This window comes from Marmota flaviventris, chromosome 12 (assembly GCF_047511675.1).
Source record: "Marmota flaviventris isolate mMarFla1 chromosome 12, mMarFla1.hap1, whole genome shotgun sequence".
In the NCBI taxonomy this organism is placed as follows: domain Eukaryota; kingdom Metazoa; phylum Chordata; class Mammalia; order Rodentia; family Sciuridae; genus Marmota; species Marmota flaviventris.
In genome coordinates, this window is record NC_092509.1 from 15,349,913 (window position 1) to 15,422,001 (window position 72,089).

Below are 72,089 nucleotides of genomic sequence, written 5' to 3' on the forward strand. Positions count from 1 at the left end.
GTAAGAGAAAATGAAGAGTAGTGTTATCAGGTATGTTGGAAACTGGAATAAGGCTGAAAGACTGGATTTTAGAAAAGATTCAAATTTCTTATGTTACTCATCATTCTCAACTGCTTTATTTTTGTGCTGCCAGTGGTTCCTCATATGTTAATTGGGGATGAAGGAAGTCTAAGTCACTCAAAGGGCAAGTGGGGTGGGAATTAAATGAGCTGAGCCACGTGAAATCATTTTGCAAAATTAAGGCCTATGAATGTACTCATTACTATTATAAGCTGATATGTTCGTATTTAAGGAAGGCTTCCATTTTCATCTTATTCATGTCCCATCACAATTGTGCAACAGAATCCTGTGATAGTATATAATAAAATGTTATAAGAAAGAGAACATTGTTCTCTTTCTTATAACAATGTGTATGCTACTATACCTGTCCAGGTATATTCTTTCATCTATCCAGCTATCTTTCCATTCATCTATATAATCCCTAATCAAAGCAATTATAATGTTATGTAGAAATTCATTGCAGGTGACTATAGAGCACTTGCCCTATAATAGCTTGCAAAGATCTGGCAATGGAAACTACAAATATGATTTTCCTTCTACCTTTAAAAATTTGTCATGGACCCAGATTTCTAAGACAAGGAATGTGGACCTCATCCTGTTGGAATGAGTTGCCATTGGAAGTGTCTCGGCCTGCTACTTTTTGTTTAGGAACCAAGGAGAGGGTAGAATGAGTTGGAAAGGGCACAGCCAGGATAGAAGACTGGGAGATGATGTCAGTAAGGAGTCAGTGCGGTGTTTTCATCAAGAAAGGGGATGAACACAGGGACAAGGGGCTACAACACATTTGAAAACAGTGTAGCTCCAGCAGTGATGGCAAGCACTAGAGGCAAGGAATACTGCCTCTGTCTCACTTGGCATTCCCAGGACAACGTGAGTTCATGGTAGGATGACTCCATCAAGGCTCCAGGTCCAATGAGGCCTGGGAATTGTGCCTGTGGCTTTCTAGATTACTCAAGCGGAAGACAAAAACTGAAATTGAACCAGCTCCTCAAGCTTATCCAATGCCATCACTAACAGCTCAGATGGGAGGTGATGAGCACCTGGATTTAATAGGAGTAGAAATGAAGAGAAAAGGGTGGATTAATGCAGCAGACCCTAGTGAGACACTTCCAAGACACTTTCTTCTCTGAATGTGGAGATACTGCCTGAAATAGGGAATGAGTTGGCAGGCATTTAAATCAGATGAAATGATAAATAACTGACTTTATTAGTTACATCTTGCTATATAACATATTATACCCCACTCACAGCCCAGTTTCTCTGAGTCAGATGTCTAGACCCTGCATAGCTGCGTCTTTGCTGCACATTAGGGATATTTCCTGCATATGTAATGCTGTTCAGTTCTCTTGTCAGAATCTGCCTTCCTCCCTGGGATTCCATAACCTCTAATTGATTTTTAAAACTTGCATACATTAAGGTTCTCTCTGGGTGCTGTGAAGTTTTTTGGGTTTTGGCCACTGTATGATGTCATATGTTCACTATTACAAATCATACAGAATAGTTTTCACAGCCCCCAAGTTCCCTTGATTTCACTCTGTCACCTTTCTCCCCAATCCTGTGGCTCCACTAGTCATTGTGGTAGCTCTGTAGTTTTGCCTTTCAAGAATGCCACATGATTGCAGTCACAGCAGATGAAGCTTTGTCAAGCTGGCTTCTTGCATTTCAGGTGGCTTACTACCTCCTTTTTTGGTGTTCCTGAGTAATATCACACCACATATATGTCCCACGGCTTGTTTATACGCTCACATGCTGAAGGATGTCTTGGTTGCTTCCATATTTTGGGGATTATGAATAAAACTGCTATGAACATTTGCATGAAGGTTTTTAGGTGTCAAAATCAATTGAGTATAATTGCTGGATTTTATGGTGAGGCTCTGTTTGTGTTTTCAGGAAACTTAAAAAAGCTGTTTTCCAAAGTGGTGGTACCATTTTGCATCTCCATTAACAGCAAATGAGAGTTCCTGTTGCCTTATGTTCTTTGCTTGAACATTTGATATTGTTAGTGTTTTGGAAGGTTAGAAATTCTACTAGGTGGGGTAATGATAGTGCCTTGTAGTTTTAAGTGAATTTCTCTGATGATAAATAATGTTGGGTATCATTTGATTTGCTGCTTTGCTGTCTGTATATCTTCTTTGGTGAGGTGTCTGTTCAGATTTTTGGTTATGTTTAATTTGGATTGTTTCCTTATTGGTGAATTTTAAGTATACTTTATGCTGTTCATGATCAAATATGTGTTTTGCATATTATTTTCTCCCTACCAGTGACTTGTCTCTTGGTTCTTTTAGCATTGTCTTTTTCAGAGCAGATATGTTTAATTTTAATAAAGCCTAATTTCTCAAAATATTTTTCATCAGTTTTATTTTTGGTGTCGTATCTAAAAACATATCACAAAACCCATGGTCAATGGGTTTTCTCTTCTAAACATTTTATAGTTGTGCATTTTACACTTAGGTCTATGATTAGCTTTGCTAAATTTTTGTGAAAATGATACAAACTGTGTCTAGATTGTTCTCTCTCTCTTGGTCATGGATATCCAATCAATTATACACTGTTGAAAATACTATTCCGTTATCCAGTAAGTTGCCTCTGTTCACATGTCAACAATTAATTTAGCATGTTTGATTCTATTTCATACTAGTCCATTTATTTATGCATTTTTTCTCTTAGTACTTTGGCAAAGAACTTGAGTTGATAACGAATAACAATAATGAGAACTGGAATCCTTGCTTAGTTTCCCAGGATACTTTACGGATTTATTTTTTTCTCCTATAATCTCACATAAAGCGTGCTCAGTGAAATTCCTATTCCAGCCATTGGGTAAACACTATATTTAGATATCCCACCAGTTCTCTTGGTGGTGCCCACTTTCCTCCCCATTATTTAAAGGCTATCTTTTGCATTATTTGTCAGGTCAGACATAATCACAAGAGCTTCCTGCATGTCCTTGTGTGGTAACTTCAACTTCTCTGTCATGTGTCTGTTTTTGCGGACTAATTTTCCTGATTATGGATCTTATTCTCTTTGTTTGTATGTTTAATATTTTTATTGAAATAAGAAACACTGAAAATTCCATCTTGCTGAGTACATTTTTGTTGTGTTCCTTTAGAGTATTTATCTTTCTCTGGCTAACAGTTAAGTTCCTGGTGGATTATTTTCATACTTTTGAGCCTTGATTTTAAGCTGTTTTATGGTAGATCTAGAATAATACTAACCTAAGGCTAAGTCAGTGCTATTTGTAAGGCATGGCCCATTCTGGTGACTCTACTGTAGGTCCCTTGTGTTCAACATATTTTCTTCACTGTGACTAGAAAGAATTTTAATTATTTTTGGCCCTCTTTGTGTATGGGAACTGTTAATGCTACATATTTCAAATAAATGTTCTATACTCAGAGACGATGTATGTAGAGACTGGTGGGCAGCCAATGTGCAGTGAGACAAAATTCTCTTCGGGAGACTGAAGAAGATTGTACAGAATAAAGAGTTTGGAATATATTTTTTTCCATTTCTTAACCCAATTTTCTTTTGGTTTTATTAATTGAAATGAGATCCAGAGCCATTAACAGTCAGCTATTTGTTATTTATTTTCATTTCAAAATTCAATGCCTTCTCTCCTTGCTAATCTATGGCTTTTTCTGCCAGATGTTTGCATTTTTCCAAAATGCATAATATGGTAATATATCTTCAAAATGATAACCAAACACTTTGAGGAATTTTGAAAATAAATGAGTATATACACAGACACACACACACGTACACTGTTTGGGACAGCTTTTTCTCACTGTGACCAAAAGACCTGACAAGACCAATGTAGAGAAAGAAAAGTTTTATTTTGTCTCATGGTTTCAGACAACTCAGAACAGATTGCCATCTCCATAGCTCAGGATGCAAGGTGAGGTAGAGTATCATGGCAGAAGGGCATGGCAGAAGTAAGCAGCTCAGGATATAGCAATCAGGAAGCAAAGAGAGAACTCCGCTTATAACAGGCCAAATATAAACCCTAAAGTCTTGCCCTTCGTGACCTATCTCCTCCAGTCACACCCTTCCTGCCCTCAGCATCCAGTTCATCCCTAACAGTGGATTAATCCAGTGATTGGGTTACAACTCTCATCATCTAACCATTTCACCTCAACAATGATTCTTGCATTGTCTCACACATGAGTTTTTAAGGGACACCTCATATCTAAACCATAGCACACACAAACATACATACACACAGACATATATCCATTTTAATCAAGGGGAGTGTAGATTACCATTTAAATGAAATGTGTTCTAAAGTTGGGAATAGTTTTGTAAGGAATGGCAAAATGAAACACATTGCACACCAAAGTCACAGCATGAGTAGGAGGAGGTGGATGAATGCAAAATGTCATAAGATAATTCTTAATTATGTGTGATTCTGATAACTATATAGCTAACAAAAACAAAAGTCATTTATTATTTTATTTAATAAAATTAATAAGGACTCAAAATGTGGCATTCTTTTCACACTGATTTTTTCTATATTCTTTTTAGTTATATAGGATAGTAGAATATATTTTGACATGTCTTACATATATGGAATATAACTCCCCATTCTTGTGGTTGTACATGAGGTGGAGTTACAGTGGTCATGTGTTCATATATGAACATAGGAAAGTTATGTCCAATTCATTCTACTGTCTTTCCTATTTCTATTCACCCTCCCTTCCCTGTATTCCCACCCCATCCAATCTGGTGAACCTCCACTCCTACCTCCCTAACCCCACCTATTGTGAGTCAGTATCCACATATCAGAGAGAATACTCAGCCTTTGAACTGGCTTATTTCACTTAGGACAATAGTCTCCAGTTCCATCCATTTATCTGCAAATATCATAATTATATTCTTCTTTATGGATGAGTAATATTCCATTGTATATATGTACCATATTTTCTTTATCCATCTGTTGAAGGGCACCTAGGCTGGTTCCGTAGTTTAGCTATTGTGAATTGAGCTGCTATAAATACTAATGTGGCTGCGTCATTGTAGTATGCTAATTTTAAGTCCTTTGGGTATAAACCAAGGAGTGGGTTAGCTGAATCCATTGGTGGTTCCATTCCAAGTGTTCTGAGGAATCTCCATAATGCTTTCCATAATGGTTGCACTGATTTGCAGTCCCATCAGCAATGCGAGTGTACCTTTTCCCCCACATCCTTGTCAATGTTACTTGTATTCTTGATAATTGCTATTCTGACTGGAGTAAGGTGAAATATCAGTTATACTAAATCTTGATTATGATCTCCAGTTCCCCAAAACATTATTTTGTCATTTCAGTAGCTCATGTTGTCTTATTTTCAATGATTTACTAATGTAAGCCTTACTTTTCTAAATTCTTGATGCTACACATCTCATCCTAGCTTGTATACTTGGTCTCCTCCCTCATCTTTTGGAATTGGTAGTATTGCTTGAGGATCTCTTTCCTCCCAATGCATTGCTAACAGCCAGGATGGACATTAAGGAATATTTGAGGAAGAGGTCATTTGACACATAGCTAAGCAAACTGAACTTCTAAGTTGAAATTTGGGGACAAGTTTCAGCTCATGATTCAGCATATGTTTCTCTTCTGTTGAAAGATATTGTTTTGCATACAGAATATGTATGTATGCATTTATAGATTTCATGCACATATGGTCATTTTCCCTTAGGGATATCAAACAGAAGTTCTTATTTTAGGAAAAAGCAACTTATACTATAAACATTTATTTGGTAAGAATAGTGTTTCGTTTTGCACGTTGACAGTAGTTAGGATATGTACACATGTTCAGGTTTGTATATTCACAGTCCAAAACAAAGAAGTCATAATAAGATTGTTACCATCCCTACTTTAGGACTTAATCTTTTTTAAATTTTTAATTTTTTTTCAATATTAAAAAATGCATGCATCTTCTTTTAATTGCCTGTGTTTGCTTGTCTAAATCAAGTTAACCTATTTAAATATTTAAAAATATTATAAATCTCAAGCCCTTAACTTGAATCTCAGATATGAAATGTTCCTGCCAATCACATCAAATGAAAAGACAGGTAGATATGTTAAATAAGAGGCAAAATCTATACTTCTAATTGCTGGGGTTGGCAAGGTATAAGTCATGGCAATTTGGAATCTCACAACCAAAAAGGCAGTTTAGATATGGTTGTGGTTCAGAATTTGTTATAATATCTTTATTTCTAATTATGTCTACTGTTGGTTGCTTAAAAGGAAGGAAAATAGATTAATTTTAAGTAAGTTATTTTTGTATGATGAGGGAGTGGATCTGAATATTATTGATGGAGCAATTACCAACATGAGTGTAGAAAGTTAATGAATTTCAACAAATGATGTGATCTCCAACTCTCGGCTCCAGTTTAGGTACTTATAAATCCCCAAGAAGTTGATGAATTGGAGTTCTACTATAACCAATATCAATAAGTTTCATGAAATCATTTAAAATCATTTGTTTATTTTTTATTTTACTTGAATAAAATTTTAAAAAAAACATTGCTTGGTTCTATTAATAACTAAGTTCCTTAAATTCATTTAGTTTTAGAAAATGACAGCTGATCTAATAAAACCCCACAATTCATGACATATGAGTGGTAGATGTTGTAGCCACTTTGGTCTGCTCTTATAGTTTGTATGTGGTTTTGTCTCTACACTGTAAGCAACTGGATAATTTATTGTTTACAATGGACCATATCTCAATTTTCACCTGGATACACCAGTAAAAGCATAAAATGCAAGTTGTAAAATATGCATCTAGACTGACAGAACATGTCACCCACGTAATGCCTGGTGGCATTAGCTCTCCCACATCAGCCGTCCTGAGGGGTTGAGTCACCATGATGCACAGGAATAAATGTAAAATTTATGATCTGCTAACATATGAATTATTCATTATTGCAGTTATAAGTTGCTCCCTTTTCCTTCACCATCTGAATTGATGAAATGAGAAGTCATTTATTTTCTAATTAGGATTCATTTTTTGTTTGTTTGTTTGGTGGTGTCCCATTGGCAAAGAGGATCAGTCTTCAGAATTATTAATATTATTTATAAGCAAAGAAACTGTGGGGTTGAGTTTTTATAAAAGGAGAGAGTCAGGGAAGTATCTCAAAATTATTTATCTAAAAACAACTTTGAAGAACTTACTTTCTACCCAGCAGATAACATTTCATTGGATTGCAAGAAATGACCTGATGCTCTGGTGCTCTGTTCTGTTTTGGAGCTAGTGTATGTGTATTTTTGAAAAGTATAAAGTACATAAGCATGACCTGGACTTGAAACCATAGCCCTGCCCTGGTGTCCATAGAGAAGTCCTAAGGTAGCTGGTCCTCAATAAGTTGAAAGACATACAAATGTGGAGGAGGATAGGAGCTGAAGGGCTACTTCACCTTGGCCATAAATCAGGCTTGTGGTTACCACTGTAGGCTGCCAGAAAAATTAAATTCACATTTAGCATAATCATCAGCTATGTTTACCTGGTGAGAAGAAATTAAGCAGCAGTTATTTGCCACAGGTTCTTATGTGTCAATGGCTCCCAAAGCTTCCCACAGTTTTTAATAAGCTCTATGTTGAGTGATCTGAATAATTCTGGAACAAGGCCAATAGCCACATACATTTTTCTGGGCAAAACTCTGCTGAGTAAATATGGTAAATGCTAATAGAAGACTGGAAATTTCATTATTCATCACTAAATGTCCCCCTGCAAATTATTTTAATTGGTGCTTAATTTTTAAAGTAGCCATCTATAATTGTTTGTTTTATAGGAATTTCATGTAACATTAATTCATTAAAGCACAGCCTTCCCAGCCCTCTTCTTCAGAAAGGCATCTCTTCGTCTCCACTGGAAACGGGCTGCACAGGGTCAGACTGCAATGTGTGGATTTGCTGGTGGGATAAACTGGTTATGTCATTTAATTTTGTTTTGTTGTGCTGTAGTTTCTTACTTTGATTTTTTTTTTCTTTTGAAGGATTGGAGTAGGTTACAAAAGGCATTTAAGCCCCAAGAATACAAAGAACATTTTTGAGTTCTGACAGTGAAAATCACAGGGCTACACATGTAAGCTTACTAGTTTAATAAAGTTATTCATATAAACAAAATATATCTTATACTAGGGATTTATTGATTACTGATAAAATAGGTTCTTTGGAAATCTAAAGTAATGAGCTATAACTGAGAGTTGAATGTTTGTAAATACAGGGGTCTAAATAAGCATTTGAACTGGGCATAGAGGGATATGTAGGGATAAAATACATAACTCTTGTAGAATTATGGCCTTTAAGTGTTTTGTTTAACAAATTGTTTACACTTTCCACATTTTTAATCTGAAAAACCATTTCAGTGATGATGATGAACATCATCTGAGATGATGAACAGAGGTATTACAGTAGTAATCTGACATATCTATATACTTATGATGAGAGTAATGTAATATTTGACTACTTTTTATTTGAACTAACCTTTGAGGCCTGCAGATTATAACAATACATCAACATTTTGATCAAAATTATTCCATAGCAAACACTGCCAATAGCTATGTTTTAATCCATTAGATTGTCAATACCACTATTAAAATATGCATATGTGCCTGTGTAGATAGATCAATAGATAAAATAGATAGTATCCACGTTCTATTTTGGCTTTGAGTCAGCACACGTCTGTAATCAAACTGCCAAAAATTAAATACACCATCTTTAAAACATTGTTTGGTTCAACATTCTGTCTGTGCACTACTAGGGTTTTAAAATGTTCTCTTTAAAATGACAAAAAAAAAGTAAAAGAAAAAAGTTTGGAGTTGGAAAACAACAATATTTGAAATCAGTAGCAGGCAATCGAGGGTATAAAGGAACCATAAGAAACAACACAGGTGCTGGGGGTTTGGCTCAGTGGTAGAGCACTTACCTGACATGCCTAAGGCCCTGGGTTCAATCCCCAATACAACAAAATAAAACCCCAAAGCAATAATAGAAGGTTGGGTTATGGTGTGTTTTTAGCTAAATGTGTTTCTAAGATCATAAACTCAGGCTTTGGCTAATAAGTTATGGGATGATTGATAGCTTTAGTTCTTCATTCTAGAAACACATACTAAGGACCTATTATGTGCTTATAGTCTCATGGAGTGACTCTAATGTCCCCATTAATACACACAGAGCATATTTCAATGGTAAGTAGTGACAATGTCAATAAGTGAGTTAGCACACCCCACTTCCAGCTGGGAAGCCACTTTCTCTCAGGAGGAAGACTTAAACGTTTTTTGAAATCTATTATTAATATGTTTTATTAAGTATTTAAATAAAGTTGTAAATAATGCAGATGGTTTTCTGATTTCCTGAAAGAAATCAATATTTCTGAAGATAAATCAAACCTTTTTGAGGACAATGGCTTTTTCCCAGTGGTAGTCAGTAAATAGTATTAGGGGAGTCTCATTATGTTTGTTGAATGAATGATTTAGTGTGTTTGTTGATAATTCAAATGCCCTGCTATTATCATGTAAAATTCATCCATTTTTATTTTATAGTAAGAATAAAAAATTTAGATTTTATAAGAATGCCCCCTTGTTTGTTAACAGCCTTGGAAACATAAAATGAAACTAAAAGGAAACAAAATTTTCATATAAAATTATATTCAAATTGGGCCAATAATACATGAAATTTATTATGACACATTAAGAAGTCCTTAGAACCTGGAGACAATGTTACAACTACAGAAGTTTATGCAAACGGCCTGGTGCATGTATATAATCCCAGCAGCTCAGAAGGCTGAGACAGGAGGATCTCAAGTTCAAAGCCAGCCTCAACAATTTAGTGAGGCCCCAAGGAACTCAGCAAAATCCTGTCTCTAGATAAAAATATTTAAAGAGGGCTGGAGATGTGGCTCAATGGTTAAGCACCACTGGGTTCAATGCCTGGTACCCCACCTCCCCCCCAAAAGTGTCCAGGTGAACTATAGCTTTGACATAATACATTGCTAGTATCAAACTACATGTCCTAGCTACCTAGATTTTTACAGCTTGCTTTTATATACTTAAACATAGACTAGAGCAAAAACACTATATCCAAATTGTGTATATTTCATCACTATTAGTTAATACAAAACAAGCTAAATATATTCAGAAGGAAATATTATTCTGCAACAAAATGCAAGATTAGAATGGACTAATTATTACTCCTTGCAAAGTTAGTTTTGATTCATCCTTGTTTACATTAATGAATTCATCATGGCAAAGAATTATATAATAATACATATGACTAAACAACTTATCTGTATTTCTATTTGTATTGCAATTTCTAATCGCTTATGAAACTCCAACTAGAAAGAAAAATGTTCTAAGAAGCTCTTTTATCTTAAATTGCTGATAACTTGAATTTTCAGTGTAAATATTAGTCATCCAATGATGTGCAAAACAGGAACATTCCAAGAGATCACAGCTCTCATCCTGTGTCTAACACTGCCTCAGCAGAAGCTTTTAAAAGTTAATATTCGTTCACTTGAGAAGAGTTCAGAGGCAGACTGTTTCAGGAAGAATCCCTGGGTATTCGTATTCATGGGTGACTTTTTGTGCAGTTGCTGTTCATGAGCTCATTTCGAAGCATTTCTAGTTCTCTAATGTTAAAGCTCCAATTCAGTGTCAAGTTGTTTTTATCATGTGTAAACATGAAGATTCTTTCAAATTTAAATGTTTATCATAAAAATGATTTAAAGATACCACATAATGCTCTACTGAGTTTTGAAAATTCATTTCATGATTTGATCAAATAATTTCAAAATAAGCAAATATGCCTTTAATTTCTTAACTATGGATTTCCAAAGTGCTGAGTACCATGCGCATGCTCAGGCTTCAAGCCCCATGAAGTACAGCTCTGAGCCAGGAAAAATATAAACTGAGACCACTCCAAGTAGAGATGCTCCACTTACAGGGGCATATTTTCCAACAAACCCTCCTAAATTGAAAGTATTGTGGAAGGAATCTGCATATTGTGCATCTCACCTGCTGATGATCCTAGCTTAACAAGGTAGCATTCTGCAGAGGTTTGATTGTCATTCTCAGGATCTCCTGGTTGCCTGGAAACTGGGGATGCCACTCTGTATCACAAGAACATCATGCTGCATTTCATTAGCTCAGGACAGGATCAAAATTCAAAGTACAATTTCTACTGAAATAATTTTCACACCATGGTTAAATTGAAAAATTGTAAGTCATCCATTTTTTTTAAACAAAGTTCCCTGTATAAGTCCACGACCTTCTATAGAGACAGATATATTCAAGGTCAAGGATGGTATTGGTGTACTTAAAAATTCTTGATGAATTTCTAAAAATGAATATTAATTATTTATAGAAAATCATATGTTGCTCAAAGAAATCAGGTAGTAAAGAGTGTGACACAACCTTCAGTGTAGTGAACAGTTGTTTTGTCAAATGAATAAATTTTTTCTGATACATCTCATCTTAAAACTAAGTTTCCAAATGATGGCTATGTAAAGATGGATACATGTATCTTACACAGAAGAGCCGGGAGATTCATGGTCTGGATGTCTGCATGTTACAGACACGGCGGCAAATGCCGTATCAGTCACTCTCTGGGATCCCAATGGAGTCAACTAATAATTCATCCAAAAGCTATGGTCAGGATGCTGCTATCTGTTGCTGTGTCCAGGGAACAAATTAGGCCTTCAAGGTTTGCTTTCTATTTTCTCTCTGATATTAGATAGCAACTCTTGATATATGGGAGAGGGAAATGCATTCTACCATTCTCCAGGGGGAATAAGAAATAAAATTTAACACTAGAAAAAAATTAAACTTTTTTATTACATTTAGGTCTGGCTGCATATTTACTGTTATTGAAATTCAGGTTGTTTATTGTGGTCTTCTGACTTTAAGGCAGATTTGCAAACATTTTCTGAACACCATCATTTGTGCAAATATTTAAATATTCCACAATACTTCCTTCAGTGGGCTTGGTGTTTGTTCTTTTTAGCTCATTTACAAGTAATCTCATCCTCTTGGCATCTGTTTATATTTTTATTCTAAGATCTATTTGTAAACAATCAGAACTCATCAAATTTTTAAAATCATGCTAAAATATCAAAATATTAGTATTAGATAAACCTGAGGAACACTACCTATTCAATTTGTTAAATTGGATGTACTCTGAGGTGAACTTTGGTCCAAGGATTTGGGAAAGACACCTCAGAAAAACAGATTAGAAATGAGCCTTATCAGTTCAAAACTTCCACAACTTTGATTTTCATAGTGACATAGAAACTATGTGATCTAAGACATAGATCTTCAATGCCGGTGCAAAAATGAGAGCATTGGTTGAAATTACTTCCATTATTTAAAGTTTTGGATTCATCTCATCCCATTCTTATTACAAGAATAAAATCTGAAAATGTTTAAGAGAATCTTTTAAAATATAAAACATTCTTTTTTCTTAATAAAACACTTTGTCTTAAGACAAAATGAAGTCAAAGGCTAGGTAAAATCCATAAGAAATAACAAAAAGAAAAAAATACCAAGAAACAGTTGTACTCAAATTGTGTTTATAGAAGTAGAAAATATGTCCAATTTCAACTACCCAGCATAACAACTGTTCTTTTACAATTACTGAGCATTACGTACATGTATAAGATTTCATTTAAAAAATGTAATTCTAAGTCCCCATTTTTACATTTTCTAAATGGAGTAACCAAGTATTTAAGAAGCTTATTGTGCATGGGAAACCAGCTCCTTTCCAAATCCCGAGCTTTGATTTGTGCACAATAGTAACCAAGACAAGCAAAAGCAACACCTTGCATATGTTAATTTCAAAAACTGAAATTCATAGTTTTGTATGGAGATATTTTAGGAAGGTAGTTTCCTTTCCCATCTGAGCTCAGATATGTAAGTTTACCAAATATGCTGAAATTGTTAATCCCATAAATTGGGGTTTTATTAATTAAGAACCCATAATCCCTCAAACTAGTCTAATAGATCTACTTGCATGCTTTCAAAAGAGAGGGGATGTAACAATATATATAAACCATAGATTAAGAGCATTATCATATAATGGAACACATCATTTCCAAGTGCTGGAGAGGAATTTGTTTTATTGTGATATAAAGGAAAGCCTATTAGATACATAGTTCAATATTTTAATTTTAAACTTAGCATACTTTTTTGCGGGGGAGGGTACCAGGGATCAAACTCAGGGGCACTTGACCACTGAGCCACATCCTCAGCCCCATTTTTTTGTATCTTAATTAGAGACAGGGGCCCAGCCACTTACTTAGCACCTTGGTTTTGCTGAGGCTGGCTTTGAACTCATGGTCCTCCTGCCTCAACCTCCTAATCTGCTGGGATTACAGACATGCACCACCATGCTCGGCAAAGCACACATGTTTTTAATAATCAAGAGAAAAGGTAGGCTTAGTTCAAGATGGTTTACCTACACACAAACATGTAGATATTATACCATAAAGTCAAAGGAAAACCCCACTGTTTTCTTAAGGAGGAGCATATGATTAAGAATTTAGCACATATTACCCAAAGACCTGCTTGTGCTCGGCTCTGTTCCCTCTTGTTGTATGAGTCATACAATGCACTAGATAGACATGATGTTCCCCCTCTCCAGACTTATTGGCACAGATTTTCACATGTGAGTGAACCCCTGACCTAAGCACCAAGAAAAAATAAATTAGCAAATGCATTATTTTCTCAAGAGAGTTAGACAAAACCTAGACACAATGAAAAAGAAAGATTAAAGATAACTCAAGACATTTCTTACAAGAATAAAACATTAACTATTTTAAAGACATGGCGAAAAGTTTGGAAGGCGTTATTAGAAGTTGTCAAGAGTTAAATTAGCCATTCCTGAAATTAACTGTGATGGACACACAAATCCAAAGATCTGTCCAGGATGTGCTCAGGAAGGGCATTAGCATCACCTGGAGTTAGAGGCCTAACTGCTGTTGACAATCTGTCCACCTCCTCTTGCTTGAGAGTGCCTCTGTTATTCACTTAGGCTTAAGAGCCTCATTGAGATAAGCATTCTTTCTTAAATATACTTTAGCATTTTCATCTATTTGGCAAAAATCTAACCAAGCACGATTTCATGCTGAATGTGAGTTCTGGCCATGTTCAGAACTAGGAAGGTAAGAGAGTTTGAACATTACACTAAAATTGATTTGAATGGGAGTGACTGATCAAAACATAATTAAATTAATTGAGTTATTGATTATTTGCAAAAAATAAAAAAAAACTTCCATAGTGAATGTACTAAAATCATTTCAAACCTTGAGAATTTTACTTTTATAGCACGTATGTTAGAATTAGCTTAGGGAAAGGAACCAGATGCTAAATCTTCATATTACTTGAAGGAATCACCTTTTATATCCTTTCCAGAAAATAATCATTGAAACTATTCTCAGCAAAACCACTAAAAATGATGAAATGGAATTTTTCATTCTTGACTAGAAATACAGATATTTTCCAGATGATAATTTCATAGGTCCTGAGGCTGCTGAACTGTTTTCATTAGCAGCTTGTCTCCATACATGTGACTGCAGAGAAGTTTTAGCAAGAAGGCTCTTCTGGGTTTCCAACATTTCCATACTTGCCACACTGCCTGCTCATTTCCTCTACAGAATCCTATGGGGGAAGAAGTGTGGAGGAAAGAGATAATTTGAAAGTATTGTAAGTGGTACAATGGAAATAAATTCAGCTGGAATCAGTTCAGCTCAGTCCTAATCAGGCTGCATGGGGTGTTCCCTGGGTGACAGCAAAGATTGCCCAGGGAGTAAGCCTCATTACAGAGCTGTAGGGAAAAGCACTGTGACAAAGCTGCGCAGAAATATTTATTGGTCAAGGGAAGCAACTTATCTTTATTAAATTCAAGCAAAAAATCAGTTTTGCTCTTGCAAAGAAACAAGCATTCCATTGCCTACTTGCTGTATGGTTAGTTGAACATCTAGCATTAGTTTCGCATTAGTTGATCAGAGATCATTTTTTTTTTCTCTAGATAACAGCGCTGACATTACTAGAAAATGCCTGATAGTGCCAATGACCAGGGGACCGAGTGGCAGGAAGTTATTTAATGACCTGGGTAGTTGTATTGCTGGCAGGCGTGTGTGATCACATGTGTCAGCATGTAGAGAGGGTGCTGCTTAGTGACACTGTGTATCTAGAAAAGTCATTTCGGAGAGTGGGGCATAGAAATAGGGAGTATGGGAGATAAGAACAAGCCATCACCCATTTATTTAGGCTTCTCCTCAATGCAAATATATCTTGGTCTTAATTTACAGTTACTTCCCTGACCCTTCTCTAAAGGTAGTGTTTTACTTGCTCTGGGGTCAGTCCCCTAGTCCCCTCCAAGGGCAAGCCCTTACCTCAAACCCCCCGCAAATCCCCGCCTCTTAGAGTTTCTACTACCTCCCAGAGAGCACCTCGCTGGGGATTAAGCCCTCAATACCTGGGCTTTTGGAGGATGTTTGAGATCCAAACTGTAGCAACAACTAAAAGTTGAGATGGGGTGTCATTTTGCGGGGAAGGAAAACATTAGCAGTGTTAATAATCGACAATAGCCTGGCAAAATTCAAGGAGCAGAAAGAAACCTAGAGTGGTAATGAGTGGCACCCTGCGAGGGCTTAGTGAGAGGGGTCATGAGGTTGCACCAGCCTTCTGGGCTGGAAATGCATCTCCATTCCAGGGAAGCTTTAATCTGGGAAGCATCGTGGTCTTATGCACGGTTTTTACACCTTAGTCTTGCTTCTGAGGGAAAATGGCCTAACACATTCATGAAAGTAGGACACTCACTGAAAGAAGGGCCTGGGATAAGTCCTGGAAGAGTAGCATGAGAGCAGAGTTGGCAGGAGAACCAGAAAGAGCAGGGAGAAGATGAGGGGGTAAAAAATCAAGAATATTCTGGGGATGGCATGTTCCCTGGTAACGTGCTGAGGTCACAAGACATGAAGACAAACATCCCCACCAGAAAGGCACTATCATGTGAATATTGGCTTTGAAAGAGTTGAAGGTGTGGGACTGTTGTCCCCATGGGCTGGGGTCCTCCCACCAGTGGCTCAGCATGTGATCCCACCTGGCCACTTGCTGTGGCCTAGGATGGAAGGTTGATTCCTACCACAGATCTCAGACACCTAAATGTGTGAGTTTATCTTTGCTTCCTTAAGTTGGGAGCCTTCATCTTTCACTTGGAAGAAGCTCTTTACAGCTTCTTTTCCACTGATCTGTACTGCTAGCAGCAGGTCTCAGTGTCACGGTACTGTGATGTCCTGACCTCTGATCCGATTACCCAGAGGGACACTGAGGGACTACCCATAGGCAATGGGCATAGCCTGGCCAAAATGGGCAGAGCGTGGCCATGCTGGACAGAGGCTGGCTTACGTCCTGGGCAGGACAGACCAGAGGGTGCAAGATTTCCTTGTCTTGTTCAGGACAGCCTGCATGTTAAAAGTGTTCTCACAAAAGGTCATAGGTTTCAGAATGCTGTGAAAGATTGTTCTAGTCAGGTTACATCCATTAAAAAGTGCTGATTTTAAGAACTAATAACTTAATACTGCCATATACAAAAACAAACAGCCCACAAAATAGCATCCTTGTTTTTTCCTCAAGATTTTACAACACCCTATTCTCATTAACCAGTATTTTACTGCTACACTTAAATGGTCAATTGAGGCAAATAGCTATGAGACCAATCTTCCACCGCCTGTTACCTGGTTAAGTCACAAGTTTTCAGTTCTGTGAACATTTCAACCAAATTGATAAGGTGCATTAAAGTAGGTTGGAAATAATAATCTGAAGTTATATTTTGTTATACAATTACATTCTTATTACATATTTATATAATAAATAATATAAATATCTAAAATACTACATTATATATTATGTTTTATGTTATATATTATATACTATATTTAAATTTTTGTAGGTGTTCCACACCTGGGATGATGTGACAAAATGGCTTAATATTGGGGTGGTAGGTATTAGAAGTAATATTCATTTAGCCTTCTGAGCTTTCTGGACAGACTTGGTGACCATGCCAATTCTGCAGCCTTCTTGTCCACAGCTTTGATGACACAGCAACCGTTTATCTCATGTCACAAACAGCAGTCAACACAGAGGAGAAGAGAAAAGCTCTCAATGCATATGGGCTTGGCAGGAACCATATCCAAGATGGCAGCATCACCAGATTTCAAACTTACCAGCCATCTTTCAGCATCTTACTAGAAAGGTGATCAGTCTTTCCCTTCAGCTCAGTAAACCTGCCAGCAATATAAGCTGTGTGACAATCCAGTACAGAAGCACAGCCAGCTCTGATTTGGCCCGCATGGTTCCAGATAATCACCTAACTGCGAAGCCAGCTGCTCCAACTGGTGTGCCATTTTTGCTGTCACCAGCAATGTCACCATGACAGACATCTTTGACAGTATATTCTTGACATTGAAGACCACACTGTCCTTGGGAAGAACTTCACTCAAAGCTCCACTGTACATTTCAACAGGCTTTACTTCAGTTGTGACATTGACTGGATCAAAGGTGATCAGCCTGCTGGGATCGAGGACAGCAGTTTCCACTTGGCCCACGGGGACAGTGCCAATAGCACCCACTTGGTAGACATCCTGGGGAGTACATCCAAGGGCTTCTCATTTGGACAAGTTGGTCATAGGATGCAACCCAGAGCTTAACATTTCCACTGGCATTGCCACCTTTATAGATGACTTTCTATTCCTTGAATGAAGGCTCATTAGCTCTTGGCTTCAGCAGGTTGTCACCATTCCAACCAGAAATTGGCATGTATGCTACTATGTAGGGGTTGTAGCCAATTTTCTTAATGTGGGTACTGACTTCCTTAACTATTTCCTAGTATCTTTCCTGGCTGTAGGGAGCTCAGTAAAGTGTGTTTCATTAACGTCTACCATCAGTTGTTCCATAACTAGTGTGGATCCAGAGGGCATGCTCAGAGGTCTGCCTATTCCTGGAGATACCAAACTTCAATTCACCAACACCAGCTGTGTGAGTCAGAATAGCACCGGCAGCCTGAGATGTACCTGTATTCATGCTTTTGATGAAGCCTGTGTGCTCTGGTGTATCCTTGACAGTCACATAATATTTGCTGATCTGAAATCTCCACGGGGAGCTGTCGATGGTGACACCATGCTCACTTTTAGCTTGCAGTTTATATGGAGAACCTTCCCCATCTCAGCACCCTCCTTCTTAACTTTGCAGTGATTCTTTTGTCCATCCCATCCTATTTGTAGGTTGATAGCCAGTGGTAGTAGACTTGCCTAAGTCTCCATGTTCAAGGACTATGATGATATGTCTTTTCTTTTACTCTGGCTTTGATTTAGCAGTGGTTTTCACAACACCTGTGTTCTGGTGCTGAATCCATTGTGAAGAAGCCAGTTGCATAATTTCAAGTTTGTGAGTTGTTTATCTGACTGTCTGAAGGCCACTGGAACCATAGAAAGGGAACTGCAGAGGAGAGGAGGGGAGATATTATCTCCCCACCATTTTTCTTTTGCTCTCGCTCTCCCCACACTTCTGGTGGCCTTAATGCTGGTTGAAAGTTGACTGTGGAGCATTGTGATCTTGTTTTTGGTTCTTGGGGAAAATTGTCCAAGAACTGACAGTTACCCCCAGTGCAGGGTGCAGATACAGAATTATACAATGAGGCAGAGACAGAGGGCAGTGAGGAAAGGCTGGTTACAAGGGAAGGTAAAGGCAAGAGAGGGTGAGATTCACCTTGGAGAAGGGTGGGCAGCTCACAAGAGACCAAAATGCCCTAAAATGATGAACATTGGCTTTTTCCTTTTGTTAGGATGGAGGCAGGGCTGCTGTGGCAGGAATTCCTGGAGTGCAGGTCACCACACCTCCGGGACCCTGTGTTTTATATATTTGCTGCCCATTTGGGAGAAGTCACCCACCTGCACTGCAGTATGTACCTTCATTCTTCATTTTGTTTTTCTTTTTTTAGCCTAGCACCACTGTCAGAAGGTCATGTAACTGTCAACTAAAACTTAAAGCAACTTGTGGGTGTATGTGTGACCTTGGGAATTTGGATTATGACATGTAACATTAGGCCTCCTTTTGTAATGTGGAGAGACAGCACCTATGGTCAGTTCCCACTTAGGGGCCATTTTCACAGTGGCTCCCTTCCTTCTATTTCTGCTCGTCTCTAGCTAACTATCTACACTAATAGTTTCTTAGTTTCTTCAACATTTCTCTACTTCCTTTTGGAAAAATACCAGTGTCTGTCACATAGGTCTGATTTTCTTCCTATTTTTCCAAGTCACCTAGCTTTGTTTTGCTGTCCCCACTCTGTCTTTCCTCTAAGTTCTAAATGCAATGTGGTAACCACAAGCTACAACATCTAATTTGATTTATATTAGTTACAATTAAACAGTAACTAAGATTAAGTTCCCCACTCACACAGGATCCATGTTTGAAGTACTTAATAACCACAAGGGGCCAATGGTTGCTCTTTGAGTCATTGCTGTTGCCAAATCAAAGTCTTCTTTGCTGCTGCACAGGCTGGTTAAGATAAGGGAAAGATGTTGACTCAATGAAGGTGACTTTATTGGAAAACCCACCTGGCCAAGAAAATGGAGGACTCTTGACAAAAAAATCCAACTTGCTGGGAAACTAATTTAGGAGTGGTTTATTTAGGTGGCTAATGTGTGTTCCAGACTGCTAGGCACTTTTGCACAGCAGGTAGACCAGATGATGCCCATCTGATCCTAATTTCCTATTCATGAGATGCTTTTGAAATTTGTAAATCTCAAGAAAAATGGCCATAATTGCCTTGGGCTCTTCCTGTCACTGATTAATTTGCCCATGTGCAGTTCCTGACACATAACACAATGAATGGTTAGAGAGGATAGCTTTCCTGAGGCCCTCTTGCTGATCACCAAACTCACAGTAATGAAAGAAGACCTAGTTCATCTGACTATTGTCTAAGACAGGGGCAGGTGAGGTGAACAAGGGAGTTGGCACAATATCTGTTCTCAGTGGTTGCTTCACCATCACTCCAAGTTCTATTGTATGGCCCAGAACATTGCCTGCTCAGTATCTCCATTTGCAGTCTAGTAAGTATCACACACTTCATATATTAAGCTCCGAACTCTGCTTATCCACTTCATCCTGACCCCATAGTCATCCCCATCTCATTAAATGGCACCAGCAGCAATCTGGGTAGCCAAACCAAAATTTTAGGTGTTGCTTTTCCTTTACCTTTCTTGACCACCCAATTTTAAATCCATCAGCAATTCCCATCAACTATGCCTTCAAACTGAGTTCATCATCCAGCTGCATTGCATTATCTCCAGTGGCAAAACTCTAGATGAATCTACCATCATTCTCACCTAGTACTAATCCTGGCTTGTGTTCATTCTTCTTTTCTTTCCTAGCACACTTAATTTTACACACAGCAGCATGAATGGAATTTAAAAAATGCAAATCAGACCACATCATTTGCTCTTTTCAAAATTCTCCAATGGCTTACTAGCATATTTGGAAAAAAAATAGTTTTCATAGCTTCAAAGTCCTACCTGAAATTGTTCCTTCTTAAATCCCAGTCATCTTAGTCTACCTGCACCACCCTGGCAGCTCCTGCCCTTTCCCCCAGTGGCTTCCCATCACTCTTTCCTGCTTCAGGGCCCTTGAGTGTGCTGTTCTCACTGCCTGAACACTCTCACCTAGAGCATCTTTTAGCTCATCCTTTCACAAAATCGAGTTTCTGTTTACATATTATTTCTTCACAATTATAGTCTACCAATGAGGAAACCACATAAAACAAATTTCCTCTCTCCTGATGGGTAACTTCTTATTTTAATTTTGTTAGCACTTATCACTGACATAAGTTATATTCCTACTAGAATGTCAGTTTAGAGAGAGCTGGACTTTTTAACTTGAGAAATAAAACCAAGAATCAAGAAGTAGGATGGTGTCAAATTAAAAAGCTTCTGCACAGCAAAGGAAACAATTAGAACATGAAGAGAGCCTACAGAATAGGAGAAGATCTTTGTCAACTCCTCTTGTAGCAGGGGATTAATATGCAGACTACATAAAGAACACAAACAACAGCAACCAAGAAGCCTAAAATAACCCAAATGATACATAGGCAAATGATCTTAACAGACATTTATCAAAAGAAATACAAATGGCTAACAAATATATGAAAAAAATATTCAACATCCTTAACAATCAGGGAAATGAAAATCAAACTGATTTTATCTCTTCAGCTATAACAATCATTAAGAATACAGGTAATAATAAGTGCTGGCAAACATATGGGGGAAAAGGTGTACTCATAAATTGTTGGTGGGACTGCTAATGAGTACAATCACTCTGGAAAGCTGTATGGAAATTCCTCAAAAGACTAGCATGAAACCACCATATGAGCCAGCTATCTCACTCCTTCGTATTTACCCTAAAGAATGGAAATCAGCATCCTATAGTGATAAATGGATAACAATGTTTATAGCAATTCCCAATACCAATTTATGCTTCTAAGTTTTATTATTTTTAGATTGCATGTGAGTTTCACTCTAAATATGAATATGCCCATTCTTTGGACTCAAAGCAATGTATAAAGTGTGGTTTTAAATAAAAGTACTGGAATGGAAACAGCCATTATAGCTGATGACTGCTGGATGTTATATTTCTCACTAGGATAATAAAACCAAGACAGGAATGTTCCATTGCTTCAGATATACTTCTCTGGTTTGCCCATGAGCAGTAACTGCATGATTGCCCTGCGATTCTCATAAATTCTAAAAAGCATGTGTTTATGTTCACTTAGTATTCAGGCTGGTTGTTTAAAATGGTACAAATGACTTTAACTCAAATAATTAGTTTGAGACTTTTACACTGAATCATGTATAGAAAGTTGATGATATCTGTCCATTCACTTCACATATCTTTTATTAGATGATAAGAAGGAAATAGAGAAGGAAAATTGAATTTCTATGCATAAATGATTACTAACAATTCAGAAGAGGGAAGTGAGATTTAGACTTTCACTTATAGCTACTTTCTGTACTCTACCCAATTATTTTCTCAAGTTTCAGTACTCTAGAATTTTCCATTTTCCTTCAATTACATTGTTATTAAAAAGAACAATTTTTAGTAATCATTTATATTCACATGGCTTATTCAACGGAGTAAGATGAGTTTAAGTGTTATACAAGTCTACTTCACACCAAAACAAAGCAGAACATAAAGTATAGAGATGCTATATGCAAATTTCATTTTTAACTTTAGAAGATGCTTTGATAATTATTGCCTGATCTCATTACTACTTGGTCAGTATGTATGAACTTCCATTCTGCATGAGAAAAAATAGTTTAGCTTAGAACTGATTTAATATAAGGTTTGGAAGCTCTACCGCAGGGTAAAACTTAGGGAAAATAATCCATTTAATAATCTCAACTGAGAAAACATGTTAAAATGCAGAGCTGGAAACATTTTAGATTTGAAAGTTCATATTAGAAAATGAGGGTCTTAACTTTTCTTCCTTAAAGGCTCAGGGTCAGATCCTGGGAATGCTCACCACTGATAAACTCACTGGCATAGTCATTGGTTCTTGATTTTCCTTCTCATGATCCCATGGTCCTAGGAGTTTTATGATGTCTGCCTTCACTCATTGTTTCTAGCTGTGCTGTGCTTGGAACACAGGATTTTTAGGATCCAGAAAGTGAATCCTGTGGAGTAAATTATCCTTGATAAGGCTGCATATGATTTCATCACTAGCCACATACTGGTGAGATGAAAATGGCAGATTTACCTGCCTCACCCTTGCCCTTGGTATTTAAAACTCAGCTAAGATTTAGCCTAAGAAGGACATAAAAAAAGCCAAATGCAGGAGCCACTGGGAACTCCATTAGAAAGGGTCTTTCCCCTCCATCCTATACAAAATGACTAAAGCTCATGAAAAGTGTTGTAAAATGTTTATATAGAGGAACAGCAAAGTGTGTTGGGAAGATCCTTCAAGAGAAGTCAGAACCCTTGGGTCTAGTTCTACCCCTGCTTCGGAAAGACTGTGTGGCCAGGGTGAGATGTTAGGCTTCTCTTGCCATAACTTTCATGAGTGTAATAAAGGGGGAGGCAAGATTTCCTCAAAGATTGTCATCACTCTTAGGGTCCAGTTGTGTACATTTAACTGAGACAGAAGATACTACGTATGCATAGTCAAAAGCGGGTAGGATGGAAGAAAAATATAAATACACCAAGAGGGTTTTCCCCATGGGGAAAAAAACAAAAAACAAAAACGTATCCAAGACAAGGAACAAGATGAGATGACAGTGGCAGGGTGTGTGTCCCACCAAGGTTTACTCATCCGCCACTTCCACTTCAGTCTTGTCTGAAATGTGCTACCATGGCTAATGTGGCCACCACCTTCAGCCAATTTACCCTCTGAGATTAGAATTAAATCTGCAAAACTGATAAGATAACTGTGATTTCCTGCATGTCAACCAGTCTTCTGACTACTTTGGCAATCTTATTTAGACATCCCTTTCACAAAGGACTCTACAGGTCTCTGTTCTTCAAATGCTTTTAAATATAGTCCTTAATCTACCCTCTGGTTATTTCATTAATGAGTTAAAAAAAAAAAGTGTTGACAGGCACAAACAATTTCGTTGGAAAACTGTGCTTTAACATTATTCTCGGTCCACTTAACACTAAATACCGTTTAGACTCCCTTCACCCAGTAACCCATGGTTTCAGCATGATGATGCTCAGCATGATGACATTTGCTGTGTTATTTTTTATTATTTAAGCACATGTGTGTGTTTAACCACTTCATGGAGTCTAAATGTTGTTCTCCAGACATGTCATGTCCCAGATCAGGGTCCCTGTGTTTGCTCCTTCTGGGTACCAATTGGCCTTCCATCTCCCAGAGTGGCTCTCTCAGAGCTTGACTTTCCAGATGCTGAGTCTTGGTGGTATGCTGCTGTAGCACCTGGTTATAAATGCTACAACTCCAGATTGTGTCATCCAGGGTTGCCACAGGGGAAGCACTGAGGGACAGAGCTGAAGAGCATCCCTCCCACACACAGGGGAAGTGTTAGCTCTGCCCCGTGACAGTCTTCACCCCTCCAGGGCTCAGCCATCTGTGAGAAGTGATTTTTGACTGCATTGTGGCTTGTGCATTCATTTTCCGCTACCCTGCTGCGGAATCACGTAACTTCACCGTATGCCAACCATCCAAGAGCTTTGTAGTGGTAGCATGAAGAATAAATATTTTGGATATAATTTTGGACTCTTGACTTTGGTTTCTGCTCCATAGAATCTGACCTGGCACCAAGTGCTGGAAGAGGACACATGACAAGGAGCGTGTGCTGCCCTGGCGTCCTTACAGCCTCATTTGAATTGCCATATGGTCAGTGTGACAGACCAAGTGAGCGCTGAATATTGATGGGGCCTTGACGAGAGAACCCACCTTGCCATTGCCAATTTAGTGTCCTTCTAGGGCCCAACAGTAATGTATTCCTGGTCCAATCAATTTTACCTGTCTGTGATCACAATGGGCATTTAAAACATCACGTACCTGCTCGAGTTTGAGTTTCCCATCTTGTTCTTCTTACCACCCAATATTGATTCATCATGGAAGCAAAAATGCTCACAGAATCCTAAATATGACCAATTCTCCCTTTCCTTTGTATCTGTTTTTCTAGGGATAAACTGGAATTAATTTTGGCATCACCAGATCCTAGTTCATCATCTTCCATATACAATGTACCTCAGACATCTGGATGAAATTGAACTGAATTTTCTCTTCCCCACTAATTGTTTTCATTTCCATACTTTGTTATCTTATCTCTCTGATTATCTGCTCCCCTCCCTCTCTTCCCTTACCTAGGCACTCTCTGCGCACGTTGAATGTATTTTCTCACTTTTTGCTTGACTCTGTACTCCATATTCCAATTACATGGCAGAAGCTTTCAACTCTAGACACCGCCCTAAGTCTTCTCATTACTGAGCAGAGAGCACATCACATAATAATCATTCTACATGATCCCTAAGTGATGGACTGTTGGATTAATATAACTCAAGCCCAACAGGAAATTAAGCTAAGTCAGGGGTTTTAGATACTCTATCTAAAAAAAGAAGTGACTTTTGTTTTCTGTCTTCAAATTCCATTTCCTTTCTGATCCATTTTCAAACTACACAATACTCCCTGCTTATAGGTACTGTTTTCTGAAGCTATAGATTAGTTCAAATCATGTCTTTCTGGATGGAGTTAATTTAGATGACTACAGCAGCATAATTTAACCATATTGCTTTGTATTCAACTGATTAACTAGTTTTTTTTTTTTTTTTTTTTTGTCTTAAAAATTTTTATTGTTGTTGTTTTTTTTTTTATTGTTGGCTGTTCAAAACATTACATAGTTCTTGATATATCATATTTCACAATTTGATTCAAGTGGGTTATGAGCTCCCATTTTTACCCCATATACAGATTGCAGAATCACATCAGTTACACATCCATTGATTTACATATTGCCATACTAGTGTCTGTTGTATTCTGCTGCCTTTCCTATCCTCTACTATCACCCCTCCCCTCCCCTCCCCTCCCCTCTTCTCTCTCTGCCCCCTCTACTGACATTCGTTTGTCCCCCTTGTATTATTTTTCCCCTTCCCCTCACTTCCTCTTGTATGTACTTTTGTATAACTCTGAGGGTCTCCTTCCGTTTCCATGCATTTTCCCTTCTCTCTCCCTTTCCCTCCCACCTCTCATCCCTGTTTAATGTTAATCTTCTTCTCATGCTCTTCGACCCTACTCTGTTCTTAGTTACTCTCCTTATATCAAAGAAGACATTTGGCATTTGTTTTTTAGGGATTGGCTAGCTTCACTTAGCATAATCTGCTCTAATGCCATCCATTTCCCTGTAAATTCTATGATTTTGTCATTTTTTAATGCAGAGTAATACTCCATTGTGTATAAATGCCACATTTTTTTTATCCATTCATCCATTGAAGGGCATCTAGGTTGGTTCCACAGTCTAGCTATTGTGAATTGTGCTGCTATGAACATCGATGTAGCAGTGTCCCCGTAGCATGCTCTTTTTAGGTCTTTAGGGAATAGACCGAGAAGGGGAATAGCTGGGTCAAATGGTGGCTCCATTCCCAGCTTTCCAAGAAATCTCCATACTGCTTTCCAAATTGGCTGCACCAATTTGCAGTCCCACCAGCAATGTACAAGTGTACCCTTTTCCCCACATCCTCGCCAGCACTTGTTGTTGTTTGACTTCATAATGGCTGCCAATCTAACTGGAGTGAGATGGTATCTTAGGGTGGTTTTGATTTGCATTTCTCTGACTGCTAGAGATGGTGAGCATTTTTTCATGTACTTGTTGATTGATTGTATGTCCTCCTCTGAGAAGTGTCTGTTCAGGTCCTTGGCCCATTTGTTGATTGGGTTGTTTGTTCTCTTATTGTCTAATTTTTTGAGTTCTTTGTATACTCTGGATATTAGGGCTCTATCTGAAGTGTGAGGAGTAAAGATTTGTTCCCAGGATGTAGGCTCTCTATTTACCTCTCTTATTGTATCTTTTGCTGAGAAAAAACTTTTTAGTTTGAGTAAGTCCCATTTGTTGATTCTAGTTATTAACTTTTGTGCTATGGGTGTCCTATTGAGGAATTTGGAGCCCGACCCCACAGTATGTAGATCGTAGCCAACTTTTTCTTCTATCAGACAGCGTGTCTCTGATTTGATATCAAGCTCCTTGATCCATTTTGAATTAACTTTTGTGCATGGCAAGAGAAAGGGATTCAGTTTCATTTTGTTGCATATGGATTTCCAGTTTTCCCAGCACCATTTGTTGAAGATGCTATCCTTCCTCCATTGCATGCTTTTAGACCCTTTATCAAATATAAGATAGTTGTAGTTTTGTGGATTGGTTTCTGTGTCCTCTATTCTGTACCATTGGTCCACCCGCCTGTTTTGGTACCAGTACCATGCTGTTTTTGTTACTATTGCTCTGTAATATAGTTTGAAGTCTGGTATCGCTATACCGCCTGACTCACATTTCCTGCTTAGCATTGTTTTTGCTATTCTGGGTCTTTTATTTTTCCATATGAATTTCATGATTGCTTTCTCTATTTCTACAAGAAATGCCGTTGGGATTTTGATTGGCATTGCATTAAACCTATAGAGAACTTTTGGTAATATCGCCATTTTGATGATGTTAGTTCTGCCTATCCATGAACAGGGTATATTTTTCCATCTTCTAAGATCTTTTTCTATTTCTCTCTTTAGGGTTCTGTAGTTTTCATTGTATAAGTCTTTCACCTCTTTTGTTAGGTTGATTCCCAAGTATTTTATTTTTTTTGAAGATATTGTGAATGGAGTGGTTGTCCTCATTTCCATTTCAGAGGATTTGTCGCTGATATACAGGAATGCCTTTGATTTATGCGTGTTGATTTTATATCCTGCCACTTTGCTGAATTCATTTATTAGCTCTAATAGTTTCTTTGTAGACCCTTTTGGGTCTGCTAGGTATAGAATCATGTCATCTGCAAATAGTGATAATTTAAGTTCTTCTTTTCCTATTTTGATACCTTTAATTTCTTTCGTCTGTCTAATTGCTCTGGCCAGTGTTTCGAGAACTATGTTGAACAGAAGTGGTGAGAGAGGGCATCCCTGTCTTGTTCCAGATTTTAGAGGGAATGCCTTCGATTTTTCTCCATTCAGTATGATGCTAGCCTGAGGCTTAGCATAGATTGCTTTTACAATATTGAGGTATGTTCCTGTTATCCCTAGTTTTTCTAGAGTTTTGAACATAAAGGGATGCTGTACTTTGTCGAATGCTTTTTCCGCATCTATCGAGATGATCATATGGTTCTTATTTTTAAGTCTATTGATGTGGTGAATAACATTTATTGATTTCCGTATATTGAACCAGCCTTGCATCCCAGGGATGAATCCTTCTTGATCATGGTGCACAATTTTTTTGATATGTTTTTGTATCCGAGTGGCCAGAATTTTATTGAGGATTTTTGCATCTAGGTTCATTAGAGATATTGGTCTGTAGTTTTCTTTCTTTGAAGTGTCTTTGTCTGGTTTAGGTATCAGGGTGATGTTGGCCTCGTAGAATGAATTTGGAAGTTCTCCCTCTTTTTCTATTTCCCGAAGTAGCTTGAAAAGTATTGGTATTAGTTCCTCTTTAAAGGTTTTGTAAAACTCTGCTGTATACCCATCCGGTCCTGGGCTTTTCTTAGTTGGTAGTCTTGTGATGGTTTCTTCTATTTCCTCAACTGATATTGGTCTGTTTAGGTTGTCTATATCCTCCTGACTCAATCTGGGCAGATCATATGACTTAAGAAATTTATCTATGCCTTCACTATCTTCTAATTTATTGGAGTATAAGGATTCAAAATAATTTTTGATTATCTTCTGTATTTCTGAAGTGTCTGTTGTGATATTGCCTCTTTCATCCCGTATGTTAGTGATTTGAGTTCTCTCTCTTCTTCTCTTCGCTAGCATGGCTAAGGGTCTGTCGATTTTGTTTATTTTTTCAAAGAACCAACTTTTAGTTTTGTCAATTTTTTCAATTGTTTCTTTTGTTTCGATTTCATTAATTTCAGCTCTGATTTTAATTATTTCTTGCCTTCTACTTCTTTTGCTCTTCTTTTTCTAGGATTTTGAGATGAAGTATGAGATCATTTATTTGTTGGTTTTTTCTTTTTTTAAGGAATGAACTCCAAGCAATGAATTTTCCTCTTAGAACTGCTTTCAATGTGTCCCATAGATTCCGATATGTTGTGTCTGTGTTTTCATTAATCTCTAAGAATTTTTTAATTTCCTCCTTGATGTCTTCTATAACCCACTGATCATTCAGTAACCTATTGTTCATTCTCCAAGTGATGTATTCTTTTTCCTTCCTTCTTTTATCGTTGATTTTCAGTTCCATTCCATTATGATCAGATAGGATGCATGGTATTATCTCTACTCCTTTGTATTGTCTAAGAGTTTCCCTGTGACATAATATATGATCTATTTTTGAGAAGGATCCATGTGCTGCTGAGAAAAAAGTGTAACTGCTTGATGTTGGGTGGTATATTCTATATATGTCAATTAAGTCTAGGTTATTAATTGTGTTATTGAGTTCTATAGTTTCCTTATTCAACTTTTGTTTGGAAGATCTGTCCAGTGGTGATAGAGGTGTGTTGAAGTCTCCCATGATTATTGTATGGTGGTCTATTAGACTCTTGAACTTGAGAAGAGTTTGTTTGATGAACATAGCTGCACCATTGTTTGGGGCATATATATTTATGATTGTTATGTCTTGTTGGTGTATGGTTCCCTTGAGCAGTATGTAGTGTCCCTCTTTATCCCTTTTGATTAACTTTGGCTTAAAATCTATTTTATTTGATATGAGTATGGATACTCCTGCTTGTTTCCGAAGTCCATATGAGTGATATGATTTTTCCCAACCTTTCACCTTCAGCCTATGTATGTCTTTTCCTATCAAATGCGTCTCCTGTAGGCAGCATATTGTTGGGTCTTGTTTTGTGATCCATTCTACTAGCCTGTGTCTCTTGATTGGTGAGTTTAAGCCATTAACATTTAGGGTTATTATTGAGATATGGGTTGTTCTTCCAGCCATATTTGTTTATTTATGTTACTAAACATGGTTTGTTTTCCACTTTGATTATTTTCCCCCCTTTAGTGTCCTACCTCCCACTGTTGGTTTTCATTGTTATTTTCCATTTCCTCTTCCTATAATGTTTTGCCAAGGATGTTTTGAAGAGATGGTTTTCTAGCTGCAAATTCTTTTAACTTTTGTTTATCGTGGAAGGTTTTAATTTCATCTTCCATCCTGAAGCTTAATTTCGCTGGAAACACAATTCTTGGTTGGAACCCATTTTCTTTCAGTGTTTGAAATATGTTATTCCAGGATCTTCTAGCTTTCAGAGTCTGTGTTGAAAGATCAGCTGTTATCCTGATTGGCTTACCCCTAAATGTGATCTGCTTCCTTTCTCTTGTAGCTTTTAAAATTCTCTCCTTATTCTGTATGTTGGGCATCTTCATTATAATGTGTCTAGGTGTGGGTCTCTTATGATTTTGCACATTCGGCGTCCTATAGGCTTCTAGGATTTGGGGTTCTGTCTCATTCTTCAAGTCTGGGAAGTTTTCTCGAATTATTTCATTGAATAGATTGCTCATTCCTTTGGTTTGAAACTCTGTTCCTTCCTGTATCCCAATGACTCTTAAATTTGGTCTCTTGATGTTATCCCATATTTCTTGGATGTTCTGCTCATGGTTTCTTAACAGTCTTGCTGAGCTGTCTATGTTCTTTTCAAGTTGAAATACTTTATCTTCATTGTCTGATGTTCTGTCTTCTAAGTGTTCTACTCTGCTGGTAGTATTCTCAATTGAGTTTTTAAGTTGGCTTATTGCTTCCTGCATTTCTAGGATTTCTGTTTGTTTGTTTTTTATAACCTCTATTTCCCTGTATAGTTGATCTTTTGCTTCTTGGATTTGTTTATGTAATTCATTGTTGAAGTGATCTTTCATTGTCTGATTTTGCTGTCTGATGTCTTCCTTGAGACTCCAGATCATCTGAAGCATGTATATCCTGAATTCTTTATCTGACATTCCATCAGCTGCAGCTATTACCTCTTCTAACGTTGAGTTGACCTGCAATGCTTGTGGTCCTTTCTTTCCTTGTCTCTTCATACTGTTTGCGTTCCTTTCTTCTTGGTGAAACTGTTGTGCTATTGAATTTTCCCCCTATATATTTATATTGGTCTTGTATAGTTGCAAAGTCTCCCTCGCAGGCGCGGGCGGCGGCTCTGCCCCTCCTCCAATTGGGGCAATGTGCCTACCACGACGGCAGGCCGCTGGGCCTGCTCTGCCAGTCGGTAGCAGGTCCGCGGACCTTGCAGGCGCGGGCGGCGGCTCTGTCCCTCTGCGGGCCGCTAGGCTTGTTCTGTCGGTGGTCGCAGTTCTGCCTACTTTGCAGGCGCAGGCAGCGGCACTGCCCCTCTGCAGGCCTCTGGGGCTGTACTGCCAGTGGGTCGCAGGTCCGCCTACTTTGCAGGCGTGGGGGGGGCGGCTCTACCCTTCCTCAGGCCACTGGGCCTGTTCTGTCTCTCGGTTGCAGGTCTGACCTGTTCTGGTGGTGGTCTCAGTTCCGACTACCTTACAGGCGCCGGGGGGGAGGGGGCGGCTCTGCCTCTCAGCAGGCCGCTGCTCCTCTTCTGCCGGTGGGTCGCAGGCCCGCCTACCTTGCAGGAGTGATTGGAAGCTCTGTCCCGCCGGGGGCCACTGGGCCTTTTCTGTCGGTGGTCACCCTTCCCCTACCTGGCAGGCGAGGGGGGTGGGGGGCAGCTCTGCCCCTCAGCAGGCCGCTGGGCCTGCTCTGTGTTTGGTCCCAGTTCCCTCTACTATGCCGGCGCAGGGGGAGGGGGCGGCTCAGCCTCTCAGCAGGCGGCTGCTCCTCTTCTGCTGGTGGGTCGCAGGCCCGCCTACCTTGCAGGAGTGATTGGAAGCTCTGTCCCGCCGGGGGCCACTGGGCCTTTTCTGTTGGTGGTCACCCTTCCCCTACCTGGCAGGCGAGGGGGGTGGGGGGCGGCTCTGCCCCTCAGCAGGCCGCTGGGCCTGCTCTGTGTTTGGTCCCAGTTCCCTCTACTATGCCGGCGCAGGGGGAGCGGGCGGCTCAGCCTCTCAGCAGGCGGCTGCTCCTCTTCTGCCGGTGGGTCGCAGGCCCGCCTACCTTGCAAGAGTGATTGGAAGCTCTGTCCCGCCGGGGGCCACTGGGCCTTTTCTGTTGGTGGTCACCCTTTCCCTACCTGGCAGGCGAGGGGGGTGGGGGGCGGCTCTGCCCCTCAGCAGGCCGCTGGGCCTGCTCTGTGTCTGGTCCCAGTTCCCTCTACTATGCCGGCGCAGGGGGAGGGGGCGGGTCAGCCTCTCAGCAGGCGGCTGCTCCTCTTCTGCTGGTGGGTCGCAGGCCCGCCTACCTTGCAGGAGTGATTGGAAGCTCTGTCCCGCCACGGGCCACTGGGCCTTTTCTGTCGGTGGTCACCCTTCCCCTACCTGGCAGGCGAGGGGGGTGGGGGGCGGCTCTGCCCCTCAGCAGGCCGCTGGGCCTGCTCTGTGTCTGGTCCCAGTTCCCTCTACTATGCCGGCGCAGGGGGAGGGGGCGGCTCAGCCTCTCAGCAGGCGGCTGCTCCTCTTCTGCCGGTGGGTCGCAGGCCCGCCTACCTTGTAGGAGTGATTGGAAGCTCTGTCCCACCGGGGGCCACTGGGCCTTTTCTGTCGGTGGTCACCCTTCCCCTACCTGGCAGGCGAGGGGGGTGGGGGGCGGCTCTGCCCCTCAGCAGGCCGCTGGGCCTGCACTGTGTCTGGTCCCAGTTCCCTCTACTATCTGATTAACTAGTTTTTCTAAGCAGAGGAATAGTGCCAGCTAGCCAGCTTCAGGGAGAGCATGGGCTATGCTTTTCTATTCTCTGTTCTATGCTGATTCATCAGAATGGGGCATTGTCTTGTGAACCTTACTTCAGGCTGAAGGTAGAGCTATATCTCATAGCTTATTCATTTATAATGGCCTACTTGTTGCTAAGTTGGAAAGCTTGCTTTGTGTCACTTAAGGAGAGAATCACTCTTTCATGTGTCACCAATTTTTATGCTTTGAAGTTTCTAGAAACTTGATAACATGTCTTCTGTAACTCTTGGAACTCTTTATTCTAGAATGCAGTGTGGTATTGGCAAACAAATCCATTTAACATTCCAACACTTTGTAGTTAACTGGTAAAGGGGGATTTGATTTTGCAAGGAAATGTTGGAAAATGCATCACACATCAGATGATAAGCATGGGCTGCCAGAAAACATCTCATGTCATTTCTAATGAAAAAGTTATAAGCAAAACCCTTGAGCTGATTTCCCCAAACAGAATTCTAAGTACAGAATGCAGAGGATTCGCACTGAAGTTCTTTCTAGAGCCTGTGCTATGCCCGTGACAGCCTGGAGCTCAAAGTCTACAGCAACATGCACTGCACATAACTCACCATTACAGGGGAGACTGCACTGTCAACTGTGTTCCTTTCAAAGGTGCCTGCATGCAATCAGATTACCACATAGGTGACAGGTATGTTTTCCAGGTACCAAGGTGAGCCACAGAAGGGAGCTCTCACTGGGACCTGCCCAAAGGTTCTAGCTCTGGTTGGAGCTCTGATAATTGTATGCCTGCCAATTTGCTAGTGTTTTCATGGAGATCAAACCTTTAGACCAAAAAGCTATAAAGTCAACCAATTTTATTATCCAAGAAAACAGCAGTATTTCAAAAACAAGTACATATACCCTCCTGAGGACCGTGCTCCTGCTTCTTTTCCTTTTCTGTTAACTGACAAGTCAGGTCTGAGCAACTGCAGGGCAATTTTAAAATTAAGCACTTTTTAAAGTCTTGACATTTGACATAAATCTTCTGGATTGCTTCTTCACATTTAATAGCAAATTAAATATCAACAAGTTTGAGTCTCTCTACTGAAAGTGGGAAGAGGAGATGAAAGAGTCAGAGTTTCCAGAAGACTTAAAAGTACCCCTTGTGCACTGTCCTTCTGTCACACTGCTGAGGTCTCCCAATAAATTTCTAAGAACATGAAAAACCTGCAGTCTAATGGGAAGAGATCTATCATGTGCCCCTGAATTCATAACTTTGAAAATGAAGTTCAGAAAGTGGCTACAGAGAGGATGTCACCAGAGGCCCAGAAGGAGGTAAGAGCCTCCCGTGCCTGGGGCTATTAAAAAAGTCCATCCCCAGCAACTGGAGCACTTTCGAAAGTGCTCCTTGTCTTACGAGATAATTCTGAACCATCTTATCTTGCAAAGTTATAGCTGAAAAATTACTGGAGATGATTTTGTGTCATTTTTACTGAATGCAGAATTGAAATCTGTGGGTTCTTGTAGACTCTCCAAGGCCCCACATTGTGAGAATGTTGGAGCTGGGATTAAGTATTCAGGCTGCCAAACTAGAGGTGTTTTGCCTTTTTCTTGTTCCAGGAGATAGTCTCACATCATTTAAAAGTCCATTCTAACAACTTGCCATCTAGAGTTGTCTGCTTCCTTGATTCAGGCACCTGGGAGCCCCTCCACGCTGGCTTTAGAGTCCTGGAGGGAAGAGTTGGTTCAGCTTTAGAGTGGCTATTCATGGCTGCCTCAGCTTCTCTTTAGCATACCTGACCCACTGTTCCCAAAGGGTCTTTTACCTTCCCATAGCTTGTGCAATGCCAGAGGAATTAGGCGCAGTGTTCTTCTTTGACAAGATACAACTTCCTTCGACATCAACCTGCACCAAATCCCAGAGCCTACTAACCAAGTTGCAAATCTCAGAAGATGATTTTTTGTCTTCTAGTCTAAAAGATCTCCCTGCTTATGTTCTTTAAAAAGTCATCTTTCAATAACCTGGCTTGGGTTCCCCAAGAGTGGATCTTACCATAATTTTCATCTTTTCTCCACTGCAAGTCCTATAAAATAGTAGGAAGTGGATGAGAAGGAAGGGGAAAAGGATGAAGAGGAAGAGGAGGAGGAACAAAATTTTGCTACAAAATTTTAAGTTACTTTCTACACTCTTTCAGAGAGCTTGGGAGACACAAATGCTTCCCATTTCTTATTTTTCTCATGATAAACTGTCCCTTTACCTTTTTCATTTTTTTTAAATTTTCTGATACATGTGGAAATTAACACAAGAATGGAAGCCCCAAACTACAAATAAGAAGTGTTGATAGCTAAAGAATCATAAGTACATAGATGAACTTATAGGGATGTTTGCTTTTTCTGTGAATAAATAAATGAAAGCATTCACTGAGGTTATTTTCCAGATGAAAAATATGTGATGACCTCCCTAGCTTTTTGGTTTTAAAGTTTAAGGCACAAACAACACATTGATTTATTTTTGCATAATTAACAGATGATTTGGGCAGCACACAAACTGCATATTAAATCAAACATAACATTGGGCATTGCTGTGAACATAACACCAAATGCAGTATTTCCCTCACGGGCTTCAAATCATAAAGATAGCATCAGTAGTATTATAATTCCTGCTTTATTATTATTTAAAAATTAAAGTTGTGCACATTCACAGTAGCTGGAGCATATCCTCACATTGCTCTCCTGAGTGATATAAAGGGTCCTCAAATTGATTGAGATGAACTTAGAGGCTATGGTACTTTAGCATCACACTTTTAGGAGAACAAAGGAGAGATTTCTTATTAGACCCTTCATGAGACAGTTTCAGACATATGAGAATTACAGAAATGCATTAAGCTTGAAAGTCAGGCTCTGTCTACAGAATGGAGGAAAAATGGGAAAAAAACCTCCCTAACACTCAATGCAAGCCAGTCCCCTGATTGAAGGACAATACTTCTCACCTCACTCTGTTCATTCAGCAGTGGGGATGGCTGCCATCTTGAGGCTCCATATTGTGATTGCAGTGGATGGGCAGGAGCTGCCACGTCAATTCTCCTTTTGAATTTATATTTTACTCTTTTCAAATGGAATCCTAGAAAAGAATAAAGACAACCCAGTGAAATGTCTGACAGATGGAAACCCAGATGCAAGTCTAAGTCACAGAGGAGTCAAGATTTCAGTGGAGATGAATTTGGTTGTGTTCCCAGGGACAGAGATTAAATCACTCAGCCACAGCACTGTGTGCCCAGATAAAGGAATCAGATTAATTTCAGGTCCACAGAGATGGAGGCAAGATTCAGAATCTGGCAAATAGATAGGCATACAACCAATAAAGAAATCAGATGTAAATTCAATATGCTAAATGCTCAAAACACCCAACGATGAGATTAAAATTTGCTTGTGTTAGGAATATATAAAAATATTTTTGCATCATTGGTTTTAAGAGAAACTAAATGCTCAAAATATATGTTTTAACATATCTTTTCAAATCACCCTCTGCTATATAAATTAAAGGATCTCTCTCCTGTCTCTCTGTTCACGCAGGTTCAGAAGGATAGGATAACAATTTTAAGATTAGCATGCATGGCAAGGTTCTTTCAATCTCAGATTGAAATGTATTAATTTTTATTATTAAATACTAAATGCACAATTCATTTTTGTGTGAAGAAGCTATTTTTAAACTTTGATTATTTTGGTTTTTAAAAAAGATAATTTCAACGCAAAATTTACTTGCAATAATACATTGCTGAAGTCATTAATGCATTTCAACACATGAATTATATGCTGAGCAATAAACATTATCAATCCTACAGTGTTCAAGAGTTCATGTTTCAAACTATACGCAAAGAGTGGAACCCTAAATGTCTATTTTAGCTATATTTGTGAAGCATTTAATTTTTTAATTTTAATTTTTTGATATCAGGGATTGAATCCAGGGTTCCCTAATCCCTGGGCCACATTCCCAATTCCTTTCATTTGTAAAGCATTTAATGATGTCAAGGTAAAGAAAAAAAACCCTCATTTTCTTAAAAACATCTTAAAATTTAACTATTGTCATAAATTCAACATGAATAAATACAATATCTAAATAAATATGCTCATTCTACATGGTTTTCCCAGTCTGAGACTTGTGTTAGGTGTTCAATAGGTGTTTATTACAAATGAAACTGTCTTCTAGGTACAAAGGCTGGATGATACAATGTACAGAGATGTACAGATTTGCAGGCACATTGATTAATATGTCCAGTGGCCAAATTAATATGTCCAGTGGACTGTCTAAATCCAAAGAAAACAGGAAACTACCTTTTCCAGTTGCGGAGAGAAAAAGTGAACCTTAAAGTCACATAAAAGAAAGCAGTACAACTCATATGAGAAACTCTATAGTGATGTTTAGCAAGCAGACATCACTTTCTTTGTTAAATGTGTGTGTGTGAAAGAGTCAGTATGTATACTGGTAAAAATAATTTAAAATTTGTATAGAAATATCATCCTAAATAATGGGTACAGTTTCCCAAAGATGTCTATTTAGAACTGATTTTTTAAAAATTCTTATTTTGAGTGCTCACTTGCTCAGTCTTGTTAAAATTCATTACCCAACTTTTCAGAAGAATAAAAATAAGATGATTCTTTGGTTGAAAGCTTAAGATTGCTTCCTTCTCTAGGACTTAGAAGAACTTTTACCTGGGCCAAATCTCTCTGAATAGATAGCGTATATTGCCTCAGGAATATGTCATTCTCTAAAAGCTCTTAAACCTGGATAGCTTTTCCAGGGTTGCACAGCATGCCCACACACTGCCAGTGCTACTCTTCCTTGTTTCTCTTTACCAAAATGTATATGGAAGTGGGGTTAGAAGAAATGTCCCCTTCGCAGTTTGTCTCATATTAACCATGTGAGTGAAAGAAAATCTTTCTCCACACTGCTTTTGGGACTAGATGAGATACTTCTCTTCTCTCTACACTAATTTTATATAAGATAGACTTAAGTATTGTAGAGAGAATAAAAATAGAAAGGGATTCAGTGAGGAACAACGTAGAATTTCTGTGAGCATCATGGCAAATTATCATTAATGTGTTTCGACTCTACCTATGTAAAATATATCTAGCTGTCTTGAATTTCTAAATCATTGCTGAACAGAGCAGCTCCTTTTTATGCTCTATCTTTGTCTGCTTTAAAAGTCAGAATGACAGGAATCATAGATATGACCAGGACCAAATTTTACTAAGAAAGCCAGAAATACTGGCATTTGTAAGACAAAGCAAAAGCATGAGGAAGTCCAAGACAAACAGTACAGGTCCACTTTCTTCTTTCATTGGCAATTGTATTATTTCAAAATTAATATGAAAGGGTCTAATAGATGCATAGGGGCTTCATTTGTACAAGGAAAACTCTTTGGATAAGGATCATCTCCTTTTAATATCCTATTAACCTAGATGGACCAGGTACATCCTGCTGAAAGCATTCCATAGAGAAAGACCCGCCTGCTACCATGTGTCACCAGTGTGCCGTCATTAGCATTTTTAGATTACTTTTAAACCAAGCCATCTCTTTCCCAATCACATTGTGTGCTTTTAGAGAGATATATAAAAAATGCTTTGCCTACTCACACTATCATTCAATGTTTTTGACACCAGGTGTGCGGTGTGGCTTCCTCACATAGGAAGCACTTAGTTCTGCAGTGGACACCAGTGGGGTGTCCTCCAGGGCAGTCCAGTTCTGATACCTCGACTTAGAGATGGCATCAGACCTCACAGCTCAAGGGCTCTGTCCCCACTCAGATGCCAGTCCTAAGCGAGGGTCTCTAAAAATTCTGACAAACTGGCTTCACAGCCAGCTTCCCATGGCCCCCTCCCTTGAGGTTCGCAGAACCCAGGGAAACACTTTTGTTTGAAAGAATATCTAGTTTTAAAGCTAACATTAAAGATTTAATAAATAACATTTATAACCTTAAATAAACTATAATATATTTTATAATAAAAGTAAATGCCTATACATAATCAATTTTATATAATTATACATAATAAATTCATATAATAGGAAGTATGTATCCAATATTCAGAATTTCCATGGTATATATGAGGTAATTATTATATTGTTTTATATTTCTTTATTAGATATTTCCTATTTCATAGAGCAGTATAAATTTTATGTAAAATGATGGAATATGCTTCATTGAAATTGATTTTGCAAATATTTTTCTATTTCTTCAACAGTTGGTTAATTGGAACTTTTTGTATATATAATTTCAAATTTTTACATAATGTAATTTTGTACTTTAATAATAACAGAATCTTATTATGCAATTTTGATTTTTCCTGAGGTTTTCTTTCTATTCTATTTACCTATCTATAATTATACATACTGATAATTGCTGATTAATAAGTATTCAGTATCTGGAATTAAAAGTTTATTATTACTTTTATTTCCCAAATTATCTTAGTTACTTTTAACTGTAGAAATTTAAAAGTTCTGGGACATCTTTCTCCATTCATACCACTATCAAGATTCTGTTAGAACTCCCAGGAAGTTTGTCAATCAATTTGAGATGAAAAATTGCAGAGTATTTGTCTACCCTGGCTGGATTCTGATTTCATCTTGAAGGTGAAGCTGCTGTCTTACATATGGGGAGAGCTGGGTTGAAAACTGAACACTCAGGGGCTGGGGTTGTGGCTCAGCGGTAGAGTGCTCGCCTAGAAAACTGAACACTGAATTTGAAATCATGTTTCCCAATGCCAGCCAAGGATGCTTCTCCCAACTCTCTTGCACAGTAGGGGACAAGGGAGTAACCAGTGATGCCTGGGATGGAGGTCTTCATTCTAGGCTGAAACTCCTCCTCTTCAGTGTGGAGGGGGGAGTGAATGAGACAGAGCCTCAGAAGAGATCACCAGGCTGATGGTATGTGCCTCCCAGGGCAAAGGAGGTAGCTCCCAGCCAGGAAGTGACAGGCTCCACCCAATGAGGGGGGTATGACATTTTTTCATACCAGTGCATCAAAAATACCTTTCTCAGGTACAGATCCAAGCAAGGATGAGTGAGACACATTCTGTAAATTTTAGAAGAAAATTAAGGACATTGCATTTTTAAATTTTAATTAAGGAAAATTTTACTTTAAAAGTCCCAAAAAGTAGAACTATAAAACAAACTTAGTTTTACTGTTGACTTTTAAAAAAATACTATTAAGATGCTATAGGAAATGCAGATATTTGTAATGCAGACAAAATATTGGTCTCCAGAATATGTTTTAAAACTAATACAAACTAATAAATGGGCAAAAATACATACATGCAATCTATGAGAAACTTACCAAGAATATCCAGTAAAACATATGAAAACCTGTTCAACTTCATTAATGATCAAAAAAATTGGAAATTAAGACCAAATAAATTAGTAATTTTTACATATTGGTTTTCAGTGAAATGTGTGATCAGTATTGATAGATTGTGTCGACCTAGAAATCACTGTATATCCTGCTAGAAAGAGTAACCTGTTTTCCCCAAGTGGTGCTGTAATCATTCCCTAATGTCACAAAATAGAAACCACAGGGGTCTTCCAGGAGAGGTGCCCACCATGTCTGTAACAGCCCTGCCAATGCTTAAAGGAATTATATAGCAGTCTAGTTTTCATCTGTGAAAATCCATAAATAAACTGTATTATATTTACCATAGGAAGATCGAACCAGGGAAATGAATAAAATAGAGCCATACCTTTCATAAGTGTGGACGCTTTTCAAAAGAAAGTAACGTTTACTTCAGATTACACATGCTATTACCCTACTTCTGCAAGATTTAAAGTGGGGAAAACCATATAAGTGTGGTGATACATGTTCTTTTGTGTGTGTGTGTAAGCACACAGTTTGGCTACATAGAAACTGATATGATCCAAGTGTCACCTGTCAGTCAGGGAGTGGATGGTGAATGTGTGAGGAACATTTATCATGCTGGCCTTGTTTTCCCCCTAAGCTCTACACCTTGTTATATAAGCTGTTTGTCTGTCCTTCCTGGAATCCCTCTGTTCTCCTGACATTGTCCCCAGACTTCATTCTACCAGCAGGAAAATTCCTCTTGGCTCCATTGCAGTCTCCGAGGAATAGCTCTGCTGTGTGTCTCAAGAAAACAGCAGAGGCCCGGTTTTGCTCCTCCTCCTGCCATCCCTCTCCTGCTGTCTGACAAGTGGAGGACCATCTGCCTGGAGCACTGTGGTCCCACTCCCCAGGACCTCCCCTGCTGGTCCCTGGAGAGGCCCATCCCCCAAACCCTTTCCTGCTAATTGTTTCAAGAGATTCTTGAGAGTCCTTCTTCCCTATTAGTAGGTAATAAATATTCCTTTCCTTCCCATTTCCTGTCTTGAAATAACTACTTATTCATTTTTTGCACTTTAATTATTTCATAACAAACATATATTTTTAAAGAAAAGAATCACTTAACTATGCCCTTGGAGGCAGTTCTTTTGGAGGAGAGGTAGTAGGTATTCAGATAGGAGTAGATACTGATTTCCTTCTTTCTTTCCCTACCCTTTCCCCTGCCCTCCTCCCTCTCTTCCTTCCTTCCTTCTTTCCTTCTTTTCATACTGGGGATTGATTGCAGGGGGACTTTACCACTGAGCCATATCCCTTGCTATTTTTGTTTAATTCGAGACAGGGTTTAAGTGGCTGAGGTAGGCCTCAAATTTGTGATCCTCCTGCCTCAGCCTCCCAAGTCACTGGGATTGTGTCAAAGCTGGGGCCTTCTGAGAAACTGTGGGAATGCAAAGACCTCCTCTTCAAACCCTGATTTTTTGTAGTCAAGTCAGGAAGATTTCAGACTTGTCGCTCAAAGTAATAGGAATGTATTTATTGAAGGGCTAGGAAAGGGGAAAGGGGACACTCTCAAGGAAGAGAGTTGGTCCTCTCAAAAATGAGAGAGACAATGTGCCTCTTGGAGATCCCAGAGAAGTTTCCAGAGAGTCCTGCCCAGGTTCACCTCTTGACTTTTGACTGACTGATGGCAAGGTGATACCAGACTTTCAAGTCCCCACTGTCATGGCAACTCTAGGTCACCTTGACCTGTGCTGACTAGTTCTAACTGGATTCCTAACCATACATTCATACAGATTTATGGTTAGGAGGAACTATCCTTATCTCTGAGTTTCAGCATCTGGTCACAATTCTCCTGTACCAGGGTCACTTGGGTTTATCTTACCAACATTATTTGGGGCCTGCATTTCTCCTGCAGTGAACGGGTTGTTTGCTGAGGAATGTGACATATCCTGTCCACTTAGGCCAGGCAGGGCTGCAGGTGAATTTTGTCTTGGAAAAAAAAAAAGCATGTGGGGTCAGCACAGTGGGCCCATTTTATGGAATTGATTTCCTGACCTCATGTTCCCACCATTCACATCTGTCTGTCTCCTCACAGGATGACCAATGTTCGCCACCTGGCCTGACTCCCTTCTCCTTTCTTGCCCCCACATTTCCTTCTGTAGCCAACACTGCCATCTTTGTTGCCCTCAGCAAACAAACCCAACCTTCTCCCACTCTGAGCTCAGGCTTGGGAAAAGCCCATGCTCACTCCTCAATCTCAAGGCTGTGGATGCTTTCCCTAGACTTGGCCTCGTATAGATGCTGTCAGTAGCTACAAAACCAGGCTCCTTTCCTGGGCATGGAGACTTTAAGTTTTTCTCTTCATCTCTCACAAGACTTTGGAGTACAAGTGGAAAAGCAATGCAGAAGAGGCAATGGGACTTGTCTTCTTCATGCTGCACTGTAGCATGTGGGAATGTGCCATCATTACTAATCTGCCCATGACAGAAATGCTTCAGACTGTACCTGGTACAAGTGGGAGACTCAGCATTAACTCACGTGCACTGTGCAGCTGTCAGTAGATTTAGTTCTAAAAACATTTCTGACAGGGCTGTTCACTGTGTTTTATTGTTGAATGCTCTCTGCTCCAGAGGAAGCATATTGAAGTGTGAAATGGTCAATTATAACTGGGTAAACAAAATTGCTTGGATAAAACATTGTTAGACTCTGGGGTTGGGTGTTGAGTGTTCATTTCTCTTCATCTCAGGCAGGGGGTCCAGGGAATAGAAGAAAGATGGGGCACTTTAGGATGACGACTTGGTGAACAAACTCAGTCACCAAGACCAAAAAGACCTCCTAAGTCAATTTCATGCTGAGTTGTTTAAAATCATTTCCACATCAAATACTTCATGACTTCCCCATTTTGCAAAAACCAATGTTTGAATTTTTGTGAGGTAGACCTTGCATGAATTTTTTCCTCTTTAAACCCTTTGTAGAATTAATTTAATCGGTGAAAATACTCTCAAACATTGAAACTGACAAAAATAGAAGGGGATATCAAAACATAACTTTAAATGGCTTTCAATACTTCCAAAGCTTTAAATATGTCTCCAACTTTGGTGCATATCCTGTGCTTGCTTAAATGTCATTTAAGAAAGCTGCGATTCCTGTGTTGAGTGAGGACTTTAGTAAGCATGAGTAAGCAGGTTAAGGTTCTCCAGCTGAAGGTAGCATTAGGAAACGCTTCTCCCATTCAGTAGTAGGCATGTTTCTGAGTATTTTATTCCTTTTAGATCAAGTAGATATCCATTTTTGACAGTGTGAACTGATACTTTCTGGGGCATCAGTATGCCATTAGAACTTTACTTGGGTCTAATTTCACCTAAGATAGGGAAGAGAGCAAACTTTCTCCTTAAACGTCTCATTCATATTTAAGTGCTGATCTGTCACCCTTCAGACGCCCTGAGTGATGTTGGTGGAGTTTTGTGGAGGGAAACAGGCAAAGGAAAAATCCCACGAAACCTTGACTCTCATCAATTTGGTGTCCTGGAAAGGACTTGTGAGCAGGCAGCCAGGTCCTCTGGAAATTCCCTTTCTGATGTGATAGACAGCATGTGTGACCTGTGAAGTCTCAGACTCTCCACCATGGTGGCCAATATTAATAATGTGAGGGGGCTGCTGGTGCACAGGTAAAGATGGGAAACAGAGCAGGGAGAGAGAGAGGAAGAGAGAGTCCTTAGAAGCACTCACAGCTATGGGTGTCAGTCCTGGGAGCTCTCCTGGCCTTAGGAGAGAGTCCTGGGGAACACTTGTGGTCTTGGGAGAGAGTCCTGGGAGCTCTCCTAGCCTTGGGAGAGAGTCCTGGGGAGCATTTGTGGTTTGGGGAGAGAGTCCTGGGGAGCACTCAAGGCCTTGGGTGTCAGTCCTGGGAACTCTCCTGGTATTGGGAGAGAGTCCTGGGGAGCACTTGTGGTCTTGGGAGAGAGTCATGGGGAGCTCTCCTGGCCTTGGTGATATGGTTCTTGGCTTCCTCCATGTACCTAAGAGCCAGGACTTGGACCCAGTCATTACCCATTCTGGGCACCAGTCTCTGGCATGTGTTCAAGTGACCAGTCTCATGATGACTTCACTTTGTGCCTCCCTTCCATCCAACTCCATTACACTCAACTCACCCAAGGACCTGCTTCCCACGTGCCATGCTGCCCATCCACAGCCCTGGTGGTACTGCTGCTCCCCGTGTGGCCCCAGACCATTTCCTTTTTCACCGTCATCCTTACAGACTGCACCAGGGGAATTCCTTCACGACACAGCCTTTAATAATGCACTTTACCTGGGGTTGGACCAGCCTTCTTTGAGGTGAAGCCTGAGGCATAACAAGAAGCCCCCTGCAGATTGGGTTTGTGTTGGTCTGTCCTTTGCCTGTTAAAGTCCTGCTGATGAGTGCTCAGCTGCTAAGATGTCAGGTAGTTGGGAGACAGGGTCTCTGTGTTTAAATATGGCACCTATCATATATACCAAAAGCTCTCAGCACATGGTGAAAGATCATAAATATTGGCACGAAAATTTCACGTTTCCTGGAACATCAATTTGACTTAGGTCGAAAACATAATCTAGTTTTGAATTTTTATGTCGTGACCCACCTGATTGTTTAACCAGCAGTGAGTTTACCATTCTGCCACTAACTCACTGCTAAGGGAATTACTTCTGTGAATTCTGTGGGCCAATATGCGTGTGTGTATGTGTGTGTGTGTGTGTGTGTGTGTGTATGTACACACAGGGTGGGTACATGTGTAAATGTGAATGTGTGAAGATATAGGGTTTGGTAAAAAGAACAAAAACATCTTTCCCCACTTTCTTCCAGTAGCCTTTGTTTACATAGGAATAAAGGACACAGGTTCATCTCCTTGAAGGTCTAAAATTATCTCTCTGGAAATTATCTTTGCATTTCAAACAGTTGCTTGTGCATGGTGATTTAAACTTTCTTCAGCTTAGAAAAAAATACTTTGAAATATGTAAGGGCAAAATCTTATCTTATGAAAAATAGAAATTTGAGTTTTTGTTTGTGTTGAATGTTTTATTTTTTATTGGTGCATTATAATTACACATAATGGTAGCTTTGTTGTTACATAGTTACACATGCACATGATCTAACGATATAATTTAGTCAAGATTGTTCCCAAGTATTTCCCCTTTCTCTTCCCTTCCCCCTCCTCTATTGGTCTTCCTTCAATATTCATAAGTAGACTTTTAATTTAAAAAAACAAGTTTTCAATTTAAATCAGTAATCACAAAAGAAATTAAAGAAAATTTGAAATATGGCTTTTTCTCATTTTTTTTTCTGTTTCTGGAAACATGGCTACAGTTTATTTCTCTATAAGTAAATTTGTTACATTTAATAAAGCACAAACTCAGATTTAAGTTGAATATGAAGATAATACTATTTTCCTAATATAAAGCAAATTTTGTCCTGGTGAAAGACAATTCCATTCTATGAAGTTTTTAAAGTTGAAAATGGTATTGTCAAACTCAATAGGAATTAACATTCATCAATATTTGAATATATTTTTCTGATAGTTTATCAGATCAATTTGGAGAACACACACCTCTGAGCCAGTTAATTTGGTTAGGGATTAGAATTTCCATAAAGTGCCTTTTTCTGTAATATCATAAATCCATCAATCTGTGTGCCATAGATTAAAGGGTGGGCAGAAGATTGTCATCAAAATAAAGTACAGGTACCGTTTTCAGGAAGAAATGAAGGGATAGGAAGTAGCAAATGCAGTATTTCCTCTGATCCATCCCTTTTCTCTTGCTAAAAATCAGGTTTTTTTAAAATCATAAACAAATTCACATTTTTTATTTTGTGACTTGCATGTGAGGAAAGTTTGCCAAGTGTATCACAGCAGTTGGCTTCTCCCTGCATCTCTCCTGGTTGGTCATGACCTCTTTCACTGCCTGTGAGGTCCAGAGTCCTGAGACAGTCCAGATAATGTGAGTCATCGGTGAAACACTAGCACTTGGGAAGGCAGAGCCCAGGGAGAGGGTGTCCAAACCTTGCTTGACCGTGACCCTGCACTGTCTGCCTCCATTGTCCTCCATCTCAGCGTGGTTTATAGTAAATACTTTTGTCAACAAGTTGTGGTATACTTTTGTCACCAAGGATGAGCTGTGCCTCAATCTGCTGGTCATGATCCAACCAGACCAAGAGCTACTTACTGAGGATGGTTCCCCATAAAGTGTGGAAATGGTGCACAGCAAAACGAAGGACAGATTTCATTTAAAGTCATCAAACTGCTTTTGTTAACCAAAGACTGCTACTCCATCACAATTTTAATTTTGAGGATAGACTGAGATAAAGTGAAAATCCGTTAGCAAACTATTTGGGGACAAGTACCTGAGTATTCCAAATAAAAATATAAATTTTGGTTTTGTAAAAAGAAAGGTTAAGAGAGTAGTTATATTAGTTTTTATGAATCATAAATACTTTCTAAAAAATCTGGAGTGCCCTCCCACCTGAATCTGCAAGATTTCTTAATCTGCTTGCCTCTTATATTACAGATAGCATTGCCCTGTGCTATTAACCATGGTCCCTGCTAGATGTCAGCTGAACCAGTTGGAGTTTTTTTAATACTTAAAAAAAATTTTTTTAAGTATATTTTTTAAAATTTTGGTGGACCTTTATTTATTAATTTATTTATATGTGGTGCTGAGAATTGAACCCAGTGCCTCATACATGCTAGGCAAGCGCTCTACTACTGAGCCCCAGCCCCAGCCCAGGGTTGTTTCTATTAATAATGTCCAAAACAAGTCAAGAGAAAGCTGACATAGTAAAATGAAATTTTCATGAATCAAACCATCTTCATTGTGTGGATCAGAGCCAAAGGGGTCAGATGGTTTCTTCTTTACTCCCTGTATCCTAGATTTCTTCTGACCCCTATTTTTTGTTATTGTTGTTGTTGTTCCTAATTTTAAAATACCCAACATCAGCTTGCATAACTTTATCTCAACTTTAATAATTCCACAAAATAATTTTCTTTCTTCAAGTCTTATTTCCTTCATGAATGGCATGACTACTCACTCCCCCTCATGCTCTTGGGTCATTCCAGCTCCTCACTGGTGTCACCTTCACCCTCACAGAACACCCACCTATTTGTGGAGGCTGTTCCTTGTGTATCTGAGACACCTCCAGAGCCCAGGGCATCACCTCCATCCTCAGTGCTGGAGCGTTAAGCCCTACACACTGCGTTTCTCGCTCCCCTCTCTGTATCTTATATATGAAGGAGAGACAGAGCTCCCTTGTCATACGTATCTTTTTCTCTCTAATTCCTTTTTGATTTTCCCCATTCCTCTCTGTGTCTGTGCTAGCTTTCTCGAGCCCGTCTACACTATGTTCCTTCTATTTTGTTGCTTCAAATAGGATTTTCCTTTCTATACTGCTTTCATTTTGCCTTTCAATATTATTTCCTGACTTCCCCCCTCTGTCTCTCTTTCTCTCTCTCTCTCTCTCTCTCTCTCTAATATATATATAATTTTTTCCCCTGTTTTGGTCAGGGTGGATTGGAGAACTGTTTGCTGGGAACATTTCCTCCATTGTGGATTGAAGGTCTGCACACTTTCTTCTGTGATTCCTTTCTTAGTAACTCTTATCTTTGAATGATGCCAGGTCTTTGCTTAGTTCTCAATGGAGGGTCAGGCTGGGAGTGACCTGCCCCTTGGGGACTGAAGACCCTCTGGTTGACTCTGGTTCTGTGCCCCTGTCAGCCCTCTTTCTTCCAGGCCTAAGCTGCCAGCCTGGCTCCCACCCAGGTGTCCTTTGTCAGGCCACTGCTCTCACCACCCTTCCACTAAGGTCTCTCCTCGGACTGCTGCCATTCTGAGCTTGTGGCTCCTGTGTTGAGCAGTCTGCACAGACAGGCCCTCTCAGGTTCCAGGATCTGCCTGTCTTCCTCTTTACTGCTCTAATCAGAGGGACACTGGCAGGTGCCGCAGTCTGGCTGGGCCCATTCAGGAGCGACTTGTCAAAGGAAACGAACTTTATTTTTAGAACACACACACTGCACCACACAGCTCTTCAGGAAAACCCTCAGAGCCCAACTGCCACCACCGGCTTCCCACAAGCCTCTCCACCTCCCCCACTCCTCCTGCTCTTGAGGCGATTGGCTGGGTCGCATGGGCTAAGCCAAAAAAAGTCCCCCAATGAGCAGCTCTGTGGTCTGAAAGGGCGGGGAAACAGCCCAATGAGCATCACCGCAGAGGAGCCAATCAGTTGGCAGCTAGAAGTTTGCTGAGGCCGCTGTGAGCCAATCATCAGCTGGCAGCTGGAAGTTTGCTGGGGCCCCTTCGGCTGTGGCTTTCAACAGGCAGGCTTTTCTGGATTATGCATTTCCTCTTGGGCAAATCTGTATTTTTGCCTGAAGTTGGAGAGAACTTATTGTGGAATCTCTGCCAGTCAAGTCACATCATCTTTGTTCTCTGCTTAGTTTGCATTTATCTTTATCATTTTCATTTGATAAAGTACTGTTTGTTCACCCAATTTTCTCCATTTGGTGGTTAAATTTCCCACTTTTTCCTTGGTTTTACTTGCATTGAACAAGTTACAATAATGGATGAAAAACAGGATTTTAGAGGAGGAATTCAAAGATTTTATAGAGTGAATGAATAAATAAATTAATCAATAAGTTGATCTTGAATATGCAGTTTTCTAATTTTGCAACAGAAATTTTTACTGAAGACCTCTCATATTTAAGCTATAACTGCATATATTCCTAATCAAAAGTCCATCTTTCCAAGAACTTCCTTGCCCTTGCTTTTATCTCTTAGTTGTAGCCCCTAGCAATGACCCAGCATTCAAACTGCAAGTTCTGGCACTAAAATTTGTGTCCTGGTTACCCCAGAAAGGCCCTTTATTTTCAGAGGTCCAACTTGAAATATAAACTATTAAGACTGATTTCTCTAGATAGAAGTATAATGAATGCTGAACTTGTTATAAAACTAAATCTCTTTAGAGGTGCATGAGGCAATTTTATGGTTGTACAAAAGACAAGACCATCTGCTTTATTCACCCCGTGATGGAATGACCCTAGATGTGCTCTGTGGATTGTTTCTTGTTTTATTAACACCATTATCTTTTTTATGATTGGTACCAACAGAAGCCTTTGTAGCTGACTTTTAGGTAAAATTCTTAAAAAACTAAAGATATGTATCAAAACTATTAAATCTTTTGTGAACTTAATTTCTATATTTTAATATCCTTATTTCATGTTTGTTATCAAAATAACCATATACAGTTGTCCTTCAGAATCTGTGATGGATTAGTTTTAGGATTCTACTTCATACCAAAACCCAAGGGTTCTCAGGTTCCTTATACAAAATGAAAATGTTTGCATATAACCTAGGCACATCCTCCCACATAGTTTAAATCATTTCCATATTGCTTATAATACCTAATTCAATGTACATGCTATGTAAATATACTGTGTATTTGTATACTGTACTGTCCCAGGAATAATGACAAGAAGAATGTCTGTAAATGTTGCCATTTTAAAATCTTTCTGGATAAAGAATGCTGAGTCTCATTGTAACTCTATGTAGAAGTTTCTTCATTTGAGTGTATCATTTCAATCATCTGTCTCATTCTCTGAACTTTATCTGTCTCCATTATTTCATTTTTGTGTCAGAGAAATGCAATAGGATTGTAAATGTACAGAACTATAGCCATAAATGTATGAGAACATTCTTTATTTAATTTTTAATATAAAACCTGATCTTGTCCAAAATCTTTTTTTCTCTACAACAAAATTTTACTTAATATGTTCAGACAATTTTCTGATATGTAACAGTTATCTCATATTCAATTTTAATATGTACCTTAGGATCATCCAGAGAGATAGAACCATATGGATGGATGGATGGATGGATGGATGAAAATGAAGAGGAGGAGGTTTATTAGGGGAATTGACTCATGTGATTATGCAAGTTGAGAAGTCTCATATCACAAATGGCTGTTCACAAACTGGAGAGCCTGGGCAGCTAGTAAGCATATTTTAATATCCTTTCAGGTTCCTTATACAGGTCCATTTAACCTTGGAAGGCCCCAGAACCAAACAGGTGGCTGGTACAACTCCTAGAGTACTGGGGGTTCTGATTTCCAAGGGCAGGAGAAGCATGGCGTTCTGGCTCCAGAAGACAAAGCAGGTCAATACAACTCTCCTCTGCCTTTTTGTTCTATCTGAGTCTTCAGCAGGTTGGGTGGTGCCCACTCACATTGAAAGTGAATTTTCCCACTCAGTTCACTGATTAAAAAGCCATTTTCTTCTAGAAACACCTCATAGACATACCCAGAAATGCAGCTTCACCAGCTGTCTGAGCATCCTTCATCCAGTCAAGGTGACAGTCACAGGGAACCCTCATATAGGGATATGGTAATGTAGTATGGTTAATGTCCTGCACCTTTATTTTGGCCTTAAACTGATTTACCAACTTTGTGTCTATTTAGTTACCATATAATTATTTTTTTAGCAAACTTGGCATCCTTTCACCCAATAACAATTATAATAATCATAATCCTCATAAGAATTCTTCCTCTCCCCTAGTAAACTCCTTTTCCAATTTGTCAGTAGCCATTTTCATTTATTATCCAACTCGTCACCCCCTGAACTTCCAAGGGAGAAAGGAAAACAAAGCATTCATATGATTGAACGAATGAATAAATACTTAATGAGCATCCATGCAGCTCTATAATTTTGCAAACATTTTAACATGCATTTTCCTCTTATTTTGCTTAATCCTGTGAAGCCTTGGGATAGATAATGCTATCCCAGTGTGTAGATTGTGGGTTAAATTGCTTAAATGACAAAAATCCATGTCACATGGTTAATAAAAGGATTAACTTAGAACACTAGCCTAAATTATCTGTCTCTAAACTACATCATACTGTTTTTCTACATATTTCCTTCCCACCAACTAATCAAATATTAAAGACTTTCTTGTTGCCTAGTGTTAGAATCATAGTGAAACTGAATGCTAATTTTAGCCACATTGTGGACGTAGTCTAGACACGGCACACATAGAATCATACATGGGTCTTTGACATTGACTAGTGCAAACATATATCGCTTTACAGATGAGTGTGCACATATGCACACAACACTGAGAATTCAGGACCGTATATATTCTTTCAAATGGTGTCAACTTAGCTAAGGCTATAAACTTTTTCCCAATGTTAAATTCTGATTAATGTTCATTGGAAAAATTGATGAGGGACAATATTCCTCACAACTCCAGGATATTTCTGAACTACACCTAGAATCCAGAGAACAGTCTGGAGCCACACCAGGTTCGTCCTGGCTCATATATCAGGAGTGGGTCCACGTGCCTGAGAGGAGCAACAGACACCAGGACCCTTGTCACAACTGCTTGCTCATAGCTGAATGCCCATCTTGCAGCTGTGTGGAAAGCACCCTAGAGTGTCCCCCTGGGACAGTGAACGGCCCAAAGGCCGGCTTGAGTTGGAGGAAGTGATCAAGAGGGGCAACCACAATGTGGTCAGGCAGCACCAAGTTCTCAGAAATCTCTCAATATTATTTATTATTTATTCATTTATCAATAGTAGGCATTGAATCCAGGGCACTCTACCATGGAGTTACATCCCTGGCCCTTTTATTCTTTATTTTGAGAGAAGGTCTCACTAAGTTGTCCAGGCTGGCTTCAAACTTGCCATCCTCCTGCCTCAGCCTCTGAGTTACTAGGATTACTGGCATAAGCCACCACAGGTGCCAGGATGCCCAGTCTTAACATCATGAGACTCTAGTTACACTGAAGATACCTTTTTTTGAAAACATTTAAACTGATTGGAAGACTTGAAAACCAAGTTCATATACACATATGCTTTCTTGAAGAGAATATTCAAATCATTTTGTCTAACTGACAGGGCCATGAACCATATAAAATATTCCTTAGAACTGCAAAATATTTTTGAATTACATTAAGAAAATTGAGAATAGAGGAATTGACTCACACTACCACACTAGGTCCTCTGAGTGGTTTAGCAAATAAGTTGGCTCATATCAACTCCAGAATGGCAAAGAACAGTGTAAGAAAAATGTCAGTAGTTTGTTGTAGTCATCCAAAGTCTGGATGACTTGTGCCCTCAGGTGAGCCAGCCCATACTTTGGAAACTCTGAGCAGCCAGAAGCATCAGTGTTGGGAGTCAGCAGAAGAGATATGAAGAGAACAGGGATGTGTGGGGATCTTGTAGATGGCATCATAAGGATGCCACACTCAGCCCTGCTGCGGTGACTTTGGGCATGTTTTGACCTGATACGTACATGCTATATAAACTTACGTGGACTTAAAACTTTTGGTTTTCCTTACTTGGGAACAATCCAGAAGGTCAACAACCACAGTAACTGGTACTTTTCCTCCTACAAAGATTTAAATCAAAAGTCACCAGGCAGAGGACGGAGACCTTTGCACAACAGCTTGGAGAAATCCAGCACTCTCACTCCAGGTTGTCCCTGACTTCCTTCCCACTCCTGTGAACTGTCACTGTTCTGGAATGACATTGAAACTATTATTAAGAGAAAGAAAAATGCTCAAGAAAGGGATGGCTCTTAGCTGGAACAAGGAAACCATGGATAGGTGGAAGAGTTCAGATCCACTGGGGGAGGTGTACAGCATGCTCCATCACGACAGAGTGTGATCTTTAAAGTATCGGAAGCATTCAGTCAGAGCACAGTTTGTTGAAAGTCAAATGCTATGCTCACTTTGGGTATGTGATTATGAAAGCATGAGACTATGGACAGAAATGCGACTTCATGTCAGTTAGGGACATAGAGGAAATGTTTGGGGGATGTTCTGGGATGTCTATAATCAATTCCTGAGCAGAGGCTCAAATTCTGTCTACTCCCCTGTCAAAGTATATTATAGGAATTATCTGTTCTTATAAATCTATTTGTGAAGATAAATAGAATACCAATATCAAATATGAAGATGCACAGTGATTTTTGTCTTGTGCTAAAATAAGAGTAGCTCTGGTCAAAAGATATTATAATATTGACCCTTTGAGTATTTAGTCTGATGGCTGGACTGGAGTCCATCTACTGAAAATCAAAAGCTCCTCTTCCTCCTCTGTTCCTCTACTAAGCTGAAATACACATGGTTCTCAATGTGAAATTAAGTCCTGCAGGGAAGAGGGTAAAACTCTGGGGAAAAAGAATGACAGGTTATGAACTGGAATACACAGGAGTCACCACAATTCTAATTATTCCCTCCACTAATTTCAGAGAAAATAAGCCAGGCTTAAGTTCAGTGACGGTGATCAAATCCTTTCCAACCAGAGCTAAACCCTTCTCAGATTAAAGGAAAATCCCCTATGAAATTAATAGGAAGGCAAGCCATGCAAAATGCAAAAGCTAAAGTACTTAAGCTTGTGACACCTTTTGTATACATGTTTGTGATCCTGAACTACAAATTACAATGTATGGGAGATTGTTGCAAGACAGAGTGAAGAAAAGAATAGGGAGGCAGTGGGGACAAAGTGCTGTGACCTTTTCTTGTGGTGTCCTTGTCCTGCTTGGGCATCAGGCTGATCATAGTCTCTTAAAATAAGTTTGGAAGCATTTCCTTTCTTCTATTCTTTGGAAAGTTTGAGATGAATTAGTGTTAATTATTCTATAAATACCTGATAAAATTCAGCAGGGAAGTTCTCTGGACATTGGCTTTTCCTATGAAAGATTTTTCTTATGGATTCAATTTCCTTGCTCCTTATTGGTCTGTTCAGATCAATTTATCTATGATTAACAATAGCTATAGCATACTTATTAATGATTTACATTGATTAGGAAATTCAACTCTTCAAACAAAGCTTTGTAGCAAATTCCATTTTCCCCCTGTAGTGGAGGGGATCAATCAAATCCAGGGCCTCGTACATGCGAAGTAAGTTCCTTATCCCTTAACTACATGCCTGATCCAAAGTCTGTTTTTTATTATCCCTATTTAGGGATTGAAAAAATGGTGCAAAAATTGCCCTAGTAATAATTAATGAGATGAGGAATCTGTTGCATGGCCTATGGTGACATAATCTCATGTATGCACTTGAGAATTGTGGCCTTGGCCTGGGTGAGACCCATTGGTAAAGCAGTGCCTTATTTGGCCTGTTCATGAGTTGCAGCTGCTCAGCCCAGGTGACGGACTGTCGATATGCAAATACAACAGAGATGGAGGCTTGGACTGATCACTGATGGGTCTACCTTGGGTAGGGAAGGAAGAGAGGGCTGAGGGATGTGCAGATGAGCACATGGTCCTCGGGTTCATTCAGTGAGGGTCTCAGTGAGAAAAGACAGGCAGAGATGTGGGATGTGCAAGGATCAAGGGTGGTGAACAGAAAGATTTGAAATCAAGATGTTGGAAGCTTACAAAATCGACACAAATAGACAAAAGAGCCTGGTATTAGCTGAAATCTTTGTTTCTAGGGAAGCAATTATTAAAATAGTATTGCATAAGTTTAATTGGAGATTAGTCACTAAGAAACAGAGAGTCTGTCTTGGAAGAAGCTACTTAATGAAATGTAAGGTATTTTGTTTTTCAAAATGTGTTCCATGTAAGCTTAAGGGATACAAGTTTTTCCTGTATAAAAGAAGTTTGGTAATAAGATAGGTTATGCCCCTCCACTGGAAATTCACAGGGCAAATTTAAATTCCTTTAAACTCAGGACCTTTAAATGCGTATGTAATAAAGCTGCAAAAACATTTGTCTTGCTTAAATATGAAGTTCTGCTTTCCAAGTCCTATTATCATCCTTGTTATCATCCTCTAGAATGTCTAGCACTGACTATACATCCAATGATTATGAATTTAGACATATTAGAGAAGCCAAATATCAATATCATAGTATAAAATTTACTAATGTTTCTATTTTGACATCATGAATACTAATATCAGTTTGTCAATATTTTTCATCACATACAGTTTTGAAAATTTTCTAAGTTTCAAAACCCTAATAATATCACCTTCAATTATATTCACCACAAAACAAACATTAATTATTGCTAAACACAAGGGCCTAGCAAATTTCTGATTATAAAATGTGTACCTTTGAATAGATGGTTTGCCCACATTATATGTTCCCTGTTAGGTATGGCATGATTAGACTTAATACATAAATCCTGGTAGAGATAAAACAATTAAATAGTGATTCAAAGTTATTAACTATACCTGCTAAGGGGATTGATAAATCAGAATTTGGAAGTTATAATACAAAGAGGCTCTTACATAAGGAGGAAAACAGAAATTGAAATCCTGAAGTAACTAAAATCACTGAGTACTTTTGCCTAACAATAACAAAAACCTTAAATTGCCTTTTTTTTAAATCAAATTTTCTCTACCTAAATTTCCCCCAAAGCTCTATCATTTTTCAAAAAAGCAGAAACTTTGCAGAATGTTTTCTGAGGCATTTTTTTGAGAGTGCTCATGACCTTCCAATTTAGCACTAAGACCACATTGTGCAATGATTCCAAGACAAGCTGTTCCCTGGGAGAGCCCCATTTCCACTCTCAAGGAGTCAAGCAAATGATAGAAAATACTCGATGGTTTTTGAATAGCTAATCACATGCTCATTTGCAAGATAACTTCTTTCCTAGTCCAGCTCAAGATATTATATATCTAATTATTAAATTGCTCTATAGTATATTTTTGGTTGAGAGCACATACTTTGATGTTTCTAACTGCATGAAAATTCATTTGTACTCTTGCTTGAGAGAGGCATTTTTACTTTATCCTGCTTCCTTGTGGTTGGCATGCTTATTTCCCAGGTGATTTAAAAAATATTCTGGGAAATTTTACTTTCTTTTTAGTTTGCTCAATAAATTCAGGCTATCCTTCCTTTGGAATCATATGTATATTGACACTAACATGAACATGAATATTAGCCAGTGACATTTCTAGAGGTGTCTTATTCTAAATGCTATGAGAATTATATTTTCAGATTAAAATTGTATAATTTAAAAGGATCACTGTACAACACAGTACTTGTTCTGTGTTGTGAGCCTGAAATTTTGTTAAGAGGATAGGTCTCATGTTAAGTATTCATGCTAAACACACCCATAAAGCCAACCAGTCAAGAGGCACAAGGAAACTCATATCTTGGCTGTGTTGAGGGCATCAGGAGGGTATGTATCAAATTATATATGTTATATTTGTACATTTTCCCCTACAAGTTATACCTCAATAAAATCACTGAAAAATAATAATAAAATACAAGTTTAGATAAATCTTTTAAATTGTATATATGATTTTTTCAGATAGAATATAAATCATGAAGCTTTCTAGATACATACACTCTGCCTCTATGGGAACACTGGGGCAAATCCTCTCTCCTGCCTTTTAAAATGGGAAACAGCTATGTGCACTACACTTGCAAGAGTCCCTGTTCTAGGTTTTGAATATGAATTTACAAATAATCTCCAGTGTGCCAAGTTCTTCTCTGGGAGCACTGTGGATGTCACATCCCCAGGTCGGAAGCTGTGGGGACTGGGAAGTTGGTCTCAGGAGTGGGAGGGCCACAACCTAGGTTCTGCTGTCTCTTTTGTTCCTTCAGTAAGTCATGGGCTTCCAGGAAGGCTCTCTCTAATGCCACGTCGACCAAGTGTCCACCAGCTGTCTTGCAGACCATTGACAATGGAAGAGCCCATGGGGAACCCAGCCATGGTTTAGAACCCTGGGTAGGGGTTAAGAATTTTCCAGACTGGTCTCTGGAGTTTTCTGGGTGCACTTAAGGCCAGGGCTGCTGAAGGCAAATCTCAGGTTTGTACCACCTGGGAGCATGTTGGGAGACCCTTCTCTCCCCAGCTGCAAACTTGAGCACTGCATCTTCTTTAGGACCAGGAGGAAACACAGCTCAGCCCTCCTCACAGGAAACAGGAAGGAAAGGTATCTTGGCACCCAGATGCACCCAGAATTAAATCTCACCCATGAGATGCTAGGAACTTCTTAAGCCAAATGTGTGCACCTGAAGTCCAGTGGCCTTAGATACCTGTCAGAAACAAATTAAATCCTCTACAAGAGTCCAGAGAATTTGTTCTAGGTCTTAAAAATACTCCATAAATAATTGTACAAGGGAGCTAAGCGTATCAGAGGCAAAGATTATTACACATGAACACCCCAGCTGCAAACTTGAGCACTGCATCTTCTTTAGGACCAGGACCAACAACACCAACGCTAAAGCACTCCCAGAGTTGAAATGTTCAGATATGGGTTATAAATATTTAAGCTTATTTTCTTAAAGGCATAAATTGAAGTTAGAGACTCACTGAATAAACAGGTATATAATCAGACCAGAAGGGGATTGCAGACAGGAGAGAAATGGCAACATTTTTTTTTTCAGAAAAATGGTTTAAGTGTTACCATTTAGAAGCAAAAATAAACAAATAACAAAATCCAAAACTGGACAAATAGAAAAGAATCCACCACTAGAAATATCTTAGTGAAATAACAGAACACAAAAGATGATCAGAAGCATTTAAAGGAAGCCTGTGATGCCATCAGAAAATTTTAAAATGCAATGTAATTTCAAGGGAATACCATTTTGACACAAAAATTAGAAAAAATACTGACCTACACGTGAAGCAACTTGATGTTTAGCTCAGGTAGCAATGTGTGCTAAAGGGCAAGGAAGGTATGAATGGGTCACAAAGGTTAGCCTGTCCACTTGGCAAAGAGTGACTATCCTTATTCTAAACCAAATGCAGGTGGATAGAAATATTAAGCATGTAAGTGGAATTTTCTTAAAATCTTGCAAAAAGAATAGGAATATTTCTGTATGGTAAAAAGTACTAATTTATTTTAAAGATAAAATGTAAAAAACACAAATAAGACAGGAAACAATGGATGAGTTACTATCCCATTAAAATGAGAAAATTATTTATCACAGTTACCTTAATACAAAGGGCAAAATATAAAAATATTTGCAACATAAGTATTTATCAAATGTTTAGTAACCAGTTAACAAAACTTGCAAAATCAGTGCAAAAAATGACAATGTAAGTGAAAAATAAATTAAAATTATGATCAGACATTCAAAGAAGAGAAAAAAAAATGATGAACAAATGAGCAAGCGTTTCAGCACTAAAAGTCAAGAAAATGTAAATTGAGACACAATAAAACATGATTTAAAACTCAAAAAGTGAACTAACAATTTCAAGCACTAGCAATTCCAAGTCACTGCAAGGACTCTGCATAGCCCAGTCCCCAGGGCTTGGGGACTCCTGGTGGCAATGTTGAAATCAGAGCCACATTAGGCATCCTTGCTTCAAGTATGAAATGTGCAGAGTCCTGGACCCAGAGATCCTGTCAGAGGCTCAGACAAGTGCACATGAAGGGGACTGGTGGCACAGAGGTGTCCAGGGCAGTGTTTTCTGTCACAGGAGAAGAAAGCATGGACACAGACCACATGTCCAAACAACTTGAATATCCAGACACACCCGTGTCTACGTGTTACAAACTATGTAGCATCCATAAAAATGGCTTGTTTTTGCATATCTGCTATTACATATAATGGCAGATATGGAAGTTATCCTATCTTAATAAGTCATGATAGGATTCAAGTATACAGCCCAATCAAAAACTGTAAACATGCCCATGTAATATTCAAATGAATTTTGCTTCATTTTCTATATTTTCTGAAGTATTGTCAAAAATTTTTAATTAGAAAAATATTTACATGTAAGTTCAGGCAAAATACCCTGAGTATGAAAAATAAGATCAAAGGAGGCTTTACTAGTATGTAACTGTTAATATGAAAATAAGGCATAGAAAGGAAGCCAATGCTAATGGACCATTTGGGAAGGATGGGAGAGGACCCAGAGGCATCCATGAAAGAGACATTCAAGTATAAATCACATGGGAACAGGAAGTACATTTGTGTTTTGATTTTGATCTTATTTTCTTCTATATTATGTTTTGTGGTTTGATTTATTGTTATAACTAATAAATTAATAATAACACGGTCCTTTTATACTTATTGCTTAAGAATACATACTGGCTCCATAATTATGTTCTATTTTCCTGGTGCATTAGCTAATGACTAGGAGTGGCTAATTTATACAATTATAGCCCTCCAGAACAAATTCTTTTTTATGTTAGCTACATACCTAGTCACTTTATTTCACCTATAGAGAACAAAAGAATTTAGCAAGACCTGTTAGGTCTTGGGTATTTATATATAATAGACTGTAAATAGTATCAATTCTGAGAGTTTGGTCTAATTGTTTTAAATAAATTTTAGTAGATTTTATTTGATTGGAGCATAGAAGTTGATAGAAAGTAAACATAATTTTTGAGCATGTATGTATAGTTGATTGTGTTTGTATTAGGAAAATAAATATACATATAAAACATCCTGTTCAGGCTTTTGAATTATGCGTGGATTATTTCACAATATTCCATAAACAATGACTTTGATTCCTTGAATCACAAATATTCCATAAATCTTAACAGACAGAAGGATAGTATATTTTTTGAAGTTTTAAAATGGTGAATTTTCTTTTTAATATGTTGATAGTTACCCATGAGTAAAAGTATAAAGCTTTCTACAAATCTAGAAATTGATGAATACTGTGTGTGTGTTATGCATTATAGAATTGCTTCCAAAATAAAAGAGCCACTTCATCATTTAAGGCCATTTGTATCACAAAACTCAGGAATATAAAAAACAAGCTTTTTGCTTCACAGATTTGTGATTTGCAAACTCTTCCACTCTGATATTTCACTAAATGATTAGAATATTGCCTCACATGGCTGATGGTGAGATCAGAGTTCTGGAGGGTTCAATGTGAAGGATCAGTTTTGTTGAGTTGCAGGTTAACTCATCCATCAAGCAGAACTGTCGCTTGTGTTAATGGATCCATTCTAGTCCAACTACTTCAGAGAGGCATTTGTTACTCTCTCAATTTGTTGATTTCTATACAAAATTTTCAGATATAAGAAATTTTACTATTCCAAACTTAATCGATCTTATGTGTCTTGCTTAAACTGATTGGTTGCACATCTTCCTAGGCCTGGCACAGAGCTCACTGACAGTTGCCCCTCTCACTCCCTTGGCACTACTATGTTCTGATCTCCTTCCAATGCATCCTCTCAAGCCACTCTGTCTCCTAGGATTCACACCTAAGAGACTTTCCCAGAAGTGTTTCTCACTGTAATTGTTTTTGAGTATTGGAATTGTCAGGCATGTTGCAGGTGTCAGGAGAAGCACAGCGAATGATAAATGTGTGAATTCTCCTCTCTTTCACCTGTCGACAGCAGCAGCTTACTCCAAGTGAGATCTATAGGTGGGTCAAATCCTTTCGAACAAGCAGAAGCACACGGGTTATCAAATGCATGCCAACAAGTTCTGGCCAAATGAGACATGTTGCTTTTATAAAAACATTTGAATAATACCCTGGAGCATTTGAGATGTAGTTTTTATTGCACATGTAATTTTAATAAGCTGGGAGCTCTGTTTCTAAACTCAGGTTTGTTCACAGTAAAATATATCATCCTTGAATTTACAGTTTATTAAGCACCTCTTTTTCTTCCCTGAGGATGAGTTAAAATTTTGACAGAAACATAAGCATCAGAGTAATTTATATCAGGAAAAAACAAATGTAGAAACAAAAATATTCTTAAGATTTATGTAAGGATTCTTCACTTAATTTCTGTCTGATGAAGTCTATTTGAAAATTGTAAGTTCTCAAAATTTTAATGTTAAATAATAAAAGAAATTAATCAGGGATTTATCAAAAGCAGCATCTTCTGGAAGATAACTCAAGAATCACTTCATCTTTTGTGATTTTGTTTTATGTCAAGTCAATTAATAACATATTTCTAGTATCTCCAAAATATAGCTTCTGGATCTAATGGAAAGAAATAAGTGTTTATTAATGATGTAGTTTCTCTACAAACTTGAAACACCCTTTTTGGGTGGTGTTACAAAATATGTAGTTACTAGTTGTAGAGTTAACTTTCATATATTGTAATGACCATGTAATAGATTCAAAGGAGCCTAAAATATTAGCATTCAATTATAGGCAGTTAGAAATAAGGTACATTGGATTCTTCGTTAGTATTTGAGCTTTGAAGATTGCCAGTATGCCATCCCGCCTATTTTCTGCATGAGAAACATACCTGTAAAATATCTGGAGCAAGTCTTTGTACTAAGAAGGTTTACAGCACAGCACCTGACCTGTCAGCACACATGTGCTTGACAATGTTTTATGCCCTTATCATTTCACAATTTCTGGGTGTTCTCCTTCTCTGTTTAGTGGAGAATAGCTCCAGTTATCTGAAGACCATGCAGTTTCATCTGAGTCAGATGCCTTTCTCCTCCAATACCACCACTTCTCTCCATTTCATCTAGACCAAAAACCAAGTTCAAGGCTCAGCATGATCTAAAAATAGAAATACTACCCCTGCTATAGGAGAAAAAAATTACCTAAATAACTGTAGGGTCTAGCTGATATGTACCTGCAGGAGCTATGGTTCTGGGAATGGATCTGGAGAGTGTTGGTCCAGGGGTTGAGATAAAGCACGGAATTGGAAAGTGGGTTTGTTGAAATGGGCATACATTCTCATGACACAGAATTTTATTTTACAGAAAGGAGATCTGGAGGCATTGGTACAACACAGCCAGGGTGGTCCCTTAAAACTAAGGAAGGAGATACTCCAGGAAGATGTGGTGTTAAGTGCTGGTGGTGCCTCAGAGCCCCGAGGGAGGGACGAAGTTGCCCAGAGATGGAGGCATACTGGAATAGATGCATTAATTAATATCAGAGAAGCCTTTAGATAATAATTTTCCCCAGAGGCCCAAAGATGCCCACTTCATAAGCACTGAGGAATTCTCCAGGGTGGGGAGCACAGTCAGTTCTGAGAATTGGAAGGATGTGTGGGATTGAGCTTCCAAGGGTCAGTGGATATTTTACAATTCCAAGAAAGCAGCACCACCATTCAGAAGCAGAGGGATATGTTTATTGTACTAGGAATCAAGACAAGAATGGAAGTCAAGTGCTCCTTGGGAGGTGGGGGAGATTGGAGTACATCTTTGGATTTGAGAGGAAGTACTCATGGAATGCTTACGAATGCTGCTTTAAGTGAGCCTTGTCCAAAGAGAGCTTGTCAGCAGCTCAGGCTAGAGAGCAGCAGGCCAGCTGCTAGGACCATGAGGACTGGCAGATTGTGTTGCTCCAGGTACCTTGTAAATAAGGATGCTCTGTGGACTCAGAGGAGCCCTGGGTGGGTTCAGGGTCCCAGGACTGTTCACCCTTCAATAATAGCTCCTGGCTTTGTGGCAAAGCATAGCAGCATGTGATCATAGGCCTGCAAGTGACAAACAGAGTTGTCTGTCTTGACCCTGGCAGGGTCAGATCTTCAGGTGGCTAGCACAGGGAAGGCTCAGTAACAGTCCATCCCAGGATGGAAACAGCACATTGGGACTGGTTCAGGAGAACACAAAGGCAGGTGGTGCAACAGGTGTCACCTACTCCACTGCCCATACATGTCCTCCTTAGCTCACATCCAATTCCTTTCACAGAATTTCCACAACTGGGTGACAACTGAGGAGTAAGCCTACTTCAAGATGGTTAAGTTCAGTAGGTGGGTGAAAGCACATTCAGAAGTGTCTCAGAGATGAAATAAAAAGGGAAATTCTCCCATATTGCACAAAGACTGGAGTGGGGCTCGTGGTCATCCACTAGATGAAAAAGAGAGAGAGCTTTGCGACAGGGATACACACAGCCTCTTGATCCCTGATAACTGCTCTGGCTAGTTAATCAGGGCTACCCAATCAAGTGTGGGAGGCTGGAGACAAAGAAAGCAGGGGAAGAGGGAATGGATGGACGTGTAGAAGTGGGCAAAAAATGGATGGACTTTTGTTTTCCTATCAGTGCCTAGAGCACATTCACCCTGTGGGGCAACTGAGCACCCTTCAGACAGAAGGACCTGGGTGGGGGAGGCAGCCAGCCTCTGCCTTCAACCAATGCTTGCTTGAGTGTTGTGCCCATGAATGGGACAACTCTGGGAAGGTTAGAACCCATGGATGGGAAGCAGGCTTTGCACACTGTTGTGATTTGGATATGAGGTGTCCCCCAGCTTATGAGTGAGATAATGCAGGGATGTTCAGAGGGGGTATGTCGAGATCATGAGAGCTACAACCTAATTAGTGGTTCAACCCACTGATGGATTAATAATTTCAAAGGATTGCTGTGCGCAGTGGTCTCTGTAGGAAGGTAGGGTGGGGCTGCAGGAAGTAGGTCACCAGGGCAGGCCTTTGGGGTTTCTATGTGTCCCCAGGGAGAGGAGCTCTCTTTCTGCTGTCTTGAACAGAGCCGCTTTCCTTCACCATGCCCTTCTGCCATGATGTTCTGCCTCCTTGGGCATAGAGTTCCAGAGTTGGCCAACCATTGACTGAGCCTCTGAAACCATGAGCCAAAAGAACAATTCCTCTAGGTTGTTCCAGTCAGGTATATTGGCCACAGCGATGCAAAGGTGTGGGCAGTGGGGAAGGAACTCTGCATGGCTGGGAAGCAGGGACGTCTGGACCATCAATCACATCCCTGGAAATCACAAGCTCTCCTTTTGCAAGTCACTATTTAAAGGAACTGGGACCAGCCTGTATAGGAGGACTGTTAGAGCAGAGGGGACTCAGCATGGGCCATGAACAGATGGCTCCTTAGTATTCACCTGTGACTCAGAGTAAAGGCTCCTTTGTTTCTTTTTCTGATTGAAGGCAGCATGTTGGTCCTATACACAGGGTAAACTATAAGTGCAAGAGATTTAATTCTGGTAGTGGTCTTCAACTAAAACAAGAAAGGGACCTAGAGAATGGAAACCCTGGGTTCCTTATCTTTCATTACGGATCTACCCCAAGCAGCTGGTCTTACTCTATGTGTGCTGCTATAACAAAGTACCTGTGAGTGGGAAATTTTAAAGAATAGAGAATCATTTCTCATAGTTATGAAAGCTAAGCAGTCTAAGATAAACGTTTCAGCCTCTGGGAGGGCCAGTTCCTCATGACTGTCATTGTCTACTTATCCTCAAAGGGCCGAGGAAGGAAGATTAAGAGAACCAAATGCTGCATCAGCCTTTTAAATAAGGGTCTTAATCTCATTGCAAGAGGGGAGGCTTCATGGCCTGCTTACCTATTAAGGCCATACTGCTTTACATCATCCCATTGGCTGTTAGGTTTCAGCACTTGGATTTTGAAAGAGACACATTCAAACCTTAGAACCTGTTTCCCAGAAACAGGGCCTCTGATCTCCAGTGGCTCCAAGTGGCAAATGGCTCCTTAAAACGCCTTTTGTGGCAGTCCTTCCCTTTCAGCCAAACCACTTGTCATTTCTGTCTTACCGAGTCTTCTGGAAGAGTCTAACCCAGATCACATACTTAGGAACAACCTATTCCTATAATCACAGAGTGCACACATTCTGAATTTTACATACAGGGCTTTATTTCACATGTAGATAATTTATCTACTTCGTGATTTCCCATTTAGATCCTGGTTGTCCCTGTTTCCCCACCCAACTTTCTAACTTCAAAATAATAAATATTTAAAAGATCAAAAGTAAGGATGTAAGAATTAACAAAATCAGCACAGTGGATCAAATCTGCTGCATGAGAAAATTCACATCATAAATATTTAGTAAGCTTTCCTCAGTGTTTGGGTTCACAAGGTCCTTAGAACATACCGAGTGCCTCAGAATGTTCTCATGCTCCCCGACTGCATTATCCTTCAATTACTAGATAATGTGATTAGATTTCATGCATGCATGTGGAAATGGATAACTTGGGTGCATATATTCCTGCCTGGAAGCTAAAAAAATATATATATACAGCAAAATTTATTCAAAGAGTTTAAGTTTTCATAGTCTGTTCTTCCTAATCGTATTTTCATGTCTTAAATTTTTTTTTTTTTTTTTTTTGGTGGGGGAAGAAACATAGAGTGTGGTCATCTATGAGTAGCTCTCCTATTAAATACTTTTCATGTAAATTTGCCCCAGGAAAAAACGAGCAAATGACTTCATACAGTATTAATTAAATGCTGAACATGTTTGAGAAATTCAGACTTTTGGCGGATTTATGCAAAATTGCCATTGCAGTTAATGTCAGGGCTGTAAATAGAAGTGCCACAGTCCATTAAAACTTATGAAGCCATATCAGCTCAACCAAAGTAGAATCATCAAGGACTGGAAATGAAGAGCTGATAAATTTCATACATTGCCTTTGAGAAAGTTATGAGCTATTAATTTTACATCCTCTCTTACTAAGCAAATGGAATTAGTAATAGGGATAAACAAAAATAATTGATCTTTTGAGCATATGTTGGGGTTTGCTAAGGAAATCTGACAACTTCTTCCAAAAAATCACAAACTTTGACATAAATATCCAGCAAGGAATTCTTAGGGGCCCATATTCAAAACCATTCTCCACTAACCAGACACAAATGATTTTCTTTTGAAAGAAAACATCATCATAATAGTGTTGAGAAAAGTTCATTTTAGATCACTTTCTACATTAACTTGTAAAAAGCCTTTTTTTTTTCTTTTTCTGTGAGTCTTTCCATGTTGGGAACTTAGCGATGTTTTTCTCTCCCTGTTCTCTTTCCCCCTAGACCTCTGCCACAGATTTTGCTGGCAAAGGAAGGTCAAAGGGGTGATTTGCTCACCAAAAGGGTTGAAAGAGTTTTGTCCTCGTCAGCCAATCGTGCATTTTTCATCAAAAGAGACTTCCCAGTTTTACTTCCTCCTCTGAGTGATATGTTCCATGATCCAACTGGTCTCATATCACTATGATCAACTTCCTTGCCTCATGGTTTCAATGACACAGGCACCTGGTAAAAGAGACCCTAGGAGAAAATCAGACAACTCCAGTCTGTATCTGAGCTTTGACAGCAATTCTCTTTTATTCTTTAGTGTGTTAGTTACCTTTTCATTGCTGTGACCAAAAAAACTGACACAAACAACTTAAAGAAGGCAGAAAGTTTTCAGTTCATGGTCAATGGCTTCAGTACTCAGGCCTGAGGAAGAGCACGGTGAAGGAAGGCTGCTCAGCTCATGGCAGAGGGGGTGTGGAGGGGTGGGACAGATAAACCCTTATAGGGCATGTCCCTGGTGACCTACTACCTTCTACTAGGCACATCTCCCAGCACTCCATTCAAGTTATTAATCCATCAAATGGATTAATCCACTGAGTGTTTACAGCCCTCATAATCATTTCCTAAAAACCCAACCTCTGGACATTGCTGCATTGGGGACCATGTTTCAACACAGGAGGTTTGGGGGCCATTCCAGATCTAAGCCATAACACATAGTGAGCATGTTTTCTGTAATCATAAAGAGAGTTTTCAACCCTGGGTTGTTTTTCCATATGTGACCCTGCCACCGCGGCCATCAACTCAGGAGATGACCTCACCCAGAACTTCACATGGGAATCAAGCCCTATTTTCATGATGGCATTTCCACAAGCCCTCCCCAGTGTTGCCAATGATTGCCCTGTGTGATTCTGCCCATTTTCATTTATCTTTCTGCATTTCTGACACTGGTTCTGTGCCCACTGAGTGTCCCTCATCTCCTTATCTCCCTCTTTCCCTCTCCACCTACTATGTGCACGAGCCTCCTTCACTTCAGTGGCTGTGCCACTTACAGCACATTGCCAGCAAATGCATCTCTCTTCCAGATTGCCATGGCAGCTGTCCCTCCATAGGTCTTTTTGTAACAGGCCATTGACTCAAAGGACTGCTGCAGGACACAGCTGGCTTCAGATTCACTGAGAGGCATGCAGTGACAGTAGACACAGCAAGTTGGTAGTGGCCATTTCTGGTTCTGGAAGCCATGGTGATGATCCCTCAGGAGTGTGGGGACTAATTTCTGGAGTGATTCTGGATGGACACCTCCTGGCTGGGTTACTAGCTATATGCTCTGGGCTGTCACTTATATGACCTCAGCTCTTCACTGGAAGACCTTTCTCTTCACAGGTACATCACCATCCTACTTGCCCTGGGAAAGGTTATCTTGAGAACTAAAAGGGATAGAATCATGCAGAATGGCCTCTGGTGAGTGCATACCAGATCTTCTAGAATTATTACTCTGCATGACCCACAACGTGTTTTTTGCTCTTTTGTGTACATATGCTTAATTGTGCCTTCTAGATCCATCTGAAATGTCTCCTCGGTAGCTTCTCCTGATGCCTCCTCAAGTCCTATTCCATCAGTTTTTATGAATAGCGTTACTATCCTATCATTTTATTATATTGCCAGATATTTTTTATTATTTATATGCAAACACCCACTGGAAACACACTAGTTCCTAAACTCCTCAAAAATCCAAAATAATTTATAGGAATTGTTACATAAATACTTCTAAATAAACAAATTTTATTTCAAGGACACTTTAAAAAAATACTTTCAAGAAAAGCAATGTGTAGGGGTAAACCATTGAGTTTTAAAATAGGAGCTAGACAAGGATAAGTTTCTGGTTATAGTTGGAAGCTTCTAGCTCATGTAGAATACGAGAATAAAGAGAAATACATAATATGTAGTGTGTGAAATATTCTTATAATGAATTCCTGGACTTAACTGACTTGTCTATTATGGTATCTACTAGCCAAATGTTGCTGTGGAGCACTTGAGTCCAAATTGAGATTTGAGCTAAATATCAAATAGATGATGGGTTTAAAAGTCATAGAGGAAATAAGGATGATAAAATACCCCAATAACACTTTCTATTGATTATATATTTTGAATATATTGAGTTAATACTATATTAGTAAAATCAATTTCATGTCTTTCTTTCCTTTGTATGGTTAATAGAATATATTCCATCAGATACATATTTTGCATTTTATTACTGTTGGAAAGTGCTTCTATAGACAATGAGTCACAAATAAACAAGGAATTGAATTGATTGCTAGTATGACAGGAATATAAAATGGATTATAAACATAGAAGTGACATGAAAAGCATTAAGATATGTGCCCTTCTTCATTTTTAAAAGTTTATATTATATGAAGCATCAATTATTATTTTGTTTAGTTATTGGTTTTGACTATATTTTCTCAAATTATAAACATTTCATGTTTCTTTATCTTTCTTTGACAAATTTTTCAAGTTTCTTAGTGTCATCCAGAGACTTTATTTGAAATTATCTGTAGAACCCATAATAAATGTCAAGTAAACCCAGTAACTCAAAGATTACAGAAAAAGATTCATTATTGAACAGCAAGGTTAATTTTAACTCACATGTTAAACATAGTTACTAAACAGTTGTGTGTTTAAGGAAAAATATTTTGACCACTTATTAAATAATTATTAATTTTTTTGAAATTCATGGTGATAGCAAAATTTCAATTTTTCTTTTTTCTTTTGTCCTCTTTGATAAAATTATCAGATATGTGCTAATCTTATAATAAAAAATGAAAGAATAATCGATCAGGTCTACCAAACCTCCAGATCATGTAAATCATGTCAGAAAAATTATATAATTGATTGACATGAGAATTAAAATATTGACTCTGTCAGGAGTTATAAAAGGCCAAGATAATTACGATATAATTAACCTTCAATCTGAAGTTTGAACTATGTTGGGCTTTCTGCTGGATTAGAGGCATCAGAGTCCATTCATAAATCAAACATGTCTGATGCAATTTACATTGATCAATTAACTATTCATTGACACAAGGAAGAACTAGGAAAATCTTCCTCCCTATGAGTACATTCATCTATCTGGGTCACTTCAAATATAGGAAATGAGACAATGAAGTAGTCAAGGAAAAGCAGCTTTGTGCTGCCAGTTGAAACTTGCTCTGAAGATGGAAGCTCCTTTTGTGGCCCTCTGTTTAGAAGAATAATTTCTCAAAGTTCAGTTGCAAAAGCACCTGGACCTCCTGCCTCACAACCCTTGGGTGGAGCCCTACAGGAGAGCTTCATTTTGCTGAACTTTGAGAGCTCTGCAGGGAGATGTGTTTGGGTCTACTTCTGTCTTCATGGGATGAGAGAATGTGTTAGCAAATCAGCAGTCAGGGAGTTTGGTGGAAAGCAGACATAGAGCATCTCCTAAGGAGTCTACTGAGAAATTCTACCCTCAGGAATGTGGGCGTCATTGCAAGACATGAGGCATGTCTTTCTTGGAGACATCTCCAGGCCACCTTCCTGAAATCGCACGTGGAACTGGATCGGGAGAAAACAAAACAGGAACACACGTCTTCTCTTTCAGAACTTGCAGAATTCATCTTTTTTTTTTTGCAATGGATGTTCTATTGTCCTGAATGTAATTAAAAAACAAATGCTTAAACTGCATTATTTATAAATTTATTTTGAGGATATTTTAACCATCTAATTATCTGTATGTGGACAAACAAGATGATTTGAGAAAAAGAATTTTTTTTAACAATATAGTGTTCATTTTACACAATGCACACTGGACTCGAAAGAGAACACGGATTAGTTGTGAGTTAAAATGTGTTGTATATGTGTGTGTTTTTAAATGCCCATACACATTTTCATCTATCTCAGGGGTCAAATTCCTATTACCTATTTTATTCTACATTGAATGTGAAGTCTGTCCAGTGTACAATTTAAAATTGGATCTAAATAAACAAAAAACTGATTAAAATAGGCACTAAAGAAACAATAGGTTAAGAAAATGGCATTTATAACTCCATAGCTAGGAAATTATAGACTGTGCCTGGGTCTTAGAATATAGCATAAAACTGGGGCTTTCAAAAATAGTAGAATTATTTAATTAAATTTAAGAGAGAAATGCTGCACTTAATTCTTTAGGGGCAATACTTGCTAAAAATGGTATATTAATTAAAAATAAATTGCAGTGAATTTCCTTTGGAAGCACAAATGATATTGAAACTTAATACCTTGTTAGTTTACCATGATTAAAATTCTTTTCCTTTTTTATCTTGCCAACAACAGAGTATTAATGGCTAATTCACAGGTGCATATTAACACACCTTCTCTTTTCCTCAGTTCAATTACAGTTCAATATAAGGAGGACAGAGGACACTGGTTTGTTTTTTTCTTTTTTTTTTTTTTAATTATACGTTGAAATCCAGGAACTGTCTCCTCAAAATATCGCATCCTGGTGTGTTGTTTATTTTAAATCAAAAGAATTTAAAGAGCAGCAGGTGCCAGAAGGGACTTCTGCTATCTCTTTGTCTGCTTAAAGTCTGGGCCCAGCAAGGAAGAAAACATTACTGCTAGCTCCGACCCTGAGTTTTCATGAGCTATACTCCTGTCACAGGAAGACTGTGGTCGGCCAACACACCTGCACTGACTTCTGTCACCACCTCTGCCTTCCATTTTGGTCCCATTCAGTGTTCCAAATCATTCACAATCATTGTCTGCTATGTAGGCCCAATGGGCTTCGTCCCAGGCCAGCATGTGTTTCTCAAGCCCCTTAAGTTCCCTACTATTGATTTGCTATCCCCCTAGAAACTGACTCTATCCTGCATCTCCCACTCCCTGGTGGAGAAGAGGAGCATCATCCCCGAATCTCGTCAGGCTCACTGCACCCCTTCATATAATGAGGTTCTTTCACCCTACTTCCTCTATCACCAGAGTACTCAATGAACCTTCACAAGGCAAAAGAGGTGTTTCCCTGCACTCCTACAACATCAAACATAAGCTTTTAGTACAGATTACATAAAAATACAACCTTTCCTTATTCTCCCAGCTGTTCCTGGGGGCTCAGGTATAGAGCAGCAGGGGAACACACTAACTAACTAAGCCCCATGAAGTGCTTAGCATTTCCATTTGCTGATTTTTAAAATTATTTTGTTCTACCACATCATACCACTAAACACACTCTTAAATACATTTTTTTTCTGGTTGTAAAAGTGTAAATATGTGCTCTCTGCCAGCTGTGCCCTCACAGTGTGATTTCCACCCTTCAGACATCCTCTCTCTTGGCCACTGCCCCTGTCCTAGAAGTCAGATCTCTGCCTGGCTCATTCAGAGCTTAAAAAAAAAATCTGCAGAGTGAATGAATAATGAATGGACATGAAGGATACATATGTATGCATTATTCAAGTGTTTTCCCACAAATAGATAATTTATTTGTACATTAAGAGGGAAAGGATGACAAGTTTGTTTTGCCAAATTAGGTCATCATTTTGAATTTACTCATTCACTTGAAGCAGTTACTGAGTGATGACGGATGCATCTTCCACTAAAGCAGTGCAATCTGCTCATGACTCAATTCCTATGTGGTATGAGAAACTGACTTCTAAAATATCTCACTGACCAAAGCAGGAGGCAAAAATCTTCAAAACTCCATGTGTGTGCTTTACAACATATATGTATATTTTGCTGAATGTTTAGAAAGGTAGTCACACAGTGTGGTCATGAGGAATATTAAGTTGAGCTGCCTCTATTTTTTTTTTAAGTAGGATCTTATCTTGGGTTAGGATCCTTTGTCCTAGTTCTCAATCATTCATAACCTCATAGATTTGTTTGCAACACAGTCTTGTCTTTTCTCTAGAATGTATGCAGATACATTTGAATCATCATTTTACCCTTAAACATATAGCACAAATAGAATGAAAATAGCCTAAATAGTATGAAGTAAACACAAAAATAACTTAGTTCAAAATTATTTGAACTCTGATTCAAGTTTTTTTTTTATCAAATATGTGCTTATGAACTTCCACTTTGAACTGGAAAATTAAAGTTAATCATTACCTAATGGGGAATCTCTTTTGACACACCCTAGTGCATATTTGTTTTTTATCTGCATGTATGCATTGTTATTTACAAATATCAGCATATAGGTACATACACCTACATACTTTCATGGAAGCAAAGTGAACATACTTCTCTGAGACTTAATATTTTCATTTTACAGTAGAATAGCATAAGTGTATTTCGTTGTCAATATATGTACATTGACCTTATTCACCAAAATGACAGTTTATCTTTCCTAAGTATATCTGTAGGAAAATAGTATCAACTGCTTTAACCCCCAAATGTTAGTAGCTTAAATAAATAAAAGCTTATTTCTTGTCACAGGAAATCCAATCTCTTGTAAATGATCTATTTAAGACTTGATTTCAAACCTGAATTCTCTCCATAGTGTGGCTTTGTCACTCTTGGAGTTGATCACAAGGTCTCTTCCATGAGACCTATGGACAAGTCACAGGGAGGATAAAACATGGGAAATTCAAGTACATCCCTACTTTAATCCCCCTTCAACTGGCTATAACTCAGTTATATGGAACCCTAATCTACCAGGGAAATAGAAATATAGGCAAGTGATTAAGAGAAAGATAATGCAGAGTTGATTATTATCTACCAGTTTCTGCCACAAGGACTATGGTTATGCTCTTAT

The 72,089-nt window shown here is 38.9% G+C and overlaps 1 pseudogene; it reads right to left on the bottom strand.

Annotated features, from left to right (window-relative positions):
* Positions 1 to 17,043: 17,043 nt before the first annotated feature.
* Positions 17,044 to 44,004, bottom strand: LOC114102528 (elongation factor 1-alpha 1 pseudogene; annotated as a pseudogene).
* Between the last annotated feature and the right edge of the window lie 28,085 nt (positions 44,005 to 72,089).